The sequence below is a fragment of the Alosa alosa genome, chromosome 13 (assembly GCF_017589495.1).
Source record: "Alosa alosa isolate M-15738 ecotype Scorff River chromosome 13, AALO_Geno_1.1, whole genome shotgun sequence".
NCBI classification, from domain to species: Eukaryota; Metazoa; Chordata; class Actinopteri; order Clupeiformes; family Clupeidae; genus Alosa; species Alosa alosa.
Window position 1 is genome coordinate 20,520,317 of NC_063201.1, and position 71,732 is coordinate 20,592,048.

At 45.0% G+C, this 71,732-nt stretch overlaps 2 protein-coding genes across 9 annotated transcripts; both read left to right on the plus strand.

Moving 5' to 3' along the window:
• Positions 1-1,860: 1,860 nt before the first annotated feature.
• On the plus strand, positions 1,861-51,033 carry phactr4b (phosphatase and actin regulator 4b). 7 transcript variants are annotated; one of them, XM_048260919.1, is made up of 16 exons: positions 1,861-1,955; positions 11,820-11,968; positions 12,782-12,826; positions 32,072-32,245; positions 32,787-32,867; positions 34,104-34,598; positions 36,258-36,638; positions 39,651-39,785; positions 41,137-41,701; positions 42,520-42,818; positions 43,739-43,958; positions 45,557-45,612; positions 47,049-47,110; positions 47,641-47,778; positions 48,708-48,784; positions 49,237-51,033. In XM_048260919.1, the coding sequence occupies exons 3-16, from the start codon at positions 12,814-12,816 to the stop codon at positions 49,250-49,252; spliced, it is 2,712 nt and encodes a 903-aa protein (XP_048116876.1). In that variant the 5' UTR covers positions 1,861-1,955; positions 11,820-11,968; positions 12,782-12,813; the 3' UTR covers positions 49,253-51,033. The 7 variants fall into 7 exon arrangements, with proteins under 7 accessions (XP_048116876.1, XP_048116875.1, XP_048116877.1 ...); XM_048260918.1 differs by lacking the exon at positions 1,861-1,955 and adding an exon at positions 2,460-2,884; XM_048260920.1 differs by lacking the exon at positions 1,861-1,955 and adding an exon at positions 5,083-5,259.
• Positions 51,034-52,850: 1,817 nt separating this feature from the next.
• Positions 52,851-60,903, plus strand: rcc1 (regulator of chromosome condensation 1). Of its 2 annotated transcripts, none has more exons than XM_048260904.1 (10): positions 52,851-52,958; positions 54,360-54,445; positions 54,559-54,785; positions 55,660-55,839; positions 56,033-56,129; positions 56,400-56,522; positions 56,665-56,811; positions 57,741-57,860; positions 58,918-59,070; positions 60,064-60,903. In XM_048260904.1, exons 2-10 carry the CDS (start codon positions 54,373-54,375, stop codon positions 60,237-60,239), a joined length of 1,296 nt encoding a protein of 431 aa, XP_048116861.1. In that variant the 5' UTR covers positions 52,851-52,958; positions 54,360-54,372; the 3' UTR covers positions 60,240-60,903. The 2 variants fall into 2 exon arrangements, with proteins under 2 accessions (XP_048116861.1, XP_048116863.1); XM_048260906.1 differs by lacking the exon at positions 52,851-52,958 and adding an exon at positions 53,346-53,520.
• Positions 60,904-71,732: the final 10,829 nt, after the last annotated feature.

Genomic DNA, 71,732 nt, shown 5'->3' on the forward strand with positions numbered 1-71,732 from the left:
CAGTATTGCTTTATAGGAAAAGTCCAGGTGCTAAAATGGCCTGTCTGCAGTCCAGATCTGTCCAATTAGAATTCATGGAATGAAAAACATTACTAAAAATATCCCATAGTGTTGAGCAACTGAAATCCTATATTGGGCAGCAATGGGACAGCATTTCATTCTCAAAACTCTAGCAACTGGTCTCCTCAGTTCCTAAACATTTACAGAATTTTGTTAAATGAAGAGGTGAAGCAGCACATTGGTAAACATGCTCCTGTCCCAACTTTTTTTGAAACATGTTGCTGGCATCAAATTCAAAATTAACATATATTTTCCATGAAACAGTCCACATTTTAATGTTCAAAATTTGATATGTTGTCTATGTCATTTTTGCTGCTAAATATGGGTTTACGAGACTTCTATATTATCACATTTTGTTTTATTTGCATTTTACATTTCCTGATTTGGGGTTGTATTTGGGCGGAGTGATTTGCAGACAGACCCTGAATAGCTCCTGTGTTACTTCTTCAAACCCCAAGGAGAAGTGCTTTGCCAATCACTCCGCCCAAGTAGCAGTGCTTCGCTTGAATGTGAACATAGTACCAAGAATGTAGAAGCATGTCGGAGTGGCAGCATGTCGGACTTGCAGCATGTAACCAAGAGCGGCAAAATGCACAAAATGCCCCACTTCAGATGGGGCCTGAGAAAGATGGAAAAAGTTTGAGTACCACTGCACTGGCAACACCATGGTGATGGACCTGACACACAGAGAGTCCTAATACCATTTCAAATGAATGTACACCCATTGTAAGCTACTTTGAGGGCATTTCATTTAAAAGGCAACAAGAGATCCAGGTGCCTTTAAAAGCAGTGTGCAATTCTAATTCAATATGCCTTTTGTCAAATTGGTCTTCACTTTTCATTCATTGACTTTCCATTCTGTGTGTGCGCACTCAAAAACTGGTGGTTGTACAGTGCTGGCTCTGTAAAATTGGAAACAGACACAGTTTAGCAAACCAAGCCATACTGTTTCAGCACATTGCTGTAATGTTTGTTTGCTGTTCAGCTCAAATATAAACAAACATTTTGCCAGTTGAATCTGCATAGCAGCATGAACGACTCTCCATGAACACCTGTTCCTCCTGAAATCATATTGTGCCATCACATCACCATATAGCTTACATTAAAGTACTCACACGCTTTCAAGGCACAGTGTTCAGTCATGTGTTCTCTTAACAAAACCCTAACATTTCTGGTTAGTTTGGCGTGGCTGGTGGACTGTAATATTCCCAAAAAGCTTTTACTTTACTTTGAATGTTAGTTGAGTTACTTAAAACACGCCATTGCTTTTTTTTTATCAAGTGTACAACCTTATTAGGAGACCTCTTATGATTTGAATAATATTTATGACAATGTAGGCCTGTTCCAGTTTGAATATTTGGTCTTTGGAAGTTGTTAGGCCAATATTTTGCAATATGTGTATTGCTGTGCTATTTTGTCACAGTCTACTTTGTAAACGTCTAATAACTAATAATAATAATAATAATAATAATAATAGATTAACTACATAATCTTTGCTTCTCATGTCTACTATCGCATTGAATACAGGTGATGATTTTTGAAACAATGAATAACAGTCCAGAAAATCCTGACTGATGCCGCTACATGTTTAGAGGGGATGGGTACCCCGGGATGCTTGGTGTGAATTTGGCTGGCTTCCTTAACTTGGCCTTCTGGGTAATGGAGTGTGTTAAATTGTGCTGTCAAGCAAAACGTTTACACTGTGCAGGTTCACTCAATTGTTATAGGACTACAGATACCAAAATGCCGGCCACATGATTTCCGGTACATAGGGAAAAAGTTTCAATGGGGGTTGGAAAAATGAGAGGCGAGGAAGTGGCTCTGTTACAATTGCAATCGACTGAAACCGGAGTCAGAGGAAGAGGTGGGCAATTCGTAAGACGTAAGCGCGGAAGGTAAGTAATGTTACTTATTAGCCACTGATGTACCAATTTAGTCATGCGAGAGCCTGCAGTAAAAAGCATCAACGACGGTACTGTTCATGCAATGAAAGTTAAACAAAGCAACCGTTCTTGACTGCACAACGGATAAAAAGTAGCCTACCCTAACCACAAAATGCAAACCGCTCGAAAGCTTTACAAAAATAAGGAATCTTTAGTAATGCTTTTGTGCGATTTAGACCAATATATTTGTGACATTGGTAGACCATTTAAACTATAACAAAGTTATCTATTGTCTGTAATTCAGCTTCTTTGAAAAGAATGCATATGATCGTCCCATTCTGATGGCAGTCACAGCCTTTTAAATGAAGACAAAAACACAATCTCTTTTTGATGAGGGGAAAAACAATCTGATGTCGAGCTCTCTTATTTGAACGATCAAATGGCATTATGCATCTCCAAATCAAGTTAATTAATGGACATCAACAATGTAGTTTTAAGGTCTGAACTGAGTGACTATCAATACAGTCTAGTCAACGTTACTCCCGTTAGCGATTTATTGCTTGTTGGCTGCGCTGGAGTGAAGATGATGCAGGCGTTGTCGGGGTTGAAATGATGGTTGTTTTTAGGCAAGCAACTCCTGGCTGGCTGACGCCGCTGCTGTTGCAACGACACTGGTGTTCACCTTCATCTCTGAATTTCAAATTCCGTGCATCTCGTCTCTTGGATGCTCCGTAGGCGCGCCGTCGAGGTCAGAGCGCAGTACCATGCGTTTGTTTTTACGGTTCGCACAGAGTTGCTTGCTTCGCCATTCGTTGCACTGGACTATAGTAGCCTCATTTTATCCAATTAACTGTGGACCTACGATGATCGCGGGAGAAACGTACGTTCCTGTGTTGGGAGTAAAATTGGTTTAGCCGCAGGCGCTCGTGTGTGAGTGAGTGGTAAGTTGCCGTTGGAAGTGGAATGTATGTTACCTGTCTTTTGTCTCTGATTTATCATTTGATTAGACAAGGTCCATTGACTAGCTCTTCAACTGAGGTGGCGAGTCTCTATTGAGATGATACAGGGGACCGTACAGCATCAATCATTCCTCAAGAGCATCGACATTCTTCTTCACGCCTGTCGGTGATTGCCATCAGTCACTCCGAAGCTGATTACCTACTTACATATTTATGGGTGGCATCAGGAGGGGGTTGCCTGTGTAGACTAGCCTAGCGTTACTATATATCGGCATTGCCTTCAGTGCTCATTATTTGGGAGAAAAAGAGGTGCATTCATACTGCAGTTATTTCTCTCTTCTGTTTTCACTTATTGCTGAGGAATATTTGAGATCATTTGAAGGGCAGACTGAACGCACATTGCTGTTGTGTTGTTTTTCTTATTGATTTGCCTCATTTTCCCATCCCGGCTGGATAGGCATGTTGGAGTGATGTGCCTCCCTTATGGCTTCCAGCTGTGGGGTCTTTGTGAGAGTGTTGCGCTGGTGTGGTTGGACTGTAAGCATCTGAGCTGAGCGTCCTCTGGAGATGAGAGAGAAGTGTGTGTGTGTGTGTGAGATTGGAGGGAGGGGGGGTGGGGTGCTGCATGGCCTCATTTTCCTCCAGTCATTTCTGCTGCTGGGAGCGTGACGCGAGTGTTTCTCCTTCCCTTTGAAGGTGTGTGTGTGTGCTCATGCACGGATGTGAGGGGTGTTTGTATGTGTGTGGGTTGCTGATGGGCATAGCTGCCATGGGCTTGTCACTGATGTTATGTGCTACAGAGGCTTTGAAGATGTTCCTTTCTGCACCCCCTCCACTCTGTGTATGTGTGTGTACGCTGATTACAATGTTTGTTATGCCACACCTTACTTTTTCCACAGTTCTCCTTCTCTCTTCCCTATTCACCTCCCCCCAGTCCCCAGTGATTTCTTAAATTTCCCCTGGGGATCAATAAAGTATCTATCTATCTATCTATCTATCTATCTATCTATCTGATTTCCCCGTCTCTCTCATTCCCACTGTTCACCTTCTCTCTCCTCTCTTCTCTCTCCCCACTGTGATTTCCCCCTCTCTCTCATTCCCACAGTTTACCGGCTGCTGATTCTCCCTTCCTGTCTGTGAACTCTGCAATGGATCATTTGGAGCATCTGACTGCTCTCTGGCGTCTCCGGTTGACGGCCTGATTCACTCCGATCTTTTCCATCTCAACTGATTGCTCTGTTTTTCCTGCTATCTGCTGTGTGTCCTTTTTTTTTTCAATTACTTTCTTTTTTCCCCAACTCCTACTTCAAATTGCTTTCTTTCCTTGCTGCATTTGTTGTTTTTTCTCTCACTCACTCACTCTCTCTCTCTCCCCCCCTCCACTTCTCTGAAGCAATCTGTCTGTCAGTGAGCAATTTTCCCGCTCCTCCATGCCCTCGACAGGATGCGGAGAGAGAGTGCCATCTGACTCATCTTAAGTGGGGGCACATTAACATTTGAACATGATGCCCATTGAACTTTCTTTACACTGGCTGATAAATGGCCGAGGAGGGAAGAACGGGGCTGGTTTACAGGGCTATTAGTGCCAGTGGCTGCCTTGCTCCCATCCTAATGTGGAGCCTCCGCTTGAGGGGAAGATGCTGCAATGATATTTCAGCCCAGCAAATGTCAGGGCTGTTTTGGGTCGTGCACAAGAACACGGCTTGCTTTCTCATCCGTTAGAAGTAACGCATCTCACAGATTTTTGTGTAACAAAGACTGTCTGTCTGTATTTTATGTCAATGCTGAAAGAAAGTTGAAGAGATATTTCTACTCCCATAAGGAGCCTTTTAAAGGGGCCTTCGCGTCTGATGGTATCCATAGCGTGTTGGGGATGGAGGACCTCAGATGAAGTCTTGGGCCCCACCTCTGATGGTGATGGGGAGGGGTGTCTACAGGTGTGGAGGTTGAGGGAAGTTTTTGGCCGTGTGGACTGGAGGCTGGGTGGCAAGGCGGAGAGGAGGAGCAGTTTGGGCTCCTGAGTTAAGTGGGCCAGCGGTCCCTGCGGTGAGCAGCTGAGCTTTTTCTGGGGCAGGAGCGGTGATGACGTGTGGCTCCCCGTCCCGAATTGGGAACGAGCGAGCGAAAGAGAGAGCGCAAGTCAGTGCCCACCGTCATTTGGTCGCATAACAGGGCCCGAGAATGTGGCGGCGCGGCCACCGCCAGTGAGCAGGTCTTCGGGAAGGTACCGAGGTCCTCAGCCTTCAGGACGGTCTTCAGGAAGTTGTCAGGAGCTCTGCGTTTGTCCGGCACACAATCAGGCCTGACATGGTGGCGTGCCAAGGAAACCTCTCCCAGCCCATGTGAGAGCTTGTTCTGTAAGTATGGTTGAGCTTAGGCAGTAAGTTGATCAGGAGGACCAGTGGTACCCAGTGGCACTTTTTTTGGTGTCTGTGTCTGTTTGTGTGTGTGTGTGTGTGTGTGTGGTGTCCCCTTTGGCATCTGGCAGCGGGGAGGATGTTGTGAAAAGCGGACGCTGCGTTGGCGCGAGGCATTCGCGGATAACGATTTTTCTCGCCGTTGTCAGCCGGAGCAGCTGGCTGCAGGTCACAGGGAGAGGGAGCGAGAGGCACAGTGTTGGGAGGCAGGGAGCTATTTAAAGATCGCGCAACTCGGCCAGATGCTCCCATTTCCGCCTCGTGTAATTAAATGAGCTTCCAGTGCATCATGATCTCCCTTAATGTGCTATGCACATTCAAAAAAAAAAAAAAAAAAACCATATATATATATATATATATATATATATATTATATATATATATATTATATATATTTATTTATAGTTTAACTAGGTCTTCTTTATTTAGGAAGTTTCACCTCTTTGCAGACAGTCTTAAGCTTAACTTTGAAGTGTTCTTTTTCTTCAGATTTCAAAAGTAGAATGCGGAATTTGGAGCAGTTGATGCAGTGCTGTCCATAGGACTCTTTAGAGCTGTTCTTGGGATTTTGTGTGAACACGTATGAACTTGTTTCTTCAGACCACGCCATTGTGTGTGCTTGTGTTGGCGTTTTGTGTTTTGCGGCAGTCGTCTGATTTACAGTGTCTGTATGTTGTCTGATTATTTTTGTAAATTGTAGCATTTGTTCGGCATTTGTGTGGCTGAGAGAACATACTGCTATGCAGTGTGCCGTCACACAGCCGTCCAGGATGTCTGGTTTGTCTGAGGTATTTTACCAGGTTTTTCACTGCGGACAAGTGTTCTCTGCTCCACCAAGGTGTATGCGTAGTGCTCAGTAATGTCCAAAAATGAAACAAGAACAGCTTTGCGGGACATTAAATTGCCCAGAGGAGAAGAAAATGACCAAAGCCTCTTTAACCACCCCATTGAAGTAAACTCCAGCTTGATCCTTCCGGATCTCTTTGGAGCAGGATGTCTTTTTTTTTGCCCATTAGAATGTACCGGTACTCACAAAGAGCCCTTGCAGATTGCTGGCCACAGAGTCTTTCTTGGAGGTTTGCTGATAGACTTACTGTCAGGATGGCTAGAACATGTCCTGCTCTCACCCTTCTCCAGATGTGATAGGCCTTTAGTTAACAAGCCGGCCGATGACATCGGCTCTCAGCTGTGCACTATGTGCAGTGGAGCAGTGGACTGATTCAACATGCATGGAGCAGCTCGGATGGTATTAATCGTGTGTGTGCGTGCTCTTGCAGGCGCTCAGCTAGAGATGTGCCCAGTGGTGTTTGAAGAGTTAAGCGCTGTGACAGGAACTAGGCCATTTACATCCCCTTTTCACGCCTGCCATCCCAAGGGAGACTGGTAGGCTGTGTGTGTATATGTGTGTCCAGCCTGTCAACAGTGAACTGAGTGTAATTGATGCACAACACTGTGTGTGTGTGTGTGTGTGTGTGTGTGTTGGGTTGTGGTTCAGTGTGGGTTAATATATAAGCACTCTCTGTAAGGTATAGAACTGTAGGACTGTTCAGAAACCCTACTCTGCATATGGAAACTGAGCTCCTGTTATTTTCTTTCTGCATTAGCAAACAGTGTAAGACACAAGTGAGGAACTTGGGCATTCATAAATTTGTGTAAATGTATCACACACACACAGATACACACAAACGTTTGTATGTGTAGACACATTTGAACACTGCTAACTGTGTGTCTGTTAGGATTCATTGTTGAACCCTTACTGTGCGTGCGTGTGTGTGTGTGTGTGTGTGTGTGTGTGTGTGTGTGTGTGTGAGCGAGTCACTGTGCTGACAGGCTTTGAAGTGTGAAGAATCATGTCATCTGGAACATACCCTGACATCTGCTGCTTGTCATATTTCTGTGTGTGTGCTTGTGTATTTATTTATTTATTTATTTATGTATGTATGCTCACCATCTCCCACCTCCACACCTAGTGTGTGTGAGCTCTGCAGCATCAGTGTGAAGCTCTTCTCACTCCTTTATGAACCTGAAACCCCCCTGTTTGGTCTGCGGTGGCCTAATGGTTCATTTGGTTCCTCTCACTACTGTTCCTGTTCCTACTGTGAGCTTCCTTCCCCACAAAATCAAACAATCACACACGCACACACACTTCACAAGAACAAATCTCAGCTCTCTCTGATCGGAAGCAGAATGAACGTGTGATCATGTTCTTGTTTGCCATGCATGTGAAAGGGACTTAGTCAGGGTTTATTTTGCCTTGCTTTGTTTTCTGCTGTGTGTTGCCACTCTCTGATGGAAGAGGGAGCCTGTGACATCATGGCTGATTGATCGATCGCAGCATGGATCGCTGACATCACTGATGGCCTGCCGTGAAAAGGCAACTACCACAGTGAAGAGGCCAGAGTTCAGGAGAAAGGGCTCAACGCTCTGAAATCATCGACGACTAAATCAGAATCCCTCTGAACTCTGTGACGCCTAAAGCACAGCAAGAACTCTAGTAGGCACTGAACGCTCAGTAATCCTCAGCGAAAGGAGGCATTGTGAAAGTTTGTGAGGTGGCAGGTTGTGGAGCCGGGTGACATGGCAATTTGTAGCTTTCACTGATGGAAATAAACTGCTAACTCACACGGGTGCAGAGTTTGCAGTCAGAAACTGATAGGTGTGACCTGCTGTAACAGCTTTTTAGTGTGATGTTTTATGGATTTTTTAATTATTGCTTTTGAATGTATTTAGAGTTTACATTTGTTTTGTGCAAACGTGATTCTCAGTTATTCACAAGTGTCATTGTCCAGCCCTGCAAAGGTGTTTTGACAAGTGTGGACATGAGCATTCTAATAATTCATGCCTGGTGCTTTTGATCTAAGATTGACCAACATCCAACCAGTGAAGTTCAAGACTTAAGTTTACCAAGATCCCACCAGTGATGTTTAAATGTGTGTGTGTTTGTGTGATTAGCTGTAATGCTAAGCGGCATTATGAATGTCCTGCCTCTCAGCTTTCTGAGCGGCCGCACATGTCAGTCTTCTCTGTCCAGAGTCCACTTCTCTGCCCATTCTCCTGCTGATTGTTAAGGTTAAAGCTGGTCATGGTTAAGACTTCCGGAGGCTTTTCCTGCTTCTGCTGACACGCTATGGTCAGGAACGTGCTCTCTCTGTGCTGCTGGAGGGAGAACAGATAGCCTGTCCGTCCGTCATGCTGGTCAGCTTGCTTTCTGCTGACCCTGCGGTCATCCTCACTCCATTGCACCCCAAACAGATCGGCCTCAAAGCCACAGTATCACAGCTTCAGTTTTACTGCGCAGCAGCGTAAGATCCTCAGCCCACTGCGGGAGTTATTCACCTCCACTGAATGGGAGACATGTAGCAGTGGAACAGCTAGATGTGTTTATTTAGCAGCGTGTGTGTTTGTACCATGCAGGGTGATGGTGAATTGTATCAGGGTTGTTTTGTGTGGAATCGGAAGTGGCTTAGGCTTTGACGGCATATTATGAGGCATATGTGTGATACTCAGTCTTTCTGTGGGGGGTTGAGTCACCATCTCATCACACCTGCCTGTGTTGAGTATGAGCACAGTGTCCCTTGGCTTTCTCCCTGCAGACTGCAGTGCAGTGTAGTGTAGAGTGGAGCTGAGTGGAGTGATATTTGCAGTAGAATCCTCCGGAGGGACAGCTGCTCCTAGTAGTGCAGCTCTCTTTAGGACTCGCCTTTACCACGGCCACACCATCTCCCTGTTACTGAAACACTCCTCCACAGCCACACCATCTCACACCATCTCCCTGTTACTGAAACACTCCTCCACAGCCACACCATCTCACACCATCTCCCTGTTACTGAAACACTCCTCCACAGCCACACCATCTCACACCATCTCCCTGTTACTGAAACACTCCTCCATAGCCACACCATCTCACACCATCTCACTGTTGCTGAAACACTCCTTTCCTACATTGTTCCCTACATTCTCTCCATTTTCCTTTCTCTGTCTGTCTGTATGTCTCTCTCTCTCACTCTCTCTTTCTCTCTCTCTCTCTCTCTCCCTTCCTGGGCCCTTCTGTCTCCCTTCCCCTCCCTCTCTCACCACAGTCCCTCCCAGCTGTTCCAGCTTTCCTGTGTGAGAGGGCTAATAGCACAGCTCGTGAGTGAGATTTATGCGTGTGGTTAGCACTGTGCAGCTTTTCGGGATAATTCTGGTGGCGGAAACCCCAAATATGCTCGGCGCGCCAGGCAGCGCTCTGCTAGCCTAACATGGGAATGGACAGCCCAGGGTCTGCTAACCCTTGAGTGGCACAACTCGTAGTGTGGCCAGATTCTGTGCCTGTGGGCATGTGTGTGTGTGTGCGCGCACTGTAAGGGCTGAGCTACACCAGGCATGTAACTGAAGCGTTCTGTTGCGTCTGCTGCAACAATTAGCTTCCATTATAGTCAATGGAAGTAGTTACAGCAGACATGATAGTGGTGCGTACGTTCAAAAAAAAATAGACCATTAATCTAAAATGGATTTTTAGTGTCGAGAATGGAATGCTTCAGTTACGCACCTGGTGTAGCTTCCCTGTAAGGTGTCGGAAGGTTGAAAGAACATCAGGTACAGTGGGCAGACCCCACCATAGGGTCATGGCCTGTGTTTCAGAGCATCATAGCTTCGATTACTTTATATGTGTGTGTGTGGATGTCTTGCCTAAAGTGTCACATTCTTTGGTCTGGCCTGAATCTATATGTAGGTATGTGTGTTTATAGAAATGTGCGCACACACGCACAGCTTGTCCTTTACTGTCCTTGACAAAAAAGGTGCAGTGATGGCAGATCTGCTCAAGTTAGCGGCGCTAAAATAAGCTGCTAACGCCTTCACACACTGTTCCCAAGGTTCAGCGCTGTCCTTCTGACTGTGCCACTTGTTCAAAGAATAGGTTTCTCTCTCTTTCTTTCTTTCTTTCTTTCTTTCTTTCTTTCTTTCTTTCTTTCTCTTTCTCTATTTCTCTCTTTCTTTCTCTCTTTGCTCTCTTGTCTCAGTGATGTCTCTACATCCTGGGCAGAGGCCTTGGGAATCATCAGCGCCTACCATTCTTGCTTGATTCCATACATCTCTGTTCTATGGTTCTTGGGGATTCTGCCTATAGACTAGAGTTCTAATTAAAGAACCTTCTCAAAAAATCTCCTGGAGGATGGACATCAGGGGTGTGCATGGGAATTTAACCCATGAATCTCAGAATTGCATTGAACATTATCTTGTTAGCACCTATTCAGCCAATTGTGAAATAAACATGGTCAGCTTTAAGAAGCCTGCCATGGTTGTTATTGGAAAAGAATGAGGTGTTCGTTGTTCTCAGCATTCCCACAGCATTGCCTGCATTGTGTGATGGATCAGCCAGTCTGTGTGCCAGAGCAGAATAAGTCTTCTCTACTCCCGACCACTTTGCACTCTTATTTCTGCCCTTTCCTCCACATCTGCTTTCCTCTGTTCTCCACCATTTCAAACTCTCCAAACTAAACTAACTATTGGTGGTCAGTTGAACGCACAGGTATAGTCTAGTGCCAAAGCACCTAGGAGAAGAAAAACCGGTACAGAAGCCTGAACAAAAAAAAAGCTCTACTGGAGAAGCTGTGTGTGTGTGTGTGTGTGTGTGTGTGTGTGTGTGTGTGTAGAACTGTGATTAGGAGATGGGGAGGAGCTGTCGCTCTGGTGTGTCTCCGTGGCCGATCGATCCCTGCAGGGCCCACAGACAGGTTCACTAGCACTCCTCTCTCTCGCTCTCTTTCTCTACCTCCAGCTCCATCGACCGCATCTCTCCGTCTCTGCCTCCCCTTCTATCTCTCACTCTCTCCCTCTGTCCTCCTGTCTGTCTTGCTCTCTACATTTACAGTATATTACCTCTCTGTTATCTCGCTCTCTCTCGCTCTCTCTCTCTCTCTACTCTCTATCCCTGTGCCTCTGTTTCTATCTTTCCCTTAGTTTCTCTCAGTTTCTCTCTCTCTCTCTCTCCCCCTCCCTGTCCAAGTCTATTATAACTTGGCACATCATCTCTGTCAGTCTCTTAATCGTTTCATTTTTTTTCTCTAATTGTCTCCAGCTCAGTTTGTCCAAGAATGCTCTGTATCCACAGATCACACACACTCAATAATCACGAGTTCACTGCACTGCTTCACTCTAGTAGGAGTTTCTTCTTGAATTAGAGCAGGTCGCGGAGCTGGAGCACTTCAGACAGGTGCACAAGGCCAGGGCCGTGCTGTTTGATGGTGTCGGTCGCTGCATAAATGCATTTAAAGTATGGCCTACCAACCTGTCAGAGTGGGCTGAAGTGGGGTTTTATTTTAGTTGAGTGAGTGTGAGTGAGTTCACAGATGGGTTCATTAGGCCCCTTAGTCATGATTTGATTGTGTGTGTGTGTGTGTGTGTGTGTGTGTGTGTGTGTGTGTGTGTGTGTGTGTGTGTGTGTGTGTGTGTGTGTGTGGACGGACGGACGGACGGACAGAGCAGACTGACCGAATGTGTTGTTTTCTCCTCTGACAGGTTGGCGTGATCAAGGAAGACGTGGCATATTCAGTGTGCAGCTGGACAAACACACACACACACACCCACAGGCGTACTCACATATTGACGAAGAAGACCAAGACATCGCTAGGGATCTCCATCTCACAAGGCCAATGACCTTCAACAGTGTAAGCCCACATTATCACATGCACGCACACACACACACACACACACACAAACACACACACACATATCCCTTTTCTATCAACGAACCAGTTCCGTTTCCGTTCGCGAACCAACATTTGAACAGTTTGGAGCATTTCGACCAAACAGAAAACAGTTTGGAATGTGGCACTTTGGTTCGGGGCTTGAACCAAAAAATACTTGTTTTTTCCAGCGAACCGGAGTGGGCGCGTGATTTTACCGTTTAGATGGGAGAAGGCTAAAAGCATGAGTTTTCCCTCTGTATCAACGGTTGCCATGAGTAAACAACACTAAACAGCTAGCACCACACTGCAGACGTTAATTAGCATTTTACCCAACTAATTTGTGCCGTGTCATATCATCCTCCTGTTTATGCATATCATTAACTCTTGTTTCTGCATGCAACAGCCTCTTTTGATGACTCATCCCTGGTTCCGTTCAAAACTGGTGGAAGTGCGGGCTGGTTCACTAGATAGCACATAGGTTCAAACAATTCCTAACTGAACTGGTTCAAGAACACGTTTTCTGTTGGTCGAAAAACGCTCACAGTGATTTTAAGTACATTTTCATTATGAAAACTCATAACATAGAATGTGTCTTATAACATAATTAATATCAAAAGGCCACTCTGCATGTCTATTTGTTCTTATCTAAAACGCCATCCGAAGAGTGAAGGCCTTCATTTTAGGCTATATGGTGCAGAAGTATAGATTTCTAGGTGAACTAATTTCAGGGAACTCTTTTGTTGATCTCTCTCTCTCTCTCTCTCTCTCTCTCTCTCTCTCTCTCTCTCTCAGGATTATCTTGTTGTTGCATCCCAGGCTCTGTGATGGAAAATCGTGGTGAGTACTTTCCACATTTTGCTCTCTCTCTCTTTGTGTGTGTGTGTGTTTGTTTATTGATGTGTGCGTGTTTGTTTGTTGATGTGTGCTTGTGTGTGTGTGTGTGTGTGTGTGTGTGTGGGTGTTTGTGAAGACAAATGAGTACCTCAGCCTCTCACTCGTGCGTGCAAGGCCATTGCGTTATTTATCTTGTAGAGTGAGGGAAAGTGTGAGTGGGTGGCTTACAGAACGAGTGAGTGGGTTGACGAATGAATCCATCAAAGGATGGATGGATGCCCACGTATGGACAGATTGTGTGAATGAATGGTTAAACAAACAGAGATACAATCTGATGAATGAAAGGGCAGTGACCCATCCTTCACCTTTGTGGTAAAACGCCAAGTGCTCTGTCCACTGCAGCAGTGAGAGGCATAGAGGGGGTTGCTTTTTGCCATACACTCACTCCTTGTAAACATCTGTGCAGAATGAATACAGCTCTGACTGTTTCCACATCCTGACCTTGAGCTGAGCCTTTGTCTGTCATTGGGGCTGTTTCTCATTCTGCGTAACTGTACGCAAAGCTCTCCCAAAGGCCCAGCTGCAAGGCTACACTTCACTTAACAGTCAGTCTGGATACTCGATCCTCCATCCTCCCCTGCCCTCCCCTCCACGGTCCTCCCACTCGCCTCTGTGTGCTCTTCATCTTCCCTGGCTTTGCATACCTGACTGAACTCACAAGTGCCGCTCTGGATTACCTGAGCACGACCCATTTAGTGAGTCAAGATTAGTGTCATTATACTGATTTTAATCATGCATGATTGGAACAGGGGTGATTTAGATGGGTATATATTTGGATGGATGGATAAATGGATGGATTGATGGATATTTAGATGTGGATGGATGGGTGGATATTTGGATGTAGATGATGTGGATGGATGGATGGGTGGATATTTGGATGTAGATGATGTGGATGGGTGGATATTTGGATGTAGATGGGTGGATGTTTGGATGTAGATGATATGGATGGATATGGATATGGATAGGTAGATATATGGATGTGGATGGAGATGCACGGATGGATGACTGATTGTCAGTGCAGAGGGTGGGTGTCTTACTTGCATGATTGCCATGATTAGTTCAGACAATGTACTGCTTTAAGTGTCCATTAAGAGTGGATTTCTCCAAATCTTTCTTAAACTCGATTTGCCCAACCGAAACTTGAACAAATGGTGAAAGATTGTTTCAATTGGAGGTATTTTGAGAGGCGTGTTGATGACTCATTGTGTGTTCAGCTGATGTTGGGGCTGTGGCTGGTGGATGTACTAAAGAATAGTTGACCTCAGAGTGATACCTTGCCGGCGTCAAATATAACAGAAAAGGGCTTAAGTGCTTCCTATTTGAGTTAAATTTCTTGTGTGTGTGTGTTTGTGAAAGGGCTTTGGGGGCTTTTTATCATGACATCTTTTGGGGTTTGTATTTGTACTTTGTTTTCACTTATATTCGTGTGTGTAGCCATACGGACCTGGGTTGCATAAGTGTAGAGACTGCATTTGTGCTGGTTGACTGATCTGTTTGGTGTGAACTAGTGGTTGTTAGCGTGACCAGTTGACCTTATGTGCCTCCCCTGGAGTTGGAGCTGGGGGTGTGTGAGTTTAGTTGAGCCTGTGTGCCGGCTATTTCAGTTTAAGGGGCCTCTGGGTTAATTACTGTGATAAAAACCCTGATGGAGGTAAGCGCTCCTTAGAGACACGCTTTGTAATTCGCTCTCAGCCCTCCAGAACATTGCATCTTCTCGGATAACTCTCGTTCTGTTTATCTGTCTCTCTCTCTTTCTCTCTCTATCTCTCTCTCTCTCTCCATCTCTGTCTGTCTGTCTCTGTCTATCTTTCTCTGTCTCTCTCTCTCTCTCTCTCTGTCTCTGTCCTGTCTTGTCTTGTCTGTCTATATCTTGCTGTCTCTATCTCTCTATCTCTATCTCTTTCTTTCTTTCTCTCTCTGTCTCTTCTCTCTATCTCTTTCTTTCTTTCTTTCTTTCTCTCTCTGTCTCTATCTCTCTATCTCTATCTCTCTCTCTCTCCATCTCTGTCTGTCTGTCTCTGTCTGTCTCTCTCTCTCTCTCTCTCTCTCTGTCTTGTCTGTCTGTCTATCTCTCTCTCTATCTCTCTATCTCTATCTCTTTCTTTCTTTCTCTCTCTGTCTCTTCTCTCTATTCATCTCCGATGTGTGTCTCAGTCTCTTGCCCCCTCCCACCCCTACAGGCATTCTGAGCTCAGGTGGGCTCTGCAAGCCTGATAATTTGTTCATTTCTGTGTGCTGTAGAGACCCGGGGAAAGATAAGACGACGCAGGGTAAGGCACTTCTCTCTCTCCAGCCCCTCTGCTGCAGTAATGTAGCCCTCGCTGGCGCTGGGACCAGGGCTTTGTCAGTTAGTTGGTTGCAGCTGAAGATGACACCCTGTGAGGTGTGTGTGTGTGTGTGTGTGTGTGTCTCTCTGTGTGTGTGTGTGTGTGTGTGTGTGTGTGTGTGTGTGTGTGTGTGTGTGTTTGAGAGAGAGAGAATGTGTGTGTGTGTGTGTGTGTGTGTGTGTGTGTGTGTGTGTGTGTGTGTGTCCACACTTGTGCCCCCTGGAGCAGAAGTTCAGTTTAGCCCTCTTTTTTGGGTCACATGAGCAGGTTTGGGAGCGTCTGCGGAGTGTCAGGCCCTCTTTGGAAGCGTGCCCCAGCAGAGACGCTTCTAAGTGGGCCATAGAGGACGGGAAGGCGGGCCGCAAACCTGCTCTCCTTCAGAAGTCCAGTCTCAGTCTGACCGCCCCCACGACACAGTTTATAGCAAGGTCCTTATAGGTAAGTCCTCCCACTTTGCGGCCATCTTGCAACGCACTTTGGGCAGTTATTGGGCAGCTATTTTCCTATTCAAGTGAATGGGGAGGCATACAGGAAGGGGCGGGATATGTGTAGAGCCTGCTGCCATATTGGCGTTCATGGGGTGATCATGGGGCTCATGTATTTTGCCTCTGGTATGGTTCTCTTTTAGGCAGTATGGTGTCTGGTAAGGTGTGATGTTGAAGAAGGTAGTTCAGACGTGAATGGAGCCTGATCAGATGGCTGGAGGAGGAGGAAGGCTGTTGTGGGGGTGTCCAGGAAGATGTGTGAGAGATATGTCTCTCTCTCTCTCTCTCTCTCTCTCTCTCCTTTTTTTTGGGGTTATACTGGTCTGCTTTTGGGCTTGTCGTTTGTGTTCAGTGTCCGGTGTGGTGGAAGCCTCTTTTATCTCTGTCAGTCTCTCATTGACTCTCCTCGTCTTCCTTTTACCATCTGTCCCACATTGTGAACTCTGTCTCTCTTTCTTTCTTCCTCTTCCTCCCTTTCTCTCTTCCTCTATTTCCATTTCTCTTCCTTCCTCTCTGCCCCCTCTCTCTCCCTACCCCCTCTAAGCCTCAGACACTCTCCTCTCTTGAGAGAGGGGTGTGTGTGTGTGTGTGTGTGTGTGTGTGTGTGTGTGTCTGCAGAGATAATCCCACTGGGTGTGCTGGAGTCTAGATAACAGCCCCTCATGCATGGAAATGAAACACACACACACACACACACTCACACACTCTCTCACACTCACACTCTGTCTTTCTCTTTCTCTCCCCACGTCACACAAACACACACACACATCCTCACTTGCACGCATGCACACAAACACCTTGCCCTAGCAGAGACAAGCACATCCCATATCATCCCCCAGCCCAGTGCCAGAGGGGCGTCTCTCTTGTGCTTGGTCATGCTGTCTTTTGTGTTTGAACGCAGTTTGCCATCGCCAGAGATGCTGCCTTTGGTGTGCACTGTCACTGTGGAGTAGGTGGGGGCGAGTTCATCACTCTGTCATCACTTTCTTGAGTAGTGTCCTTATGAGCAGGCCCTGGAGGGTTGTGAGTGAGACACATATTCTTGTGGTCAGCTAGAGCAATGGTTCTCAACCTTTTTTCAGTGATGTACCCCCTGTGAAATATTTTTTCAGCCATGTAACCAGCGCAAAGCATCTTTAGTTGAGAAAAAAAGACTTAAAACAAAGCACTGTGCCATTAGTGTCTAATTTATTAAACTTTGGAACTGATAAACACATACAAAATTTAAACATTGGGAAAAAACTATTTTGAACATTTTAAATTTTAATAATCCATGACTACATTTATTGCAAATGATTCAAACTAATGTAGTGAAAACCGTGACCATAGCCTACTGAAATATAACATTCATTTTATGAACTTATATTTTCCTGAAATATTTATTAAATAATTGTTTTTAAAGTATTTTTGCATATACATATATTTAAAAAGTAGAATCCATGCAAAAATACTTTAATTTGAGAACCACTGATCCCCCACATTTGAGAACCACTGAGCTAGAGCATAGTGGTCAAGGGCCAGTACTTATTGTGAAATTTTTTTTGCCTTGGCTGTCTGGTTGAGTGTTTGCACAGACTTGTTTTGGTCTTTCCTCACATCAGAGTTCAGGGGCTCTCATATAAGGAGGAACACCTGAAACCTTGCCTGTGGTTGTAAAAATCAAGGTATAGCATTTTATATTATTTAAAAATATTAGATTTGTTTAGGAGCAGCATCTAATGTATTTTCACTGGTCTCAATAATATTTTGGTCTCACGTCTAGTGTTAGCTTGTGCCTTTTTCAACTTTTGGATGTTACATAAAGACAGAAGTTGAGAACAGGAAAATCAGGTGGATACACTCATTGTTTCTGTTCCTGAAATCAACCTGATTTATTCTTCACATGAAAGTGTCTTTCCGTCCAGGAAGCCTGTGTGTGTGTGTGTGTGTGTGTGTGTGTGTGTGTGTGTGTGTGTGTGTGTGTGTGTGTGTGTGTGTGTTGTATGCATTTCTTACAGAGCTGAGTAGTTGGATGCATGCAGAATTCAGCTTCCTCTACCCTGCTGTGGGGAATGTTTTGCATTTTTAATTTCTGCCGATGTGATTTGTCTGATGTCAGTGTCGAGCGTGTTAAAAATATCCACACTGTCTGTGCACTTTGTCAGAAGACTCTGCACTTCATTGTCCATGTTCTGTCTCTTTCAATACTCTTTATACGCTTTCAAACGGTCCCTTTTTCTTTTATGTCTGCCTAGCTGCACCACGACTCTCCTCTTTTCGTCCCTCTGTCTGTAGAGTTGTTCTCTCACCATCCTCTCCTTGTCCTGCACCACTTAGATTCTTTGTATAGTCATGCCACATGCGGTTAGGGACCTCTGTATCCCATTCTCACCCGTTCATGCCCTTTGACCCGGAAGTGAAAGCAGTGCAAGTAAAATGTGTTCATTAACCTACAGCCCTCATCAGCCTTTTCTACCTCTTCTCCCTAACTCACTGCGGGCCTTGCTGAAGTGGAAGGACTCACATTACACTGGGTCTTTGAAGCATTAGTGTGGGGCAGGATGAAAGGCAGGCAACGGAGACCACGTGGGACTCCGTGGTCAGTCAGGGGAGAACACCCCCCGCCCTCCCCCTACACACACACACACACATACACTCTTTCACCTCACCCCACCTCTCCAGGCTTATTATCAATGCAGGCTGGATCCACATGCCAGGCATTCCAGTGGCCGACTGCCATGTCCAAACACACGGGTGTGCTGCCCGTTCTGACCCCCAGGAGGCAGCACATGCGGTGTTGCGTTGCAAGGAGGTTTTTCCCACAGGAGGTCCTGCTTGTTGTCGTGCAAGTAGCTGTGTGTGTGTGTGTGTGTGTGTGTGTGTGTGTGTTTATGCTTTGTGGGGTGTGTGTAAGAGAGAGTGTCTTGTCTAGGGACTGTCTGGTCAAGGTTACTGCATGTGGACCGTGCAGTGGCCTGCGGAGAGCAGTTGCAGTGGATTGGCTGTGATTGTAAGTCATGCCAGCGGAAGCATCAAGCACCATGGGAATGATGTCACTGCAGCACTTGTGTTTCTATGGCTCTTTGTGAATATGGAGCTGTGTGGTGGGAGAGCTTTGAGATATGATGTCATTTCCTCCCTCTCCTTCTCTCTGGCCAATCCCCCACCCCCAAGCGCACACACACACACAAGCTCATCACATAACACACTCAACTGGCACACACACTGGCCTAATTAAAGTTTTGCACCTCCCTCCACACACACACACACAGAGCTGCCTCTTAATCTCTTACATTCTCTCTCTTTCTCTCAATCCTTCACTTTTTTCTCTCACCCTTCCTCTCACTCAGTCTTCCCCGAACCCCCCCCCCACACACTCTTTCTCATTCACTTTCTCCTTCTAAACCACACACATACATACACACACACACGCACGCGCACACGCGCGCACACACACTTACTTTAACCTTTGCACGCTGGAATGATTGGCATCCATCTGTGGCAGCTCAAATCTGCTGGCTTACATATGAACTGGGTGGGAGGGTCAGCATATGTTAGTGAGCCGGGGAGGGGGAGAGAGAGAGAGAGAGGGAGGGAATCAGGGAAGGAGAATAAGAGAGGGAGGAGAGAAGAAGGAGAGGGTGGGAGGAAAGGTTGGAGAGAGGCACCGCAGGAGAAGGAAGGGGAGGAGAAGGCGTACTGTTGGGAAAACAGATACTGTGAGAAGCAGAGAGAGAGAGGAGAAGAAAGAGTTTGACTGCAGACTGTGTCTGAAGTCTGTGGAAGACTAGATCCAGACTCCGGAAACAGAAGGCAGGTGGGTCTGGGACCAGGTTTGCGTGTGTGTGTTGTGCCCGGGGCGGTGCACGGCGCGTCTCTGGGCAGTGTTACACACGCTGGGGCCCTGACGGGGCAGGAGCATGGGCCAGACCTTACCGGTGGAGAGCACACCTCAAGACAGCAACACACACAGCGGTGAGTGATCCCCTACTTATACACTCTTAAAACAAATGAGTTGAAAACAACACAACTTGCGATGTTTTTAACACATCTCTGTGTCCAGATAGGGACAACACAGTTTGTGTTGTTTCCTTTTTTACTTGTTACACAGTATATGTTGAAAATAACACAACTTGCGTTGTTTTTTAACACATCACTATGTCCAGATAGGGACCACCCATTAGTTTTAAGAGTGTACGCACATTCACATGCTCAGATGCATGCAGGACTACACATTTTTCGATTTAATAGTGACCATTCCACTGAACTTATACAAAAACACTGCATTTTGGTAGCCTTTTAGAGATGTTGTACAGGCAGTCAAATGTCAACCAGCACTAACTTATGTCTGTAGGTCTGTTTTCAACCATCTCTCTGTACCCGCCCAACCCTTATTTATCGCTAATATCCAACCAGTTTACCGTAAGCCCAGACCTATGACTAATATCTTCACTTTTTGTCAGTGGTCAGTATTAAAGTGTCAGTGTTAGGTTATAGCATTACAGCTTGACATTAGCAGAGAGAGAGAGAGACGGTGGCCCCTCCTGAAGGGGAATGTTTTCGCTTTGAAGTGAAGTGAAGACCGGCTGGATGCTGAGGAATTTTATGATGCAGCCCTTGATAAAATCCATTCTACACTAGAGCACGCAAGCAAGCCAGCCCATATAAATACATTATCGCAAAGGCCTTTATTTTAGGCTATGTGGTGCAGAAGTATAGATCTAGGTGAACGCAACCTCTGGGAACTCTGAACATCTTGTGTTGATCTCCGTCTCTGTCTCTGTCTGAGGTCTATCACTAAGGTTGGAATGTACTGTAAAGTCAAGAGGATCAGTAGAATTACCTTGTAGTGTTTATATACCTCTTCCACTTCCACTCTATCTCTCTCTCTCTCTCTCTCTCTCTCTCTGTCTGTCTGTCTGTCTGTGTGTTGCTGAAAGAATGTGTGTAAAGACTGCAACTGTGAACAAGAAACCAAAGGCATTCTCCCTTCTTAGTACATTGAAAACAAACAGCTTAACCAAAGCAGATCCAAGTGTTTATGCAGGAAATGTGGGGAAATATTGGAAGGGTTGAAAATGTATTATTCCCCCCTCTCTCCCGGGGGGATTAGGGGGAATAGGATTGTCTCTGGTGAGTGTGCTGCTCTCCAGTCTGCTGGCTGCTCTCCAAGCCTTTCCCTTTAAACGATGCCTTGTTATTATTATCATGGGCTGTCACTCTTTTGGTTTTAAAGAGGATGGAGGGGGTTGTTGTTGTCGTCGTTATGACTGTTTGCTCACACAAGTAATAGCTCTTGAGAATGTCAGCGACATTATTAAAAAAGGCTTTTTGTCTGATCTGGTTTGTGTGTGTGTGTGTGTGCGTGTGCGTGTGTGTGCAGGCGTGAGTGTGTGTTTATGCATTCATTCATCCATGATTCCCATTCAGCCATTTCTGTCAAAAAGGCCTTCACCCATAAGAAAAACCGTTAAGCAGAAAAGACTCTTTTCTTAATATCTTCCTCCTGCTGGATGGACTAACAATTTGAGGACTAGACTTCTCTCAGTGTGCCTCTGTGTTACCTTTCTCCTTTTGAGGATAGACATGGCTGATCCTAGATCAGAGGGTCGTGTCACTGCACCCTGATGAGTGTGAGTGTGCAGGGTTCCCACGGGTCATGGAATTTCAGGGAATTTTATCATATTTGGGGCAAAGTCATGGAATATCAGTGAATTTTGTTGTAGCGTTTTAAAATATACTTGCCAAAACACATTCATACAAATATATTACCACATAGATTTGGAGTATATCTGGTTATTAGCTTTACTGCTTGTTTGAGTGGTGATTATGGTAAGCCCACCTTTGTTTATTCAATGCCCATTTATTCATATTCGGCTCAAAAAAAGTCAAAGATTCTTGAACGCTACGCGGCTGCTCTGAAATCTTATCTCATTATAGGTCATGGAAATGTAGGGGTTTTGTCAGGGAAAAGTTTTACATTTGGTATTGAGTGGGAACCCTCAGTCTGAGTGCATGGCGCTGGCCTCTCTCTCAGGGGGAGCCTGTGAACGTGGGGGTCTGCAGGCCGCAGACTGGGCTGAGTCACTGAGCTGGGAAACATGAGCAGGGTTTCATCTCCTCCTCTCATAAAGCACACACACACACACCGCTCTCTCATAAAGATTTGACATTTACACACACACACACACACACACACTTACGTATATCTCACGGTGGTCCTCCCTCTCCCTGTTTGTCTCTTTCTCTTTCTTTCTCCCTCCCTCTGTCTTTCTGTCCTCTCACTCACACTAGGTTCTCCCCTGCTGTTAGTCTTGGCCGGGGGATATCATATCATGCCTGCTACGGCTCCTAATGATTTAAGTATAGGGGAAAGAGACTGTTTCTGATTTAAACACTCACAGGATGATTCTCCTCCTTCACGACTGGAGAGCTCTGAGACTGCCGGCAGTAATGCACAGGTCATGTGTCATCGCTCACTGTCCATGTTAACGGCACTGTTCTACAGTGTTGCTCAATGCTCATCCTTTGTTATTTTGAGGAAGCATTTGGAAGGTCTGGGGGATGTGCTGTGAGGCGAGGTTGCTGGCTTACCCTGGAAGCTTTGGGAGTAACCTCTGACCTTCAAAAGAATGTTTTACTGCATGTATTTGTATTGCTTCTGAAGTGACAATTGTGAAAAGTGATATTATTTTGAGATCAGTGGTAACTCCCGACGTTACCTGGGTAAGCCAGTAAGCTGGTGTACCCCTCAGCTTTTTTAGGCCAGTGTTGTTCAGCTTGGGTGTGCCTACTGTGTGACCCAACCCTGTGTGTTGTGGTGTGTGTTGGAGTTAGTGTGATACCCTGATACCGGCACGTCAGGTGTTCATGTGAGTGGACCTCAGTGAGTCATGGACCTAGTGATGCTAGTAAACAACATCACAGAAAGGCCTGGCACAGAAAGTTCTGCTTGCCATCGTCCAATGGCAGAGCGGCTGAACAGCATTGGCACAGAATTATTTATGGAACATGGCATCTGATGCGCTGCTCTTGGATTGTGTGTTGTGCAGATCTACTGCTGAGTGTGACGTCATGACCCAGAGTGGAAAAAACTGGAACACAAACACACGTGCAAGCATATGCACACACACACACACACACACACACACACACACACACACACACACACACACACACACACACACACACACACACACACACACACACACACACACACGATCGCCAAGGTGATAGAGATGCATACACACACACACACACACACGCAAGCACACACACACACACACACACACACACACACACACACACACACACACACACACACACACACACACACACACACACACACACACACGCGTACGCATGCACACACACATACACACACACACACACACACACACACACACACACACACACACACACACACACACACACACACACACACACACACACACACACACACATCGGCATGCATACACACACACACACACACACACACACACAGCTGAGCATCTATTTCTGCATGGAAAGGCTAGTAGTCATTTGCCCGCCTGGGCAGGCCAAGCAGCATGTTTGGGTTTCACGTTTGCAATAGTGGCCTCTTTGTTTTCCCTGCGGACTCCCTTCTCTCTCTCTCTCCAATCTCCGTTCCTCTCTCTCTCCAATCTCAGCTCCTCTCTTGGGCTGCCTGTTGTTCCAGCTTCAGATGGATTGGCTTACAGGTTGTCCTGTACTCGGCTCCAACAGGTGAAATGTCACCGCGTGCCGGGGGATTTTGGGAGTGTTTTTTTTTTTTTTTTTTTTCAGTGGAATCAGAAACATTGAAATGGGTCCTCTTTCTGTGAGTTGAGGAGAGAGAATGAGAGCGAATGAGAGAGAAAGAAAAAGAAAAGAAAGAGAGAATGTGAGAGAGAACTGAACATGGTGAATAATGAGGAGTATAGTTGTAGAGTGTAGTGCAGTAGGCTTTGAGCCGAGTTAAGTTGGTGGGTAGGAAGGAGCTGACAGTCTTTTGAAGTGAGCTTCCAGTGCCCAAACAAGGGAGAAAGAGAATGAAAGAGAGAAATGGGTAGATGGGGGTAGTGAGTGAATGATGAGTGAGAGGGCAGGGGGTAAGAGAAGAGAGAGAGAGAGAGAGAGAGTGTTAGTGATAAAAAAAGGGGTTGAGTAGGGAGGGAGGGAGGGAGGAGTGTTTCTCCTCAGTGCTCCCGGTGGAGGCAGACTCTTATGTAAGCACACAAGCTGCTCCAGGCAACCTGCCTGCCTGCCTCCCAGTCCCTGCCTGCCTGCTTTTCTGCCTGCCTGCTGTTGCTGTTGCTGCTACTACTACTACTGCACAGAGCCATCACAGCTCTTCTACTCCGAACATGGGTCCTCTGCACACCTGATGCACATATACTACACACACACACACACACACACACACACACACACACACACACACACACATATACACACACACACAGCATATACAGCATATACAGCAAATAGGCACTGATTCACAATCAAGCGTGAAGGGGCAGGTGCACCATATGATGCTGCACCGCATGTTCAAGTGCAATGGTGAATGAGTACTGGGATTCAACAACAGAAGAGAGAGTGAGAGAGAACGAGAGGGAGAGTAAATGATAGGGAGAGAGCCAAAGTGACAGAGACAGAGGGAGGTTCGAGAAGTACTACAGTCTGGTACAGACTCCGAGCCCAAAATTAAAGCCTGCTATGGCACAAACTCCAAAAATGTGTTGGATTTATTGTTCTTATGGGAAATGTTTGTTTCTAAAGCATAAATTCATCAGTCTTGCTGACGGCCAGGGTGTATGGCCTCGGTCAGTCTTGGATGAGCGTTCAGCATGGACTGGTGGTCACCTCCTGTCCCAACTGTTTGTCATTCTCTTAAGACTGCACCCATGGCAACAGAGCTCTCAGAGTGACGAGCTGGAAATGCCCCATCTAATTCTAAACGGTTGAAGTTAACTGCTGACTGTAGAATAAAGGCCTGAACTTCATTTGACTCAGCAGGTCATTATCACAGCCGGACCTCCACCTCCTCATTTCTCGACCTCTCCACCTCTCCATTAGTCTGCTCAAAGCAGAGGAAATCGTTTCCTGCTTACTAACACAATATCATCTAATGGCCTCTTGTTTGAACGTGGTGGAGATGGGGGCTGGGGACGGAGCACTTAGCCGGGAGCTCTTGACTCTCAGATGGCTGCCATGTCGGGCAGCCTGGGCTTTTGGCTTTTACGTGCAAATTCATGGTGAAGACCACAGAAACCAGCTGGGGCGTGAGTGGCTTTCTGTTTGTACGTCATCTCTTTGTTTTGGGTTTGCTCTGTTTTTGTACAGCCGACGAGTTGGGCGGGGTGAGGGGGGCAGGGGGTTCTCAAACACGTATTCACAAACACACTCTTTCTCTTTCTCTCTCTCTCTCTCTCTTTCTCTTTCTCTCTCTCTCTCTGTTGTGATGAGGGTGGGGTGTCGTTTCCTCCCTCTGTTTCCCAGGCCTCTCCCTCCACCCCCTCCCCTTCCTCTCGTCCTCCTGCTCTGAGAGGGTGTTTTCTCCTGGAGTCAGTAGCTTATTCAGTGACACTCACTAGGGCACACTAGCCACACATATGGTAGTAGCTCCTCTGCCATCCTCACAAACACGGCTGCGAAGACCTGCACTTGTCGGCACATCTCTGATCAACAGCACAGAACCTGGCCTCAGAAAAATAGCCTCAGAGAGAGAGAGAGTGAGAGAGAAGGAGGGAGAGGTGGCTTCCAGCCCATCGTGTTGAAACCTGATTGTTTCGTTGTTGTCACCGTGCTCTCTGGGGAGTTTGCAAGGTTGCCTCTGCTAGTTTCTCTGGGATAGACAGCAGGAACCAAGGAACCACTGAACCAGGGATCTGTACCTGTGGGATTACAAAGCAGTCCTCCTCCTGCTGGAGCTAAGGGCCTGCAGGGTTTCCTGTGCAGTCGTGGAAAGAGACCTATGTGATTTATATTATAGAGAATGGGCTTGGGCGGCTAATGGATTCCCAAACCTTAAGCATTTGCCTTGTGTTTGACATAGTCAAGAATTAGCAAATTGACCTTTCTTTCTTTCTTTCTTTCTTTCTTTCTTTCTTGCTTTCTTGCTTTATTTCTTTCTCTCTCTCACTCTCTCTCTCTCTCTCTCTCTCTCTCTCTCTCTCTCTCCCACTTTCTTTCTTTCCCCCTTTCTGTCACCCTCTCTTCCTCCCTGCTCTGGTCTCTCCAACACAGCCAGACTGTTGACTTGTCTCTTTGCGGCTCCTCGGCCTGACAAAGAACGTAGTTTTCCCCTCATCTCAGACTCACTGTTTGCCCAGTAGGCTGGAAGTCGGTTGGATGTTTGAAGCACAATGTCTGTCGTGGGACCTACATGAACAAGAATGGACATTTCCTCCATGTAACAGAACATTGGGATGAACGAGAAGGGAACTTGATTTACTTTTTTGCCTTTCCTTCTTATCTCCGTTATGCGATATGTCTACTTTTTGACCCCATTTGTTACCTGACCGACGGAGATAACGGACAAAGAGCAGGCTTGCAAACCTCCTCTTCCTCCTACTCTTCTTCCTCATCTTCCTCCTGTTCATCCCCCATGGCTTGCTGCCTCTTCTCCGGCCACCATGGCAGTTGGACCCCAGGTTAGGACCGCTCTGGGCTGGACCTCTTTAGCAGCCTGATGCTCACTGATTTCCCTGTCTGCAGGCCACGCTGATGCTCGTCAGGGTTGTGTTTCGGAGTTAGGATGTGTCACACCTTTCCTCTGGGAGGGGGAACAATAGAGCCCCCCCCACCAGCACTACCAGCACTCTCTTTTTCCACTCTGTTGCAAAGTTGAAAGCCTCTGAGCTGTACAGGGTTAGGTGCAGCAAACTTGAAAATAATCTTGAAAATGTCTTTGCACATTTGAAAATAATCTCTCAAACACTTGTTGCTTGCTATGCTTTTGTAATGTAGCACATATGACCTGGTTGTAGACAGTTATTACAACTATGATTAACAATAGGCTATAGCTAGCTGTGCAGTTCTCATGGTCTTTCACAGTGAGTATAGTAAGGGACACCAGTTTTAAGCCATTTTGCCATATAACTTCAAGTTAAAGGAAAATTCCGGTATTTAGCACTTTGAGTGGTTTTTCTTGTTTGTTTTGGATGAACTAGAGTGGTGGACACCAAAATTTTGACGATTGGTCCTGTCTCGATTTTTCTGACTCGTTTTGAATCGCCTTTGACTACTTCAGAGTGGCTGCTACAGGCATGCACAAACATGTCCTTAAAACAAACTTTCGTTTTCAAAACTGTGCAACTCACCGAGTGGTTAGTGGTGTTCGTTGATGTTCCAAAACAAGTAGCATAGCGAAATACAGTTTCTGTCGTGTTTTATTTGGCATTTTGTAAAATCCCATTGATTTCTGTCGGAAGACTCATTGCACGTTGATATTACTGCGCCACCGTCTATGCTTCAGGCTCAAATATTGAGCGGAAGTTTATACACGGTTGCGAGGTGTCTGAAAAAATTGTTCCACAATAGCAAATAAGACGGCTGGAAATTATACATTGCGCCGATATATTTCATTTTAATAATCAACGAACACCACTAACCACTCGGTGAGTTGCACAGTTTTGAAAACGAACGTTAGGGGTTGTTTTAAGGACATGTTTGTGCATGCCCGTAGGCAGCCACTCTGAAGCAGTAAAGACGATTCAAAACGAGTCAGAAAAGTCGAGACAGGACCAATTGTCAAAATTTTGATGTCCACCACTCTAGTTCATCCAAAACAAACCAGAAAAGGGACTCAAAGTGCTAAATACCGGAATTTTCCTTTAAAGGACAATTCCGGTTTAAAAACAACCTAGGGACTATTTTTGGATGACATGGGTGTAAACTTGCTAGGAGAAGTCGACTTGTATGGACTATATCCTGACAAGATGGCAGCGACCGGAATTATAGTAAGATAATACACTTACAAAAGTAAAAATGCTTCAGTTTGTCTGCAGAGACCCTCACTATAGTTGCATAGATAGTATAGCATAGATAGATAGCATAGTGTATGATTTTTGTTCTTGTTAATGGCTGAAAAGAGTGATATACTTTGATGTATGGAAGCTGCCTCCAAAGGCTATGCTATATGCTATTTAGTTGTAAATGCATACTGGTTTTACTCAGAACCACACTTGGTTTTGGTCCCCAACAAACGTTTACACGTGTTATCATCCAAAAATAGACCCTAGGTTGTTCTTGTGCTGGTGTTGTCCTTTAAAGCTGGGGCATGAAACCCTGCACTCTTAAAATTAATGTGTCCCTATCTAAACAGAGAGGTGTTAAAAAACAAAAGTTGTGTTGTTTTCAACGCGAGCGGTGTTATTTTCAACACATATTGTGTAACAAATGAAAAAAAGGAAATAGCACATACTGTGTTGTATCTGGACACAGCGATGTGTTTTAAAACAACACATGTTGTGTTGTTTTCAACACATTCGTTTTAAGAGTGTAGTTGGTTCCCTCATGCTGTCTTTGTGTTTGTGTATATGCTGACATATTTTACATCATGTTTTAGTTTAGTCTCCTGTTAGAGGAAGTTGGGGACATTGGTAATTTCCTCTGTCTTGTTTGTACGGCATGGAGCATGTACTGTACGTAGCTTGGTGCAGTGTGTGTGTGTGTGTGTGCGTGTGCGTGTGCGTGCGTGTGTGTGTGTGTGTGTGTGTGTACATCGCTTAGTGGAATGTGTGTGTATCAGCAGAATCACCATGGAAAAGGTGTTCCACCAGCAGAAGTGAGAAGGGACGTTCTCTCCCACACCTGGCTCTCAACTGTCTCCCATTTTAACGACAAAGTCTACATTCAAAGTGGTACTATACAGCCAAAATGAGATCCAAAATAATGTATTGTTACATCACCAGGGGTTCGTGAAATAAAATGATGCTCAGTGTGCACCAAACTCACTGAAGTGTAGGGAACAAAGCCAGTCTGATCATGTTACTTTCTAGTGAAGCCTAATCAGGAAGAGATTACATCTTTAATGGCTTTTGCACACTTCCTTGTGAAATATAGCCTATATACGGAACTAAGTAGTATTTATTTTGTGGCTCCTCTATTGAAATGGTTGATGTAGGCTCAAGAGGGCTGAGGTTTGGCATCTCACAGGGCTGATATTGCTATGGGGCTGGCTGTGGCCTCTTCCCCTTCAGACTAGACTTAGTGCTCCGCACTCACAAGTAACTTCTCTGCAGCAAAATCAACTGGCACTATTTCATCCTGTCGAGCCAACCCAGCCCAGTCAATAAGCCATCTATACATCCATCCATCCACCCATCCATCCACCCATCCAGCAAGTAGCGCAAGTAACCGTGACTGTGTCAGGGCCTAAATCATGGACCTCTCTGGTTAATGAAGTAAGCACCGGACTAATCCTTACTCTGCTTACCCCACTGGCCAAGTCACAGCTGATGACCATATGGGCCTGTGGAAGAGAATGATACACACACACACACACACACACACACACACACACACACACACACACACACACACACACACACACACACACACACACACACACACACACACACAGCGCACACACGCATAGCACACACAACCACACACACAAAACTCCCACCCCTGCCCCCAACCCTCCCCTGCTCCCAGTGGGACTCTGTTGGCCTGCTTACTGGAGCTGGCCCACCAGCTTGGTCAGCCGGTCCAGTGAAAAGCCCTCCAGAGCTGGGCATCACGGCTGGGAGGCACTCCGGCGAGCCGACCCAGTGTTGTGGGATGCGGCCCGGACCTGATATGTTTTGGGAGCTAGCGTTAGGGAGCTCCGAGTGTCGCCATGCCAGGACATCCTGTGTATCCCGGGGCCAGTGCTGATGCTTTTAGTAGTAAATATTGTGTCTTGGATATGGCGTGTAGCTATATCTTGGAAGAACATGCAAGTGTACAAGATTGATAGGTTTTTGTGCGTTCTTTAAATAAACAACACATGCTTTTGTGAATGTTTAGAAACACAGCACCATGTAACGTCACTAATGCCGTGCTAGGAAAGCATGTTTATGACTGTTCTTCATTCTCTGAAATTAGACATCACACAGGGCATGACAGACATGCATGTTGTTGTTTGTTCGTTTCCAGTGTGTTTGTTTTTACCATCTGTCAGCGGTGTGTATTATATTGCACACACACACACACACACACACACACACACACACACACACACACACACACACACACACACACAGCCGTGGGGCAGCCGTGGCCTACTGGTTAGCACTTCGGACCTGTAACCGGAGGGTTGCCCCGACCAGTAGGCACGGCTGAAGTGCCCTTGAGCAAGGCACCTAACCCCTCACTGCTCCCCGAGCGCCGCTGTTGAGGCAGGCAGCTCACTGCGCCGGGATTAGTGTGTGCTTCACCTCACTGTGAGTACACTGTGTGTGTTTCACTAATTCACGGATTGGGATAAATGCAGAGACCAAATTTCCCTCACGAGATCAAAAGAGTATATATACTTATACTTATACTTATTAGCAATGTTCCATGAGCCTCCTTCGCAGCCAGGATTAGCAAATTATTAGCAATGTTCCATGAGCCTCCTTCACAGCCTGGATGTGGAGGGATTGTTTCTTGTTTTAGTATCTCTGTGCGCGACGAGGAATCTCATCCTTGGCACATGTTAATTGGATCGCCTATCAACACACTGAATCCAATTTCAACCTTAATCATGCATGCATCTGCTGTTGACAAACCACTTGCATCACTGAAATATCTTGTGATGTTAATCTTGTCGGTCACAAACCTATTGATACAGCAGTAAAGGAAATGGTTATTCTAGTGTCTTTCATTGCCATGACTAAAACACTATTATCACAGTACGCCCCTTTTGAATTGACACATCCATGGGGCCTATGATGACTTTAATGACGGCTAGAACTCTGATGATACTACTGTCTACATTGGCCAATGATAAGTTAAAACCTCTCAGAAATATCAATGTTGTCATATGATTGTTTTAAGATTGGATGGTCTCTGAATGGCTGTTTCTGTTCACAAAATCGCTTTGAAAGTGATCCCTCTGCAAATCATTACCGTTTTAGTGTACAGTTTATTTTTTGTTATAATGAGTTGCATTCAGATGTCCGTGTGGCCCTTTAATCACTGTTCTGTTTGTCCCTCAGCAGCAGCTGTGCACACATGCTCAGTGTAGTCTTGCTGTAGGAGAGGAGAGGTTGAGGTTGAGGGAGAGGTTGAGGAGAGGAGAGGAGAGGAGAGGAGAGGAGAGGAGAGGAGTTCAGGCTGTGAGTGGACTAGGGGTGGAGGAGATGGTCAGCTTCTGATTTTGGTCATGATTGGGTTTCTGTGCAAGAGTCGGTTAGCTTATTCACTTGGCCGGGCCAACACACAGAGCTGGAGTTTAAAATAATACCCACACAAATGAGGTCCATCACTCCTCTGTGTGTGTGTGTGTCTGTGTCTGTGTGTCTGTCTATCTGTCTGTCTGTCCTGTATGTGTGTATGTGAGTGAAAGGGCTTGAGTGTGTGAATGTAGTGCGTGTCCTGTATGTGTGTATACACAAAACATAGTTTTGTTTTTGTGTGTGTGTGTGTGTGTCTAGGTGGGTGTGTGTCTAGGTGGGTGGGTGGATGTGTGTGTTGTTGCTCCCTGCCTCATTGTGGTGAGAGCTCTTTGATGAGGCTGGGAAAGGTGATGGGAGTGTATGAGGTGTTTTATGGGCAACTCGTCACTGTTGAGGCCTTCTGGGCACACACTCAAACACACTTGTGTGTCTGCGCATGGTTTTGTGTTTGCGCACGCTTGTGAGTTTGCGCACAGTTTTGTGCCTATACAACTGCATGCTTTGTTCTGGTCGTGATTTACATAACATGGTTACATAAATCTTGGCTTTGCAGTTGACATAGTTATCCGGTTCACTTAATACAAGCATTTTTTATTATTATTGTTTTCTCTCTTGACATTGTGTATGTTTAACTATATAAGTATGCATATAGACGGCCACGGCTGCCCCTGAACTTGTATGATGGCTACGTGTATGGGCTCTCAAAAAATGTGTTAGTGTTCAATTTCAGCCCAAATGTGTTAGTGTTCAATTTCAGAAACAGCATGTGTTATATAATGGTTGTTATTGCTTGTAATATATTGTCATTTATGTAGAATGCAAGGCAGTATAATTTAATGCAAGACGTACATACTCCAGTATGTATGGAGACACAGTGATGTTTTTTTCAGAAACAGATGCTTTGTGTCAGAAGAATGCCAGTACTCCTGTGGTCGCTCTGGTTGGGCGTCTCTTCAAAGTCTGCAAACATCTTGTGCGTCTGTTTGTTGATTGTGTTGTTGTTTTTTTTGCCCCCCCCACCACTACTAGATGATGAAGGAGATCACCACCAGCACAGCACACCGGGCGACGAGGCAGGCAATGCAGGGGACGGCACCCCACCCCCGAAGCGCAAGGGCAAGTTCTCCACCCTGGGCAAGATCTTCAAGCCCTGGAAATGGCGCAAGAAGAAAAGCAGTGAGAAGTTTCAGGAAACTTCAGAAGGTATGCACACTATGGCTTGTCTTTCCCTCTCTCACTCTTTATTTTTTTCTTTCTTTCTTTCACTATATTGTCTGACTTCATAATTCATTTGTTTCTTTCTATCTTTTTTTCTCCACTCTCCTTGCCGTCTCTCATTTCTCCAACTTTCTCCCATTCTTCCTCTCCCACTCTCTCTTCCTCCCTCTCCCATCCTGCTTCTTTTCTCTCTCTCTCTCTCTCTCTCTCTCTCTCTCTCTCTCTCTCATGTTCTGTTTTGTTATTTGTGGTCTACCCCAACAATGCAGGCTTTTCCTGCTGAGACATTATTGACATTAGCTGCACTGGCTGCCTCAGAATACAATCCCATTCATTTCTAAGACTATAATTGTGCTCTCAGTGTAAGCCACAAAACGCTCTCCCCTAGAGCAGTGGGGTCTTGCAGTACACAAGCAAGACGATTTGTTCGTCTCTGAGGGGCATTGTTGTGTTTTGGTCCGCGCTGCTGTGTTCGGTTGAAAGGCTGGGATTTTTTTTCATGGCGTCCATCCGTTTCCTCCCGCAGTCCTGGAAAGAAAGATGTCGATGAGACGGCCACGGCAGGAGCTGATCGAGCAAGGCGTGCTGAGGGAGCTTCCTGACAACGGTAGGACCAGTTCCTCTTGGGCCTTCGACGAACGGTCACACCCACCACACCAAACTCCATCCCATCCTCCGCAAGTCGAGCAGAGCATCTGCTCACATCATGACAAAACCTATTGCATTCAGAGTGACGACCAACAGAAAGATAAATCTCCACACACACAAGGTTTCTGCTCGCTGTATTTAAAGTACAGTGTCTTCAAACGCCTGAATCTTAACTCAATTTTCAAAGTGGTAGATTTGCTATTGTTTGCTATAGTTGTGCAAGTGAACAGTAACCACCAGGCATAATGCGGTGTAGGAAGATTTGCAGTGTCACTCAACGGGGGTGGGCTGTAATCTCACTCACGTCAGGCCAATAGAACTGACAACACCCAGTATTTCATACATTGATATACCCCAATTCTGTCTTTCTCTGTCTCTCTCTCTCTCTCTCTCTCTCTCTCTCTCTCTCTCTCTCTCTCTCTCTCTCTCTCTCTCTGTGTGTGTGTGTTGCAGCCATCCATGGGGAGAATTTGGTTGCTTTTCATCACACAAACAAAGGAAATTTGGTTTATTGTTTTTTTTTTTTATTCCCCTATTTATTGAGAGACGTGCTGTTTTTCTTGCGTCGTGGAAAGTGGAGCAAATTGTGCCTGAGAGCCAAAAGCTTTTCAAAGTCACTGGCTCACGTTAAGGGCCCGACTCTCTCTACCCAAGAGGTCCCGTTTACAGCGCCTGAAAAAAACGCTTCTAAATTCCTCAAACTCAAAAGGAGGGAAAAAAAACTAAATCAAGCTAAGAAATGCTGCAAGGAAGGTGTCATGACTTCAAAGCAGGTGGTTATCTCTCACACCTGTCTCGAGATGAGAAGTGCTCAGTCTATCTGCTCCAGATGCAGGTGTATTAGTATTGTACCACTTTAAAGGCAGAGTCTGTAATTGTTGTTTATGTTTGAGATGAACAGCCAGTCAGATTATATCCCTTCCTTCCGTGCTCCTGGCACAATGTGCTGATTGGCTGGAATTGTTTATTGCTTGGGCCGAGCCACAATGTGGATTGTCTCCCACTAAGAGAGCCAGGACTGTTTACAAACACCAGAGTTTGTGTATTTTCACCCTATGGATGATTTCTCACATTCACCAGGGCACGGTTTTCTGCTAGTAAAAGTGTTGTGATAATAAATGTGTCAGTGCAGTTCAATGATTTGTTGGTGTGTGTGTGTGTGTGTGTGTGTGTGTGTGTGTGTGTTTTCTCACAGAAGCCGATGACGGCCACCACGTGTCCAAGCCGCCTTATGTGAAGAACGGACACACCCTACCAGTGAGGGGCCCTGGGGGTGGACGGGGCCACGAGGCCGGCAGGCACCCCTCCGACACGGACCACCACGCCAACCCAACCTGGCTGCCCCAGCTGGAGGAGCAGTGGGTGCGCGTCCCCCAGGACGTGGAGCGGCGTGGCGGGGCCTTGGGTCACCGGGCGCCAGCAGGCCAGGAGGAGCCCAGAGAAGGCCGGAGAGGAGGCCGGCAGGGCGGGGAGGAGCGGAGGCCGGGGCCAGGGCACGGACACGGACCGGGCTGGCACACGGATGACGGGGGGCGGCGTGGGGGAGGAGGCCGAGGGCACCTGAACGGGGAGAAGAGACCGGGTCTGCAGAAGGGACTGTCTGAGGACGGCCGGAGGTTGCGGTCCGAGGCCGAATGGAAGCCCACCCTCCCCAGGCACGCGTCTACTGAGGAGGGGAGAGGACGCAGAGGTCAGTCAGGGGGTCAGCAGGGGTCATGACATTTAGGTTACATCAGACAGATGCAACCAGCCAAAAAAAGACTCCTATACCTCAAAGTAAAATGGTGTTTAGAAAGGCATTAAAATGTCAGTTATTAAAGGAGGCAAACTAGACAGATAGATGAATGAAGTAACATCTAGGCTAGGAAAAGGGAAGGAGTAGTAGGAGGCATCAATAAGAGCAGTGTAGGAGAAAAGGACACAAGTTCGTGCTCACAAGCATGTGCTCAGGTGATGGCAGTAAGGGAGTGCTCCCCTGTCCCTCTAGCGTTACTACTGCGGTGTCAGTGGGGGTGGACTCGCTCACTCTACCCCTCCCCCCTCCCCTTCCACCTCTCACATGGTTTGTTTGGTATGTTCCTGTCCCTCACCTCACTTTTATCTTGTCTCTCTCTCTTTCTCTCTCTCTCTCTGGCCCAGACCCAGCTGGAGAGGAGCTGCCTGTTCCCCCTCAGGTCCTGCTCCAGCTCCGTTTCTTAATTCAGAACAGGAAGGAACATCTCAACTCGTCTCTTCCTGTTCTCTCTCACTTACTCTCCTTCCCTCCCTGTCTCTGTCTCTCTCTCTCTCTCTCTCTCTCTCTCTCTCTCTCTCTCTCTCTCTCCTCTTTCTTTCTCTCTCTCTTTCTCTCACCCCCCCCTCTCTTTCTCATTAACACAGTATAGTCCTCTCTCGCTGCTCTCCCTCCTCCAGCCTGAGTGCTGCCATTAGAAGCACACCGATCCCTGGAGGAGACCCGTAATAGCTCTCTCTTTTCTTCACCTCCTATGTAAACAGTCATGTCCGGCCCTTTTACAGACGGATCTAGAGGTGTTAACAGAGAAGTGTGTTTGAATGGGCACGTCACAGATGTTTTCATTTTTGTTCGTGTACCTTTAGACTGTTTCCTTTTCTCATGCTCACTTGTCTTGCTTGTCTCTATAAACCTCCATTCTTTCCTGTTCATCTATCTCCCTCTCCCTCCCCCTCCCTCCCTCCCTCCCTCTCTCAATCTCTTTTGCTGACCTACATCTCAAAGCCAGAGACTTTTCTGTGATGAAAAAAAAAACCCTCTAGTGCTAATAAATAACCCTGAACTTGAAATATCATGTTGGAGGAATGATGTTGAGAGAGAGAGAGAGAGAGAGAGAGACAAAGCGAGAGAAAGAGAGAATGAGATATGGAAAGTAAAGCTAAGACATGGAGAGTGAGAATAAGAAAGGCAGAAAGGATGACATATTGTGAAAGTCCGTTTGAAAGTGAAAAGAAAGTTGTGAAAGTGAGAGCGTTACAGAATAGAATGTCTTTGGGCAGAGAGTGAGAGAGTGATAATGGTCCTTATATATCAGCTGCCGATAGACAGATACAGAGAGGAACACACAGATGTGTTGGCTTAGACTCTAAAGTGGTACATAACATCTCCCACCCCCTCAGTGATGTCCACAGCTGGCACAGATGGCAAAAGGTCAGCTGTTTATAATCAGGCAGTGAAAAGGACACAACCTCCGCAAAGTGTTAGTGTAGTGTAGTATTAGCCAGACTATGACTCATTAGGCTGCTTTGAGATGTGTTTTCTGAGCACCATCCTCCTGAGCTGTACTGTATGTGGCCAAGAACTCTAAGCATCCCTTTTCTGGTGTGTGTGTTCCAGAGTCTGACAGTCACTTTGTGCCCGACTGCGATGCCATCCGGGACACCTTGCGGGAACCCCTGCCCCCGAAACAGTCAGTCATGCCTCCGAAGTGGCTGATGACCTCCACCCCAGAGCCGGGCACCGAGGGGCCGCCCCGGACCCCTGTCCACAACCCCCCCGCCGCCTTCTCCTCGGCCTCCTCCTCGTCGTCTGCCGGTGGTGGCAGCAAGCCTCTCAGGGCAGTGTCGTCCGCTGGTGGCAACACGCAGTCTTCGGGCACGCTGCCACCACCCTCGTCCTCTGCTGCCTCTGGTGGTGGTGGTGCCACCCAGCAGGCGAAGCAGCCCCCGGTCCCGCCCCCCAAACCCGTCAACCGCAACAGCAACGCTGGCATGCTGGGTGAGTGCTTATTGCTGCTTGCTTTTTTTTAAGTGAATTTACATTTATGCATTTATGCACTAAGCTGACACTTTTATCCAAAGCGAATCACAAAATGACGAACAACATGCAAGCTACATAGCAATGGAGACTTTAGGTAACAATAAGTACCACTACGGTAAACCTTACTACCAGAGGATGAAAGTGCATGAGTTTAAGTACTAGTTAATGTGTAGTTGGAGGAGGTAGTGGTAGAGGGAGAGGGAGGGCAGAAATGAAGTGCATGTTGGGAGTATTGGGTTGTTAGATGTGTTACGTGAGGTCCTTTTGGAAAAGTTGGATCTTCAAGAGCTTCTTGTAGAGAGTGATGCCCCAGTTCTGGTAGAACTTGGTAGGTATAGACTTCCTTCAGTGGCCTCTGTATTTAATGTTGACCAAACGAATCTCCCAGAATAGCTCAGGCCAGACTAACAGCAACCGTGTCAAAACATACTTTAAAGACCAATGATGTAGATATGTTACGATGGTTGGGTCTTTCTAAACCACTAAAAATCTCCTCTTGGCCAGAGGATCCTCTGAATAAATTCTCTGGCTGCATTCTGATTCACTAGTTAACATTCATGCATCTTGACTACAGCTCACACTCACAGTATTATACAAATGCCATCTTCATGTGCTGCTGATGTGTGTAGAAACACTTAATTCCCCGTCCATCCCACACCCAGATCAATACTAGGTTCATCTTAACTATGCTATTCATATTGTTACTCCCTTAGTGTTGACTTTTTTTCTTTAATTATTACTGCTGTGTCCTCCATAGAAAGGTTCGGACATGGAGCTTATCGGTCAGGGGATCAGAAACTGGGCGGCCTGCCGTTGCGTTGCCATGTTTGACGTCGTCTTTGTTTTTGTTGGAGTATGTTTTCCCTCCATAGGGATCATTACTCTTGTCCTACATCCTTGCATTTGACTTTTTTATCTTTTTTTTCTCTCCCCTCCCCGCACCATCCGTGATAAGACATCATCCTAAGGGTAGAATCATAGTCCTGATTAATACACAACACAAACACACACACACATACAAAAAGCACACACAGCGCAGCTAACACTGCACAATGCTGCAGAAACATCAGCAACCCTTTTTGCAGAGCTGCTTGGCGCAGGCGACGGCCATGGGCTGGTCAGACGCGCCTGCAGTGGTCAGTCCGTCTGGTTTAATCTGGTTGTGTAACATTGGGGTTAGCATGGAGGGGACTGAAGGGGGGGGGGGGGGGGGGGTGTTTGCTCCTTAGATACTTGGCATTTTTCAGTCAGCTGCTTGCCTCAGCCTCAGCCACAGGCGAGCAGGCCACTGGAACGAAGGCCACAAGATTAGAATAGATTTGAATGTTTTTTTGGGCTGCAGAACATTATCCAAATCTAATGCCTCTGTTTTGCCACCCCAAGCTGCTTACATAATACAATCCATTGTGGTTTTTTTTTTTTGTTCTCTTGTAGAAAGGACAGAGGATTGGCCTAAAAACACCCATTTAAAAAAGTCCCTTGTTTTGTATGCTGTTAGGTTTGAAATTGGGGATGAGATGTTTAACCACACATTCGTCTGACCATACAGTGTTACATCTATCTATCTATCTATCTATCTATCTATCTATCTATCTATCTCCCTCTTCTTCTCCCTCTCTCTCTCCCTCCCTCTTTCTCTCCCTCTCGTTCTCCCTCTTTCTCTCTGATATAGAGCTGCTGCCTCCTGTATTTTGCCATATGTAGGGACTTTCTTTCATAGCACATTTGTACTTACCTATGTATAGGCCTGTAGAATCAAACAGCTGAGAAATGAAAGCCCAGTTCTTCCTCTAAGGACTCTACTGCTGTGTAGACCATACACAAGGAGTATTACTGAGTGAAAGATTAAAACACCTATTTGTGCAGTATAAGGTACTGCTAGTTGCCTTCTATTTAATTTATTTCTCTGTGGAGTAAATTGATTTCCAATCCTGCGGCAACCACCACAGCAAAAATGTCATGCCTATATATTCAAGGAGTTGCCTTGCACATATGTTTTTGCTTTTTGTGACACACTTGCACTGTGTTTTGAATTTGAACAGTTTAAGACTACTGAAGGAGATGTGCTTGAATGTAGTGGAGATTTCAACTCCTTGATGGCTGCCTGTAACTGTCTCTGTCTGTGAGTGTCTAAGTGCAGGCAGCTGCTCTCTCCTTCACTTCTCCATGCGCATTCCTGCACTGCTCCCTGTCAAGGACTCCCAGAGCCCCTGATGGTCATTAGTATCAGATGGTTAAGATTAGCCCCGCATGAAGGACTCACCCACCTGCCCAGAGATTTTACAGATGGGCAGGCTTGGCAGGCTGGCCAACCATCATCCCCAATACTGGCCTGCGGTCGATGAGCTGCACCAGCCTCTCTCTGGGTTCTCTCTCTGGACAGAGCCTGGGGCCTCTCTCGGCCATGGCTGTCTTTTGTATTGATCCGCTCATGTTAAAGAACTGCAGCAGAGGAGGTGTAGAAGAGATCGTTAGACATGTGTTACATTCCTCCCGAGCGCCTCGCCCCCGTGTGCCCGGTCAGGTCGCTCAGGGTTGGACCCACGATGCATATTTTATGGGTTGAAGTATAGTGAATCTCCTGCTGAATCATATTAAAATGCTTTGCACAACTGCGTAGGGTAGGTTATGTATGAGGCAGTGCCATAGATGTTGGTACCTCGGTCTGTGAGAAGACCGTAAAGAGTCTAAATCGTGCAGAGAAAAGATGTGCAAAGAATACTGAAAGGTGAAGGGACACGTTTTAGTCCTGGAGCATTTCTTTTTTTCTTCTTTCTTTCTACTGTGAAGCATCTTTTATGGTTATCTTGCATGGAGGGCACTATATTAAATAAAGCCTGATTGATTGATTGATTGATTGATTGATTGGTTGATTGGTGCTGGAATTAGCTTGGTACAGTAGCCTACAGTAGCTCATGACCACTGTGGGCTACCTTTCCTGCCCCCTCCTCCCTCCTCCTCCTCCTCCAGCAGCGGCCAATCTCCACGGGGGAGATAACCCCCAGCTGCCCCTCTACTGGTCCTGCTGGAAGCGGGAGGGCGAGTACGACGTCTACCTGTCCCTGCCCGTCTACCTGTGCAAGCGTCCGGGAGCTGTCCGCGCAGGTACGCTTCTGTGAAGCCAAGCTCAACTGGGTGGAGCTGAGCAAGTCCTCTCTGTCAGACGCCCTCCTGGTCTTCCTCTTTGTTGTCCTCCTCCTTCCTTGTCCGCGTCGCCCTCATCGCCATCATCGCCTGTCTGTCGCTCTGCCCGGATGCAGAACTTAACAAAGCTGCAGCGAATGATGGCGACCTTTTGACCTCTCGTTTGCTAGTCTTGCTAATGAACTGCATGTGTCCAGCTGTTGTCTTTCATATGCGTCTGAGTGTGTGTGTGCGTGTGTGCGTGTGCGTGTATTTGTGTGTCTACATGCACGCACTTGCTTGCTAAAGAGTGTGTGTGTGTAGCTATAACAGTGCAAGTTTGCAGTGTGTGTGTGAGTGTGTGTGTGTGTGTGTGTGCTGCAGGTGTGAATTGGCCCGTATGTGTCCTTGCTCCATTCTGCCATGGTCCACGCTGGCCCAGAAATCTCACTGACCTGTTCATCTGAAGCAGCGGAGCTCCAGCTGCAGTTTTGATAAAAACAGCTAATCCACCCAACATCTGCTCTGGCGTGCAGAATTAGACTAAGTGCTGGCCGCCGCTAAGAACTGAAGAGCCCAATCCACTTTAGTGCATGCCAGGAGTCCGCAGATGCTTAACACCCCCCCCCCCCCACACACACACACACGCACGCGACGCGACGCCAAGACACACACACACACACACACACACACACACACACACAATTTTGCGCTCAGTACGCTCTATGGGTTTTAGGGCAGCTTTTTGGGTTTTTGTGTCGCACAACTTTGACCAGACACATGCAAAAATAAACAAACTTAAGAATAAGCGCTGCATGAAGACTTTGCTCTGGGAAGTCACCGAGATGGTCACCAACATGGCGTGCGTGGTATGAGAATGGCTGCAGCATGAGTCTTTACAAAGACTTTTTGCATCAAAGTAATCTCAGCTTCCTGCCTCCCCTTGTATGTTCCTTATTGTTGCTTTGTCTCGCTTTGGCTGTGCGACAGACCGTCCTCTGGTCAGGAGCTGTGTGTGTTTGAAGCCAAGGGGCTCTCTCCTGTCACTTGGGTCAGCCGCTGGTCAAAGTGAACGCATCTGCTGGGTGAGAGGATGTGTGCATATTATCTGTTTGTCCTGCTCATGTGGCTGCATTCTAAAGAGTGTTGAGATCAGTTGCATTCAGTTTTCACAATATGGCTTTTAAACTGGATGGATACTTGAGGAACACGAGTCAGCCAGATGACATCTGTATAAACACAGGGATTTGTCTGTTTTAAAACACACGCAAGAAAGCTGAACTCTTAGTCGCAGTGTTTTTCAGTCGTTAATTTCTCTGTGCTTCTCCCACAGCTGAGATCCACCAGATCAGTGGAGGCCACAGCATGATTCCTGCCAAGCCCTCCCCACCCATGCCCCCTAAGAGAACCACACCGGTCACCAAGCGCAACACTGAGGACCCCTCTTCCTCCTCCACCCTCCCTCCCCAGAGCTCCCCGGCCTCTTCCGCCCTGACCCCAGAAGACCTCTCCGGCCTGCCCGCGGGCTTCCAGCTGCCCCCGCCGCCTCCCTCCCCACCCCTGCCCTCCCACATCCCCCCCTCGCCCCCACGGCTGGCCCACACGCACTCCCACCTGCTGCCCCACCAGCACTCCTACCCGCACCCCATCCCCCAGCCCATCCCGCCGCCCCAGTTCGACGCCTCCAGCCCAGAGGAGGAGGAAGAGGAGCCCCCACGCCAGGCGCCCGTGCCGCTGCACATCATGATCCAGCGGGCACTCAACTCGCCCGGGCCAGCCGTGCCACACCCGGACAGCTCGCAGCGCTCCGCCCACGCGCTGCTCTTCGAGACGCCGCCCGAGTATGCCGCCGACGCCCGCGGTCGACCACTTCAGGTCACCATCCAGCCCCTCAAGATGTGAGTAAAGCGGGCACAGGCAAGCTAGCACTGGCCACATCCACATGCTGTAGATGTCAGTGTTCATATCATCAGCAGCCTGCTTCATTTAAAGGTGCACTAAGCGATGCCACACGTTTTTTAGGCTAAAACGTTTAATGTCACTTACTGCAAACATCACCTAACCAACCGCTAGCTGTCTGTGTCCTGAATACACTGTAACAAAAACACGATATCTGTGGACAGCCCAGGCTTCAAAAAAGGGCAACAAAAACAACCTCGGCAAACCTAGCCCATAAAAAAAACATAAATAAACTGTTCCAGCCTAATCACAGACCGAGATGCGCGTTTAGGAGAGTTTCAATTGCACGGAGCAGCACGGGAGGGAGGGGGAGGAAGTAGCAAGCTAGCTCTCTGTTTTGTTTGAAAGTCAACAGAAGTGACGTTACCCAGCATCGCTTAGAGCACCTTTAATGTAGTGGGGTAAAGAGATAAGGATTGGAAGGGGAGTGAAATCATAGTGTACATACAGAACGATATTTGTCAGATACGGTCAGATGCCTGATAATGCAGGTCGGTCGATGAGCATCTGTAGCTCCAATTGGTGTGGAGTGTGCAGCTCTGCCAACATCAACGGACCTCCGTCGACTTGTTTACTGCCGTCAGAGACCTCGGGATGGACGATGGACAAAAACCTGTAGATTATTAACAAACGAACTAGACTAGGACTGAACTCATACAGAAGGGGAATCCCTGATCACCTATCACATATTTCAGCAGATTTGGTCAGACTGAAGACTTGATGATGTGTCGCTCACCTCTTCCCTTCTGTCACACAGGCACGACGACGACTACTCGGACGAGGACGAGGAGGACGACGAGATGGACGAGGAGGACGAGCCTCCGTCAGAGCACCTGCACCCCACTCAGCCGGAGCTGGAGCCGCGGAGCCGGCGGTGCATTGTGGGCGACCCCAGCATCAGCGTCATCCCCGAGGGGGGCGACAGCAGCGAGGAGGAAGACGAGGAAGACGAAGAGGACGGAGCGCGGCGCATAGGGGAGGAGAGTGACTCCGACGGGCCAGTGCTCTACAAGGACGAAGACTCGGACGAGGATGAGGAGGACGAGGAGCCACCTAGTACGTGTGCCCAGCTGCTTTGGTTTGGTGTATTTAAAGGGTGTATTAGGTGGATTTAAAAGGCTCCGCTGTCTAGACTGCCCGCTCACTCCTATTGACTCCCATTGATTTCTGAGAAGTTGGATCCGCAGGGGAGTGGAAATGAACTATTAGGCAGCTCATCCACTGAATTAATAAAGGCCAAGGCCAAATAACCACCATTCTATGAAATTCATTAAATGTACATATTCCTTTTTAATACTATGTTTATAAATGTATTTCATGCAAAAATATGTGTGGTTATGCTAGATGGACCTTGTTCATTCTCTGTTGACAAGTTGTCTATTGACTTATACTATACATCGTAGGATTATCTGGACAATACCTAAAGGTTAGATAGAGAGATAGATAGAGATAGATAGAGATCAAGATTAATACTATGTTGACTTTACCAGCCTTGTGGCTGATGAGGGGGACCAGCGCGAGTTCGACCATATGTGTCCTTCAGTACATTTAGTTTTGAGCAACAGCCAGGCTCTGTTTTTCACCACATGGTTTAGCTCAGGCCATTCAAATTGAATGCAATCATGATTAATACAAATTTAATCTCTACTAAAAAATGCATTATGCCTAAAAATGCTATAACATCTGTTATTTCTACATTTGACCATTTGTTTATTGCTTCTCTTTCTCCATCTCTCTCCTGCATGCAGGTGCAAGGCAGTGTGTGCAGGTGTGTGTGCCGCAGGTGTGTGTGTGTGTGTGTGTGTGTGTGTGTGTGTGTGTGTGTGCCGGGTGTGTGTGTGGCTGTGTGTGTAGGTAATGCGGTGGGTGGGGCGCAGGTGTGTGGTGTGTGGCAGGCGGCAGGCGGCCACAGGTAGTGTGTGTGTGCAGTGTGTAGGTGCGTAGTAGTGTGCGTGTGTGTGTGTGTGTGTGTGTAGGCGCTCTGGCTAGCCGGGTGAAGCGGAAGGACACTCTGGCGCTCAAGTTGAGCAGCCGGCCATCGGCCCCAGACCGCCAGCAGGCGGAGCGGGAACGCCCGGTGAGGGACCGGCCGCCGGGGCCAGACTGGCCAGGCCGAGGCGAGCACACAGGCCTCTCGTGGCAGAGCAAGGAGCAGTGGGAGGCCATCCGTGCACAGATCGGCACCGCGCTGACGAGGTAGCACTCACACGGACACACACATGGACGCACACACAGTCAGGCATGGGCACACACACACACACACACACACACACACATGCTCTCATACACACATGGTCAGGCATGGGAACACACATATGCTGTCATATACATACATACATACATACATACACACACACACACACACACACACACACACATACATGCTCTCATACACAAACAGACACACACACATGGTCAGGCATGGGAACACACATATGCTGTCATATACATACATTCATACATACATACATACACACACACACACACACACACACACACACACACACACACACACACACAAACAAAAACATAGTCAGATTGTTGTGTTTTTGGATACATCACAAATACAAGTGCGTGTGTGTGTGTGTGTGTGTGTTTAGATACAAGATCAAATGCTGAGAGATATGGCACACAGCTCACTGTATTCACACATGAGGATTGATAGTGAACTGCAGGCATACATACAGTACATACATATGTACGTACACATACACATATACATACGTATGTACACAAACACACACATTCACTTCACAATTTGTTAAAGGGGTGGTTCAGGATTTTGGACATAGGACCTCATTTCCAAGTAAGCAAGTGTGATATTTATCAGTGGAGACCGTTTTCAACACGTTTCATCCAGTCCTTCTAATTGCAGAGTTCGCAGGTGCTAGGCTAGCGCAAGTCGACAGTATGTGCTAGCCTGCCACTAAAAACAGTCTTACCTACTCCAAAGGACACTCGAGGCAAATTCCAGACAATCGATGTAAATGTCTGTGTTGATAGAATAGTGTAAGAAATACAACTACCCTCGCATCGCTGCAATAGTTATACTTGTTCCCTGAAGTTGGTAGTAGTCATTTTGCATCTCAGCCGGGCGGACTGATATTACCAAGGCTACTACTAGGTATCCCCATTGAGTGCGCTTTACTGTTTACTTTTTTTTTTGGCGCAGTACTACTAACTGGAGCAAGTATAATTCGCCGCTGCTAAGACACTAGTCCCTCAAAATGTAATGCGACGTTGAAATGCAAGGATAGAATAATGTTAGAAATAAAACTATCAATACAGACATTTACATCGATAGTCTGGCGCTATAATTTATTTGCCTTGGGTGTACTTTTGGAGTGGGTAAGACTGTTTTTAGTGGCAGGCTAGCACATACCGCTGACTTGCGCTAGCCTAGCACCTGCTAACTCTGCAATTAGAAGGACTGGATGAAACGCGTTGAAAACGGTCTCCACTGATAAATATCACACTTGCTTACTTGGAAATGAGGTCCTATGTCCAAAATCCTGAACCACCCCTTTAACTCTTTACATTTCTGTGAGTGATGTTTATGCTTGTGAGATGTGTGAATGTGTGTTTGTTGTGTTATGGTTGTCTAAGCTACTGGATGCCTAACATTTCCCTCGGGATGAATAAAGTGTCTGTCTGTCTGTCTGTCTGTCTGTCTGTCTGTCTGTCTGTCTGTCTGTCTGTCTGTCTGTCTGTACAAACACATACGTACGTGCATGCACGCACAAACAAGTAGGCTGTGAAAAAATAATTGCTAAAAACTGATGATGTGTTTGCAGACGCTTGAGCCAGCGACCTACAGCAGAGGAGCTGGAGCAGAGAAATATCCTTCAACGTGAGTCTCTTGCTCTCCCCCTCTTTTGTCTCTCCCTCTCTTTCTCTCCATCTCTCGCTCTCCCTCTCGCTAACACTCTGTCTCGCTCCCTATCTTTATCTCTCTCTCCCTCTCCCCATCTCTCTTGCTCTCCCTTTCTCTAACAATCTGTCTCTCCCTCTTTCTCTCCATCTATCTTGCTCTCCCTCTCTCTAATGCTCTGTCTCTCTCTCACTCTCCAGCTCTTACTCTCCCTCTCTTTCTCTCCATCTCTCTCGCTCTCCCTCTCATTCTAACGCTCTGTCTCTCTCATTCACTTTTTCAGCCTTATCTCTTTTTCTCTGATACACTCTGTCTTTTGTCTTCTGTTGTCCTCTGTCATTCCCTCATTATTGTCTTCGTCTTAATCGCCCTTCTCTCTCTCTCACCCCTCCTCTCCGTCCTCCCTCTCTCTTCCTCGCTATGTCCCTTCCATCTTCCCCACCCCTCTGTCTTTTATCTGTTTGCTATACTCACCTCCCTTCTCTATTTAGTAGGCTTCTGCAGTATGAACCCCAGTGCCACCCCCCTCCCCCCCCTCCCCCCCCCCCCTCACACACACACACACACACACATACATACACACACACAAACTCAACTCACACCTATACTTACATACACCCATTCCCCCCAATACACACACACACACACACACACACACACACACACACACACACACACACACACACACACACAGAGAGCCCTCTCTGTCTCCATCTTCCGCCTGCCTTTCATAGTTACGCCTGTGCTCCCTCACCCAGCCTCTGATAGACTTCACTGCACGCTGAAGCTTTTCTCTTCACCGCATCAATAATTCACTCACTCGTGGAGTCTCTCTTCCTCCTCTGCCATTGCCCTCCCTCTCTTCCCCTCCCTCCTTCTCTTCCCTTCTCCGTCTCTCACTTCCTGCATCTTGCATGAACTGCTTCTAACCCCAGGCTTTAGCGAGCACCTCTCTTCTCTACTAATGAGCAGGCGCTCCTCCATGGTATAGCAGCCCCTTAAGAGCACATCTTGTTGTGGTTGTTGTTGTTTAGTTGGCATTGCAAGGGGCCGTATTTCACCCCAGCACACAGAAGTGCCTTGCACAACCTGATGGATTAAGACATAAGATTAAGACAAGTTCTTCCAGCACCGTGGGCTGACCACTGCCAGCAGTGTGTCTTTGCAGGCGAGGCTCAGAACTGGTGGAATTATCCAGAGCAGACCACTAAAGTTTGTGATGGAATGAATGTCTGCCTAAGTCATCTGCACAAAGAATATGTGTCCGAATGGAAGGCTTTAAGCATACCTCCCTCACCCCAAAGCTCTGGTCATTGCACATCGATTACAGCATGGAATACTAGGAGCCTGCTCAGTTGACGGACCCGTGGTTACATGTTAGTTGACTTAGAGGTGTCTGTATCTTTCATCTCCAGCCAAGAACCAGGCCGACCGGCAGGCCGAGGTCCGCGAGATCAAACGCAGACTCACCAGGAAGGTAAGCTCATCTTGGAGACGAGATCTGACCAGGGGTCTTCTTGAATTCATCTGGTAAAAGACATGGAAGCATCACTAAAAGGCATATTCAGAGGGTGTTTAATATCAGCTCTGAACATATGAAGTAAATTGAAGTAAAAAAAAATTGGGAGTTTGCATTATTTGAAGTTTACTGAAGTGGGCATGTGGGCAATTTGTTGTATTTTTCGCAGCCGAGTTAAAACAAGGCAGGCATTAAATAGTGAACATCTGCTTTGGGGAATGATGAAAGCGTTTGCTTCTACACGGCAATATCTTCATTAGGATCAGGGAGCATACGGGCAGATGCACACACACACACACACACACACACACACACACACACACACACACACACACACTCTCTTTTGTTGCTTGCTGTTTAATTGTTTGCCTTATCGTGCAAGCCCAGCCAGGCAGAGTGCCGCTCCACTGGGAGATGCCTGTTTGTGTTGTGTGTAGAGTTCTGCATTTTTGTGTTAAACGGCTGTATGGCTCTTCTTCCTCCTTCAGCTGAGCCAGAGGCCCACTGTGGCTGAACTCCAGGCCAGGAAGATCTTGCGTTTCCACGAGTATGTAGAAGTGACCAGTGCGCAGGACTACGACCGCCGTGCTGACAAGCCCTGGACCAAGCTCACGCCTGCAGACAAGGTGAAGATGAGTGCCAACACTAGAACTCCCAACAGTCTACTGACAGTTATCATCACCTTATGTGACCAAGTTTGCCAATGTGGGCAAAACTCTAATGTCCATTCACATTTATACCAGTGCCTATATTGCATTTATCCAAAAAATTATTAACAAATTTGGTATTTAGACTGTCGAAGCAAAGCCATTAGTCCCAGTACATCCCATTGCTCAGTTTCCCTCCCATCGGACCAAGTGCTGGGTCAGAAAGGGCCAAAAGTAGAGACTTCAGGTTCACAGGAAGTGTGTGGGAAGAATCGGAGCTTCTTTCACTCCCATTTGGCTCTGTGTGTCAGGTCAGCTGTGACGTTCCCCTCGCTGGTCTGTATCCCATCTGTCAGGGCAAACGTGCTCTTATTTACTTCACCCTTGTCCCTGGTGCCTCGCCTTTTCCCCAGTTTGCTTCGGTTGAGCGCAGTTTGCACTGTTGAGCGCAGGAAATTTAAGGTGACAAGGGTATGTGTGTGTGAGAGGGAGAGAGACTAAAACTCCCTCACCCACCTTCCCTCTCCCTCCCTCCAGCTGTTGTTTGTGACCCTGTCCTTAGCAATATTTCTGGCATGCCGTAAAAAGAGTTATGAATAAAACAACAAAACCAGACAAAATATCAACATGAATCAGAAGTGAGCTGTAACTCACGCCCCGGGACTCTGTATTCTGTGCTCTCCTAGCTAAAAGAACACTGGGCTGTGGAAATCTATGGCTCGGTAGGGAAAAAGTGCCTTGCTCAGAGCATTCAGATGCCTATTAAAATCATTGCCGTGGAGGTTACTCAACCGGCATATTTCTTTCCCAGTGTTAATTCCCATTAAAAATTCAAAAGGTAACTACTGGCACCCTTAATGGACGGGTACAGGATCCAGTGTTGCTCACAACCTTTCCATCTTTCACAGGCTGCAATCCGGAAAGAGCTGAACGAGTTCAAGAGCTTAGAGATGGAAGTCCATGAAGAGAGCAGAATCTATACAAGGTATCTTATCAGCATCCTATCAGAATCTATCCAGTCTATATCTTTTCAGAATCTATCCTGTCAGTATCCTATCAAAATATATTGTATCGGTATCTTGCAGTCTATTCAATCTATTTCCTATCATTATCTATCAGAATCTATCATATCAATATCCCATCAGAATCGATCGTATCAATATCAAATCAGTATTTTGATGTCTCCAGACCAATATTTACTTTGCATTTACATTTGGCTTGGTCAGTCACTGAGGTAGCATTTCCATTGTACTTCTCTGGAGTGGGTAATGGGTGGAATGAAGAGATATCTTTGGAAGTTGTCATCTCCTGTTTCTACTTCCAGTCATGATGTACACATGGCAGTATGCATGAATGATGTCGGCTTAAGAATTTTTTAAGAAGAATTTTTTTAAGAATTTCTTAAGAAGTTTTTGTGTTCTTTTTCCTGCTTTATAGGTTCCATCGGCCCTAGCCCCCTTGCAAAACTGGACTATGAAGCACTTACCTGCCGAAAGGCAGCAAGGCCAAGACGTGCATTTCTGCTGGAGCCTCAGGGTCCTAGTGCCACCCGCCTCTCTCTCTCTCTGTGTCTCTCTCTCTCTCTCTCTCTCTGTCGGACTGCCTTCAACGTTTCTGAATGTACTGTATAGACCAACAGGGAAACCTGGACCACCACTTAAAAGCAAAAAAAAAAAAAAAAAAAACACTCATCAGTCCCATCCGCTCACATATGTAAATATTAACAAAAATGCACAGAGGGGCGGAAGCGCAGAGGCTGCCAGGTCAAGCCTGGAGGAATAGCTGCAGTATTTCTCCCCCACCACCGGGGGGCAGTCACATGCCAAGGCACTAATGTGGCTTTTTTGGAGGGGACGCAGGACTAAACCATTACACAAGAAGAGGGACAAGGTATGTGGTGGCTTAACACACACCTGCGACAGTCCTCAGGGAGCAGTTCAGGAAGCGGACACACCTCCCTCTCCACCCAGTCCGCTCTGTTTGGGAGCGTTCAGGAGATCACTGTTTACTCTCTCTTGCGCTCTCTCTCTCAGCTTTTACATTGGTATGGCACAGTTGTTTCGCTCTGTGGAACTGTAATAAAATTATTCACATTAATAGTAAGAATGATGATAATTATAATAATAATATCTATGGTGACAATACAGTAATAAAGCATACAGTAATAATAAGTGTTAGTTACCGGTTGCTATGAAGAGAGTGGGCGTGGACAGCCAGAAGGACTGCAAGGCTGTCCATGCATGAAGGCACAAGCTCTGGGATTACGTGTTTATACGTGAGTGTATGTATGTGTGTGTGTATAGACTGTTGTAATATTTGTCATTTAGACTGACAGTTTGGAAGGTTATTATCATAAGATGACTGTAATTGTCAAAGGTTTTTTTTTTTTTCATTCTGAACACAACATTATGGCCTTTCATGAAACTTTCTTTGAAGGTTGCCAGGTTACAGTTGCCATTTTAGCCACGAATTTAGAGGACAAAGAAAATAGCATCATTATTTTAGTTGCACTTTTTCTCTTTGTTTTTATTTTATTTTATTTTTTTTACATGTTTTACAATTTCAAAATTTCCTATTGCTGCTGTTGTCATATAATGAGGTGCAGATCAGGTTCATTTCAGGTTAGAAATAATTGATCTGTTGTGAAGCCCTGAAACACAAGGTCCACAGGTGTTCAACCTGATATCGCACACTAATTATAGTAATAGAGCAGACGTACCAGTCAGAATGTACAGACAGTGCTCCAAAAAGCACTGAAACATGTATGTTTTAGCAGATGAAGACAGCGACTGAATAAAAAGGTTCACTGAACACTTTTTAAAATTGATTTTTATTTTCTTGTGGCAGACAGGGAAACAATTTCGGCAGGAACATCCATATTTTTCACTGCTTCTCAAGTGTGTCTCATAATTCATGGCCAGTAGAAGAGAAAGTGTTCTGATGTATAGATTGATTCTGTAGATTAAACTGGCTGTGTATATCTGGTCTTCCTTTTATTTTGAAAAATATTTTAAATATAATAAATGTGATATAGGTTGCTATTTTTTTAAGCAAAAAATAGTGTATGATTCTACAAGGACTCTACAAGAATGGGGATGCCTATTCTATTATAGAGATGTACTGTATGTTTCTTTTTTTAATATGACAGTAATATTTCAGTAACTGACGATAACAATTTCTCATAGCTGTAAAGTCATCTCAAAATCTCAATTAAATGCTTTGAGTATTAAGAAACTTGTGTTGTCAAACGTCATGTTTCTAATCAATGCCTGCACTTCTGAAAAATAAATGTAGGCTATTGTTATTAATTGTTTGTGTGTAGTTAGTTCAGATATGTGCTATATAATGATGACTGGCATGTTTTTTTTTTTTTTTATCATAGACTGGAATGGGGTTTTTATCAGTCTGTTGTTAAATTGCCATCCCATTAGCATGTCAATCAGATAGGGAAGGAAGGTTACTTGGCCTATATTAGCCTATAGCAGTGGATCTCAATGTGTGGGGTGGGCCCCACTAGTGGGGAATGGAGACATGGCAGGTGGGGTGCAACAAACAGGAGGAAATTTGTATTTTTTGTGCCAATCTTTATTAATTAGATCATACATTGAAAACAAAATAGCCACACATAAACATAGGAGTCATAAACAGGCATATAAAATAAAACCTCATCAGATAGATAGATAGATAGATACTTTATTGATCCCCAGGGGAAATTCAAGGTCTCAGCATTATACATACAACACAAACACATTCTTTAACAGCAGAAAGAGTAATTAAAGTATATAATATAAAAACACAACTAAGCAATAAGGACAGTAGAAGATAAAGAATATGCTAAATATACTAAAATACAAATTATACTAACTAACACTTAATACAATATATAAAAATATACTAAAATACAAATTACAAAAATACAAATTATACTAACTAACACTTAATCTAAATCAATTCTAAAAACAGTATCCACATAGTGGTGATTAATCAATCAGAGGCGCTTGCAATGACTGAGGCAGTGACTGAGCCTGTGATTCTCTGTGCATAGTAAGGTATGAAGTAAAGTAAAGTCTATATATATATTTAACTATTTAAGAAAATGTATAAGTGTGGCCACAGTTCGGCTGTGGCATGGGGGGGGGGGGTTATGCATATGTGCTAATGTGCTAATATAGCACGCAAACAGTGAGGCATAAAGACAGTGGTACAAATGGCTAGTGGACAGACAGTACCAAACATGGAGGGGGTGAAGAGGCAGCAGACTATGCAGAGAAGCCTATCTCTCCTCTTCCCTTAAGTGAGGCATTGAACAGTTCAATGGCCCTGGGGACAAATGACTTTCTCAGTCTGTCTGTTGTGCAAGGCAGTGAGCGAAGTCTCCAGCTGATCAGGCTCTTCTGCTTAACAATAGTGCTGTGGAGTGGGTGACACTCATTGTCCAAGATGTTGATCAGTTTGTTCAGGGTCTTTTTGTCTGATAGTGAAGTGATGCACTCCAGTTCAGCTCCCACTACAGAGCCAGCTTTCCTTACCAGCTTGTCAATTCGCCCCGTGTCCTTCTTCCTTGTGCTTCCTCCCCAACACACTACTGCATAGAAGAGGACGCTGGCAACAACAGACTGGTAGAACATCCAGATCCAGGGAACTGAGGCAAGAAATGTAACAAGGAACCAAAATGCAAAAATATTATTTTAACATCACCATTTTGCTGCGGTGATGCAGGTGGGGCTTGACAATTTCCCAACTCCAAAGTAGGGAATGACAGAAAGAGTTTGAGAACCACTGGCCTGTAGTAAGAATTTATTTACATGGACTGTGCCCTCACATACATATAGTGAAGCTAAATTAAGGTATATTCCTAAGATAGCATATGACTGCACTGCATCTGGTAATATCAGCCAATTTATTTCCACCTCATGGAAATGGGACAGGGCAGAACAGAGCAGATGTGGACAAACAAAATTCTACAACTTCTTCCCTTACACCAGGTGGCGCTCTGCAAACAGAGTGCAAACTACAGCCGCGTCAATACAGCAAAAGAAGTAGTTCAACATGCATTCATTTACGCCGCACAGTGCACGCTCCACCAAGGTGCAAAGAAAGCGGTAAGGCTAGCAAACTCCTCGGCGTCAGTATCAATTCTTATTCACTCAGAGTAACTGGTAAGTGGGGCAATTCTCATTTGGCTAAAATGTATTTGATACAACATTCACTCGGGTGTTCTAAAATGAAAACTGTGTGTGCAGCCTTGTTATTTACCTTGTTAGTCAAATGTATGGCTGTCCGCTAGCTACCTAGCTAGCTACAGTCGTGTCGGCATGGTAAAGCAAGCAAAGGTAATCTAAAGTTTCATGCACAGAAATATTTTTGACTTGTTGTAATGTTGAGTGACCGGGCTAAACAAACACATTTCACGACGTCTTCTTTTAATACAAAATATTGTAGTGTCTCCATGGAATAGGTCCATAGCATCACATGGCTAGGTGAAGTCAGCTAAGTAAGTTAACTTACCGGACGTTTCGCCATCGAAGAGGTCTGTTTTAAAAATTAGCGGGTCAATGTTAGCTATCTAGCAATCCTAACCGAGTAACCGAACCTGGACATGCGGAAACATTACAACGCATTAGCCGAAGAACAACCAACTTGTTGGATAGCTTTCAATATGAACAGATGTCGGGCTTAAGTAAAGGTGTTATTGGACTGAATAGAAGTTGACGTTCTCAAGTAGGTTGGCAACATTGGTGACTGTCCGTCAGCTGTCGGGGCGCATGCCATTTCTCTACAGCGCACGTAGCATAAATTAACAGCTGTGTATCAGCACAAAGTAATTCATTGACAGAAGCTCTAACGTTATAGTACTGCTATGCCGAGCTTAGCCAGCGAAGCAACTGCTGTGGACGTGGGGCAGTGTTGGCTGCTTTTAATTCAGAAATTGCTAATGTTATTCTTAACCAGTGTTAGTCGCAACGTGACTTGACTATTTTTATTTATGACCTTAAGTTGTTGTTGACCTTTCCATGCATGACGTAGTTTATTATCGACGCACATGGTGGCAATTAATCAGAGATGCACAGGGTTCATTAGTGTACGTTGCTATCGCTTAAAATAAAGATAACCGACATCAAATTTAACCTAGAAAATCCAGACCCTGATAATCTAGAAAGATTAAGGGTCTGGCAAAGAGCAATGTAATGGCCCAACTCGAGGGGCGGCAACAAGCATGCATTTAAAAATCTCACTGCACGCAATTGGATAACACTAGACCATGTTTACTCTGAATGATTTCGGACTTGGACGCAATCGGATAACACTACGACCAATATACTGTCCTCCAACGTTGCTGCGCTGTCTTCATCAGTTTAGCTGGTTCCCGGAATGCAAGGGGAAAAAGTAACGTGCATCATTGCTCTTTGCCAGAGTGTCTCGCAGAGACAATTTCATTGTTCTCTCGCGAGAACTCTGGATTTCCAGGGTACATCAAATTACTCATCGATCTGAACTGAAGTGGCACAGACTCTCGTGTTCTACTTGTGTATGTACTCACTCCGCCCTTCTGTCTACAGGTGGAGAGCAATAATGCCTGGGAGAAAGCCTGCTAAGAGGAAATCAGATGTTCCCACACCATCAAAACAGACTAAAAAGGTCAAAGGTTAGTGTGACTGTTACCTGTTAATTAGTCCTTTTTGCATATTACTTTTATGGTCAATTATCTTTGCCCCCTTCTATTTTGACCTCCCAACATGCTGTTTCTCTGGCCTTCAGGAACTACCATCACCCCAGAAGAGGGGGAGGCTTTGCTGGTGCAGCACCGGAGCCATGGGAAGGAGAAGGGCTTGGTGCTGGTCCTGGGCCAGGGAGACGTTGGCCAGCTGGGCCTAGGTGAGGACGTGATGGAGCGCAAGAAGCCCGCCCTGGTCAACCTGCCGGAGGGGGTGGTGCAGGCGGTGGCCGGGGGCATGCACACAGTATGCCTGGGCGAATCCGGAAAGGTGAGTTGCCCAGTGAGATCAGTGTTGCCACCCTGTGTTTTTTTTATGTTTTGTTCTTATTTGAATGGATATACATTCAGTGCCCCTCTGTTATCTAAAGAGGGTATAAACCAGTGTAGATCTGAGGGCAGAAATCATCTTACAAAGGGGCTCACGTGTGATTCATTAAAATGTTGTATCATGAAAATGTATCAATAAGAATAAATGTGTTTTGATAAATAAAACTTATTTATTTATTTTATTTAAATAAAACGAGGGTAATTTTAAATATCACGCCCCTATATATGCTCGTTTTAAAGGCCTCGTCCCTAGAATTTACGACATGGAGATACATATTACGTCGCAGTTGCAACAGTTATATATAATAAAATGTGAGTATGGATGCCAGTAGATAGCCTTGAAATACAGAACAAACATTGACGGAAAATGAGTGTATGGGTTACTGTGAGCTTCTTATGATTCCCCCTGTGAGCTACACTTGACTGGCACATTGCATGTCACAGCAGTACAAGCTATGCATCGTGTTCAGTTTCCTTCCATCCTCTTTGAGGTCTTTAATGGATGGAAACGTTAATGCTGAGCCACTCTCACAGCAGAATTGAACTCTGCTGCAGCTGCCGAAGCACATGGTTCTGTTGCTGTTGGAATTCCTGTGTTTTGCATGACTTCTTGGATAGTTAGAGTAGGTCACAATCTGAGGTGTTGAGCTGTGGGTGCTACACATTGGTGGTGGTTACTAGTGAGGTCCCCCCATCCATGTGATGCGCTTTGAGTATTGAGAAAAGCGCTATATAAATGTAATGTGGTTGTTGTTGTTGTGTAATATCAGGGGTCAGGGTTCATGTCAGTGTTTTCATCCCACCATGTGTTGCAGGTCTACACGTTTGGCTGTAACGACGAGGGCGCGCTGGGCCGCGACACGTCCGAGGAGGGCTCGGAGATGTCGCCCGGCAAGGTGGAGCTGGAAGAGCGCGTGGTGCTTGTGTCAGCTGGGGACAGCCACACCGCCGCCCTCACCGAGCAGGGCACCGTCTACGTCTGGGGCTCCTTCAGGGTCAGTGATTCAGACCAAGGAAGTACACACACACACACTCTTACACTCTCTCTTGACCTGTGTTATGTTAGATCACTAGACAATTTAGCAGCTGAATGCTATATCCTAGTAGCCCCCAGACACTGTATATAGCAACTAGATGTGGATGTATTTGCTGTATTTAGTAGGTACTGATTGACTGGTTTTATTCTAGGATAACAATGGAGTCATTGGACTGCTGGAACCCATGCAAAAGTCTGCCATCCCTGTGAAAATGCCCATTAAAGAGCCAGTGGTGAAAATTGTATCAGGTGAGATCTGTTATTTTGTCATACTAAATATAATTTTGCCAGTTATGAAATGATTTGCAAATGTATAAAGTGTTTTTTTTCTGTAACTCTGAAGTGTCTTCACTTTTTCCAATGCTTATGTGTTTGTAGGTGCACAATAGTAAACAACCTGATACTGAGTCGTAATGATAAAGATGTTAAATCTGTGTGTAATTGGAACTCCTGTGCCGTCGTCTCTACCCGTTTGTGGTTGTAACTCCTTTGCCATCATCTCTGCCCGTGTGTGGCTAGGTAGCGATCACCTGGTGATGTTGACTAAGGCCGGAGACCTGTACTCCTCAGGGTGTGCGGAGCAGGGCCAGCTGGGAAGAGTGGCAGAGTGCTTCGCCAATCGGGGAGGCAGACTGGGACTGTGTACGTAGCCGTGTGTGATACACACAGTCGCTCACAATACTCCCACATTTCCATACATACTTTTATAAATGATTTCCATATCCTTGTAGTCAAAAGGTTCGGGCATTCCAGTGCAAATGACATGCCAATTTTGTGTGTGTAGTGAGGTTGCTTTCACCCCAGCTGGTCCTGGTGAACTCTCGGGGAAAGACACGCTTCGTCGACGCGTTCTGTGGTGCCTATTTCACCTTCGCCTTGTCGAAAGATGGCCACGTCTATGGCTTTGGCCTCTCAAACTACCATCAGCTAGGTAACTCGAAGCAGTCTGCCTTCTCAGATCTGTCACGTCTTTGTCTTTGTTAATTCATGCCAACTTGACAGCAGAATAGTCGGTAACACTTTACTTGATGGGTGAGTTCATAACACATTCATAGCAGCTGTCATAAACTGCACATAAAGCATTCATGACTGTTGAGTCATGTCTCATGAAACATTCATACCAAACCTTTTATGAATGTGGAAGACAGAACAATGACAACTTGTCAAAATAAAAGTCCAACAATCACAAAGCAGCATTGCTGTTTTTCTCTCCAGCCTTTGTGAATATTTCATGAATATCTTATGAAGTCTACATCGAATGTCACTTTACTATACAAGTTGTGAAGTATTCATAATCACTGAATTTAACACTGGGAGGTAAACTAGCCTACATTCAGCTGACCCGTATTTGTGTAACCTGGAACGGTTGGACATTCCCAGTAGCAAAAGATGAGAGATCATCTGCGAAGGTATCATAAAACAAATACATTTTATGAAACAATTGACTCAGATGTGACGTGATCAGGTAAGAGGTTTGGAACAAAAACGGCAATGCTGCTTTGCAATTGTTGGACTTTTATTTTGACACATTTTTGTCGTTCTGTCTACCACATTCATGAAAGGTTTGATATGAATGTTGAGTCATGTCTCATGAAACGGTCATGAATGCTTTATGTGCAGTTTATGACAGCTGCTATGAATGTGTTATGAACTCACCCGTCAAGTAAAGTGTTACCGAATAGTCTAACTTAACATCATAGGGATGTAGTAACAATTATTGTTAATAACAATGATGACATAAACATGCTAATTATACTATACATATACTTTTTTTTTTTTAATTTTTTCAAATGTAAATATACATACAGTACATGTACAATACATAGTTTTCTTGTTGCCGTGTGTGTGTGTGTGTGTTAGGAACCCAAAGCACAAACGTGTGTTTCACACCTGTGAAGCTGACGTCCTTCAAGAACTCCACCACCTCCTGGGTTGGCTTCTCAGGTGGACAGCATCACACGGTCTGCATGGATTCTGAAGGTAATTTACAAGTGCATCTTCTGTCCAAGAGTTTTGGCTGAAGTAAATAACATTCTCCACATAGTTCATAGCGCACATAAAATTCCTAAGTTCTTCCAAATACATGGCAACCTTGATATTTATGAGCTGCTGGCCAGTTGATCTGATGGTACTATGAGCTATAGCATCTTTTACTTTCCAAATAGACTAAACAACATTTGATCTTCAAAGACTGCACCTTGCACGGTGTTGGAGAAATCAGACCGGAGCCAGGTTTCCAGAAAAGGAAACCTATTTTCCATGTATTTGTGTTTTGAACTTCACTTGAATCTTCAATGTCAAAATGTTTCAGATGTGTACAGGCTGCTGTTCTACTTAGGGCGTAGTCACACTATGCCGTCTGTACTGTGCCCCTGTACACTTGTCCCCTAAAGGCTAGTTCATTGACTAGTGTGGTCGCTCCGTACCGTGCCCAGGCACAGGACGCTGATCCATGTCTCGGCCTGCTAGAAGAAGTGGACTTGGTCACGGTTCTGTTGGACTCGGGCACGGTACACATTTAGTATGGTTGCAAATATACCTGAGTGCAGAACATGGATTATGATGTGATAAACACAACTGTTCTGTTAACTCCTTGAGTACAAGGTTGTTATGGTAATAAGACACTCTCAAGCAAAGATTCTAGAGTGCTTTGTCTCAACCGTGCTCTTTATGGATGGATAAGTGCAATGTGATTGTCCCCCCTCTCCTCACCCCCGCTAACAATAGTGCTCTGGCACGGTACCTTTTGTGAGTGCTCTGGCACGGTGTGAGTATGCCTTTAGACGACAGCTGATGCAAATACAATACTGATATACATGCAAGCAATCTGTAAACATCCATACTTTTTAGATTCCAAGAACGGTAAACCAGTGTAGATTGTCACCCAGCACTAAAACAAAGACTTTCTTTCTTATCTTTAATTATAAAACCTAGGCCTACCGGGCAAAATAAAAATCAGGCTCTGTCAGAAAATCAAACTCCTTGCCTGTATCAGGCCAAACTAATTCAAGCTGTGTCTCTTGTGGTCCCCCACCAGGCAAGGTGTACAGCCTGGGCAGAGCGGAGTACGGCCGTCTGGGTCTAGGCGAGGGGGCGGAGGAGAAAACCGAGCCCACACCTGTGCCAGGTATCGATGGAGCCCAGGTGGTGGCCTGTGGAGCCTCCGTCAGCTATGCAGTCACCAAACAAGGTGAGTGTCTGGGCTTTTTTTTTTTTTTTTTTTTTTTTGTCATTCCGATTCCTATGATTCAACATTCGCACTTTTTATCAAATGAAACTAGGGATTCATCGATCCAACTTTTTCAGTCTCGATACCGATTCCTGGGCTTTGTGTATCGGTCGATACCCATCAGGCCTGACTTAAACATTCTTTCCCTCACTGCTACCTACAACCTTCCCAGGCAGATCCCACCCCCCACTCACCCCAAAGAGCAACTTCCATTTTACAGCTAGATGCTCTTAAAGATGCAGTCCTATGATTCAACATTCACACTTTTTATCAAATGAAACTAGGGATTCATCAATCTGACTTTTTCAGTCTCAATACCGATTCCTGGGCTTACAGATAAGCGATGAAAATTATGTGTTTGGTTTGAGTATTTTTTTGTGTTGACCGTCACACATTAAACGTGTTGCCTAAAAATGCAACAAAAACTCATGAAGATCGTAATTTATCAATGACAAATGGTGGTTAATAAAATAATGAAAACCAGAAATATAATGACTGGCAGACTGTAAAGATAATGATGTAATGACAAACCCCAGGCAAAAGGTCTATTTAGTGGCAATTGGCTGGTGTGTGTCATGGCTCAGTCTTTGAAGTTTAAGTAAATTTGGATCGGCTTATGAATCTGTATTTTTTTCCGATCCCCGATCCAGCTATTTTGTTCATATCGGGGGCCGATATCGGATCTGTGCACCCCTAAATGAAACAAATTGACTCTCACGATTCCCTTGCTGTCCACTTTGAGTGTTTGCACTCAAAAAGCCTCCTGTGTTCGTAGACACTCCTGCCACTGTATATAGAAAACATAACGGCATGGTTTGGACCAAACTATAACCAAATCCAACCAATCAGCAGATTGCCTCAGGATTGAGGGGTGTTTTTTGATGGGCTTTTGAGCTCCTTGACATTTAGCGATTGAAGGCAATGATCCATATTGTGTGTCTGTGGGTCCATCAGGGTCTGTGTTCGCCTGGGGCATGGGCACCAACCTGCAGCTGGGCACGGGGGAAGAGGACGACGAGTGGAGCCCAGTGGAGATGACGGGCAAACAGCTGGAGGGCCGCACAGTTCTGTCAGTGTCCAGCGGGGGGCAGCACACCGTGCTGCTGGTCAGGGACAAGCAGGAAAGCTGATGAGCTTTGCTCAGCGGGGAGATGGAAGTGAGAAAAAAAGGAACTGTCGATTCTGTTGGGTATCTGTAAACGAAGCCTTTTTAAATTAGGGGCGGGATGGTGTTGGGCGCTTATCTGTGCTGGGCCAGTCTGTTGGAGAGGGGTTGAGGTAGGGTTTTATAATGGCTGGAGAGGAAGAGAGAAAAGTGCGTTTTTGAGGAGTCAAAGTCCTGACCAGAGTGAACCCAAACTTTTCACTGGATGTGATCTGATGGATCATGACAAGAAATTATAAAAAAAAAAGAACAAGAGACTATTTTTATAAAACACAGGTTGTGCTTGATTCTTTTTTTATTCTTAAATCCTTTTTAATGAGAGCCCGTAGAATGCCTTTCAGGGATGCTAACCCATTTCTGTGTGTGTGTGTGTGTGTGTGTGCGTGCGTGTGCGTGTCCACATGTATGTTTGGATTTGCGTGTGTTTGCAGGAGTAACAAAAGGCAATGGATCTTTTTAGTGGCTCATCCCATCTTTTAAGTTCATTGATCAGTTAAAGCAATAAATCAAGTTTCCCCTCACAGTTCACCTTCCATACTTCATTAGACAGTAACTGTACTTGGGATGGCTCAATGATGTATTGCATTTATTAAACTTTTGTTCAACATTAAAGTTCATACAGCTGTTTATTTTATCGTTCTACTGTAATTAATGCTCTATTTATCCTAGTTTAAAGGTGTAATCTTGTATAAGTATAAACTCTTTTGATCCCGTGAGGGAAATTTGGTCTCTGCATTTATCCCAATCTGTGAATTAGTGAAACACATTCAGCACACAGTGAACAAACAGTGAGGTGAAGCACACACTAATCCCGGCACTAAACCGCGGCGCTCTGTGTTTCTAATTCAGTGCACTCTAATTATTCTGTGTAATCAATGCATTATGTCAGATGCACGGTTGGGAGTGGAGTAATTTCATTGGTTTATGAGGGAATCTATAACCAGATTTGCTAAACCACTAATTTGATTGTTTATTGACTTCAGAATCACTAAGCCGATCTCTAAATATTATCTACTCTGGACCTCTTATGCTTAAACTGTTCCGAAGTCATGCTTTTGGGCTGGGGGTCAGTGGTCTGTAAATGCAGTGTGTTTAGTGAGTGTGGGACCTAAGGGGTATATATACGAAGCTTGATTAGTGGGTTAGCGAGGGATGTTGCGCTCCAAGCTGTGACACGAAAGTGGCTCTGTTTTAGTGTCGCTGTATCACCATGGTGTCTTATGCTGTTAACCAAACCTGGTCGGGAGGAGGTTATCAGCGAATACTTTCGGGTTCGATTGGCTACTCAAAGCACTAAGTGCAGCTTCCTAGTCCCAGAACCCACATCTTTCAGTGTGCCCTGCTTCGTAATTATATTAGCTCTGACCAAGACTGGTCAAGTTTCTAGACTATGTCAGTAATGCTTTAGATGTGCATTTCAAATCTAAAGGGTATAGTTCAGTTGAATTTGCAAGTGTCTTCCTTTTTGCTGGTTCCTTGTTCCATATCTCCAACCACTAGAGGGCAGTGGTCAGTCATAAATCACAGCTATGGATACAACAGTGTTTCATGATTACTTGAGCTTTCATACCCCAGACTTGCTGTAGCCTACTTGCATGTAAACATGTCTAAATATGGTGAGAGCGAGAAAGAGGCAGAGAAGGTGTTTGCTCACAACGAAATTGAAATCCTGGTTAAAAGGTACTTGAGATATTGAAGTGTGTCCGTGGCATACATAAGGTTAGGATCAAAGCCAGCTGTCTGTTTTGTGTTCCCTCAGGAGAACAACTAATGTAGGCCTACCCCCCTGTTTTTTCATTTCACTCCAGTCTTTGTTAAATGACTCATAACGTATGTGGGCAGAAAGAAAGAATGGGTCCTCCAAGACTCGTGGTTTAATCAGTCCTTTGATGTACCCACAGTCTTATCTGGAAGCACTTAATTGATGTTTTTGTCATTTTATCCCCTTTTTAACGGATATTGGTCCCAAAGAGCCATCTTACTATAGCTTAACGTTTCCTGTTTTGTTTGCTGTTTTTAATGGATTGCCCGAAAGGCATCTTTACATCCGGCATGACCGGCGCATCTGCATCCCTCGTTTTTCATTGTAATGGTTTTGTAATTATATAGTTTTTGAATTATACAATGATGTACTATTGTGTTGCTCTGCAGGATTTTTAAGAAACAGAGCTCTGTTCTAGAATCTTTGGTCCAAAGTTCTTCTGCCAAAAAAAACGTAATGGATATAAGCTGTTGCTATGGAAACTTTGAGAAGCCAAGATCTAGCCAGAGAGGGTTAAAGCGGAGCGAGAGGCGCAAACGTTCGACAATTTCCGCGTTCGATTATTGCAAGGGGGAGGGGGGGAAATCCCCCTTTATGCAGACCAGAGTAAACCCTCGCTGCACTAATGTCAATGAAGACTTGTGGAATTTTAGCAATAAATTGGTCATTATGTCTTTCTGGATTTGTTGAGGGTTTTTTGGAAATTTTTGTCATAATCTGTAAGTGTTTGGGATCATTTCAAGCCTAAAAGTGCAATTTTTTAGCGTTCGGATTTGTGATAAAATAACTTAATATCAGACCATGCTGCTGCCAGTTACTGTCCGGTTGTTAGCATGCTAGCTAGCCTCTTAGCTAAGGTAACATTTTAAACGGAGAAGTGTAATTTCTTTGAAATGACAACTAGCTGAATAACACTACTGACATTAGTTAAAGTGGATAGTTTATACTCAAGCGAATTTGCAACAGTATATTAAGTTTAAGCGAAGTCCTTCAACTACTAGTCACTTGTTAGCGCATAGCTGTATTGCCATAGCTACTCCCATCCACTTGTATAGCATTTTAAGCCAGCGTTAGCTAGCTAGCTAGCTAGCGGTTCACATGACTAATTAAATTATTCATATCATGTCCTAAAGAATGATTAATTGGTATCATACATGATTATAGACAATAATACTGTGAACACAATAAGGTTTATCTGTTCTTATTGCTTATTAAGAGAAAGTTTATTTAGTGACGTAAGGTGACACTCCCACTTATGCAGACCGGAACTGTCCCGTTTTGCTCCCATAGTAACGAATTACGTTGCTCTATCTTGCTAGTAATCAAGGATCTTTGATCTAGCCTAATCTTTAGGCTCAAGCAAAGATCCTTAATATATGCTTTATCAACCGTCTCTGGCTCAAGTGAATGGAGTCCCGAAGTGTGACGTAGCGTTTCCATGAAGGCAGAATCACTGGATCTAAACAAACTTTCGAAGTGGCTTAAATAGCATTGAATGTAGACATGTGGCATCATTTCTAGCTAATAAATTGTTTTAAATGTAGGCTATAGCCATTTAAACGTGCTATACCTGCTAGGCAGCAGCTTAGCCACATAACACGGATTCCCTGGCAGGTGTAATAGTAAGAAACAAAATTCCAGTGGATATTTCACGTCTTCTCAAAGACTGGCGGCTGTTAAGAGTGACGTTTTTTGCCAAAAAAATAAAGCCAAAACACGTCCGTGAATTTAAGGATTTTAAACGCATGCTGTGAAGTTATGCAGGTCTCTTTTATGGAGGAAACCCATGCTAAAATAAAACTGTGTTGGTATGAATATATGTTGTAATATGTGATTCCTACAGTGTAAAAGAAGAAACGTTGTAAAATGATTGAAATATATTAAGAAAGCCACCACTATGGTCATTTCTAATGGTAGATTGATTTGTTTAGATCCAGTGATATCGCTGCCTTGACAACGCTACGTCATGGCTTCGGGACTCTATTTATTTCATTCTATTTTTCATGAGTTAAAATTGATTAACAGGATGTCACATTTGACTGGAAAACAGCCTTTAGACTGCAAATTACTTTTCCCTCTTTGAAATAGGCTGTCTTATCTGGCTGTCTGTTTTTAGACGTAGGGTACTTGGAACCATTTCCATACAAACATATAGTCAGAAAATGTAATCTTAATATATTTATGTAAGCTACAGCAGTGTTTCCCACAGAATTGAATTCTATTTGTGGTGGTAGGTTTGTAGAATTAACTTGAATGCAATAGTTTTTAACAAATTAGCGCAGCGTGGTTATGATGCACAATTTAGCCAACAATTTAGCCAACAATTGCAGGATTGTTAATGTTTTCTTTAAACGTGCATGTAGATTGTTGAGAGACAAGGAGAGGCTGTGCAAAGGTGCACATAGCTCTACTATAAACTAATTCCATCCCATTTAAATAGTACAACATGGCAAATCATTGTGTGGTGGTCAGTGTTGTGGTGGGCCACCACAAATAAGTCAATGTATGGGGAAACACTGTACAGTGCATCGAGCACATGAAAAGTCCCTTACGAAAAAATAACTATAACAATCATATAGTATCTCTGGTAGTCTATATGTTATGTGTTTGTAGCCTTTGGAATGGTCATGTAAAAACTGGCCTACTATTGAGGTTAGCAAACCTAATCATCGTGTTACACATCACTGTCATATTGTTGGTGCTATAATCACAAAAGGCACAACCTAATGTATCTATTTTATAATCTAATAACAATGCTATTTATTATATTCCAAGTATTTATCACACAAGTACCTACCATGTTACCAATTGCATCACTTCTTCCATGCTGAGGCGTGATGTGTTGCCACTGATTCAATGGCCCATGCCCTGGTCTCACCCTACTGCCCACTCACCACTAATGTGTGTGTGTGTGAGAGAGAAAGATGTGGTGTTTGGGGGCAGGCTTAGCTTACAATGAATTAACTGGGTTATGTTTTTTCCATGTGACTGCTCACAGCTTACTGGTGTTGCAATCAGAGAGCACTGTTATGGGCCTACATGCTGCAATCATGCTGCCTTCCTCAGCCCTTGCATCCCAACGTTACAGTGATCTACAGAAAGTGGCTGCTCTTAGGTGTGCAGCTCATGAATAAGTTGTGTAGACCAAAGGCAGTGTTTTTGGCCTGCTACATATGGGGAAGGCAATAAATACAGCACACGAGGTAAGAGTGTAGACTCGTGCAGTCAGTGAAGTAGATTGGCTGCCTCTGAAGTACCTCATATTCATGATGTGAGTGTGACAGATGATGTCTTACACGAGCATACAAGCGAGCGCTCTGCACAAATGGCCAAATGTGCAGTGTAGCGTGTGAGCTAGATTCTCTCGCCTGGTGAAGTCAATGCTACTTGATTGGCCGCAAATGTTTGGGACTTAGCAGATGAGTGCAGAAGTCTGAACAAACAAGAGAAACAACAGAGACATTGAGTTCTTGTATTGCATTACTAAATCCCCTCATGCTGATGAATAGGATCCGCCTTGTGTATGTGAAGAAACCCAGTGCATTTTATCAAGGCATGAGAGCTGTTCGCCTAACGTCCTGATATGGCCTCCTCCGTTCCCATCAGATCACCCAGGCGATTAGGTCCACATCCAGTAGCAGAGGAACCGCAATGCGATTGGGTGGTTAAGGTTGCAGTGGCTCAGCATGAGTGCCCCCAAGCCTGCCGTCTGTGTGTCCGTCACTGCCGTTTACGAGGACAGAGCGCTGCCAAGTTGTCTTGAGAGTCCGCTGCCCCACGTGAACTCGCCGGCTCATGCAGCAGGTTGGCCTCTGGAGGCTTTTAGACATGACGGGCAGATTTTGTTTAATTTATTCCTGCTGCCAGTGTTTGCTGTATGTGGCGTGTTCTCTTTACCCTGGGCTGCTGTGTGGTCACATATATGTCTCAACAAAATGGGAAAAGGCATAAAGTACATAGCAATTTAAGAGGTGGAAGTTGAAGTAATTTCTGCCATAGTTAAATTGAGTTTTTGTCAATAAATACAGTACTGAAATCTCTGTTAAACCCATACACAGGAATTGGGAATTACTTTACATATTGATCACAAAAGGTTGATGAGTCTGAACAGTGAGTAACTGAATACTGCTAGGCTGTAACAGAGTGACAACATTTCATTGTCTTCTTTCTTTTAACTCTTCATTCAAAATTAAAAATATTCTGTCTGTCTTTGACTGAGTTACTATCCTCATTTTTTGTCAGCCTGTACAGGTAAAATTGCAGTACAGATTATATGGTGTTATTATTCTTATCCATGGCCCCATATTCTTACTCTGTCTACTCCCTATTTCTTGGTGTTTTATGCCCCCAACGTTGTCTTCAAGGCAGTGCTGCCTGGATAGCGCTATGGTTAGGCATGGGTTAGGGTTAGGTTTAGGAAAATGTGCCTTTAAGTCGACAGTGGCAGTGCTGCCTGGAAGATGACGTTGGGGGCATAAAACACCATTGAGCTCTACTCCCCTTGTGTAGTAGCCTAGAGGCAAATGTGTAGTTGTAGTTGCAGTAGTTGAGAATTGGGTGTTTGCTTCTTCCTAATCAAAAGTTAATTAAAGTAAAAGTCTTTATTTATTATGAAAGCATATTGTCTACTGACCACAGTTTTATTCAGTCCTTCAGTCGCGTTCCTTCTAGTAGCAGAGGCTGCCAAACAAAGCTGTAAAACATTCTGGTGTATTTTAACTGCTGCAATATTAATCAGATCAGTGTCTTAAGTACACACCACAGTAGCAGATGCTGTACATGCAGTGCTGCATGGATCTTTCTGGAGGTTGCAGTCAGGTTTTCATTCACCCTGATGATAAGGCAATGTCAGTGCAAGTACATCTGATGCCAAAAGCACCCTGTGTTTGTTAAAGGTCATGTCAACAACTCCCTGTCTGTCTTAACTTTGTCATTTGTTAAATCATGCATGCGCCTCAGCTTGAGTTTAAGTTTTACTCATGTATCATGGAATTGCTCATGCCACTATACTTTGAAGGCTTGGAGAAACAATTTTCAAAAATTGCACACGCTATACTGTAAGCATTCTTGGAAAGACGAGAAAAGTAGCTTGACATGATCCACCTAATGGTGTTGACATGATGTGCAAATGGCCCGGAAACATTTGGCTCAATACTCTTTACTGTACATATTAAACAAATACAAAGACAAGGCAGCTCTGTTTTTGGAGCTGAGTATTGTGACCACTAAGCCATGGTAATGAGCTCTCAAGCACCCGGGTGTGTTACCGCCAGAGATTTTCAATCATCTTTTTTTTTTCGCCACGAAAATTGGAGAAAAAAGCCATCCTTTTTGCCTGCCTAAATATAGATTAAAGGTCCCCCCATTCACGTCCTCTCTCTTTGCATGCATGCGCACACACAAACACACACACACTTGTTTACTTTTGTTGCACCGAGTCATGTCTCTATTATTCTGTTCACAACACATTCATCACTTTCTGAATTATGTTTGTGTGTCTATGGGCATGTTTTGTATATTTTCAAAATAAGTCTATTGTTGTATTCTAGAGTAGATAAACAGTGATTGGTATAGATATGGGCCAGATCTTAGCTAACCTTGAGATTTACTTGTGATTTAGAGTCACCTTTTTGTCCATCAGGCTGCTGAACAAACAATAAGACTCCCCCTACACACACACACAATTTTTTTTAGTGTGGAATACATGTGTGTATGTTTTATGCCTGGCCCTCACGGGAGAAAAATAAAGTTCTCTTCTTTTAGTAATTACAGGAGCCATACCCTTTTCAATTATTTTACAACATTCCCTGAGTTGCCTTTGTAGAGTTTACAAGGTTTTTGTATTGAAAATATGCCTTGGCTTATTTTCCTCGTGATGTTCTAGCACGCTCTGAAAACCCTATCGTCTGATTTTGCAGCCAAGCTTTAATTTTGATATTAGATTTTACATGCATAATTGGCTTCATTCTGAATGGCCAACATCTTTAGGAATTTAAGGTGTATTGCTAGATTGCAAACAGGGGAGGGAGCATGATAAATGAAAGCAGTTGTAAATGTAGAAACGATACACTTTTCTAATTTGTCAAAAGACCATTTCCTTTTACATGGTCATTACAGACAGGAAGAACACAGTCAAATTGGAAAAGCTTAGTACATTCCTTAGACATTGATACAATATCTAAGTATAAGTAAGTATATATACTCTTTTGATCCTGTGAGGGAAATTTGGTCTCTGCATTTATCCCAATCCGTGAATTAGTGAAACACACTCAACACACAGTGAGGTGAAGCATACACTAATCCCGGCGCAGTGAGCTGCCTGCAACAACAGCGGCGCTCGGCGAGCAGTGAGGGGTGCTCAAGGGCACTTCAGCCGTGCCTACTGGTCGGGGTTCGAACCAGAAACCCTCCGGTTACAAGTCCGAAGTGCTAACCAGTAGGCCACGGCTGCCCCTAAGACAACAAGAAAAAATGGTTTCCTGCGGCATGACCCCCAGTTATTTTGATGTGTAATAGGTTCGGGAAGTTATTGGACCCCCAGTGGGCATAAGTCAGAGGGTAAGACATTTCCCCTTTCTGAAGTCAATTTAAAAATGTGTGCATGCAAACAACTGCACCAGTGTTTTAAGGACAAATAGAAATAACTATAAATAGCAAATGCTATTTAAATATTTAAAATCTCAGTACAAGTATCAGCAGTCTCTGCAGGAGCAGTGCTCCTGTGCAAACTTTTCAGCAACTAAATGTCAACCATTTTGTTACATAACTAGGAACCTACTGTGTTTCAGATTGGCTGACAGAAAAAAAAAAAACAATCATAACTTCCCACAAGAGATCAGTCACTTGTCCGATATATTAGGTAAGAAACTGAACAGAGTATGAGTGTATGCCATTCTGGTTTGAAGGTATAAGACTTTCTAATTTCCCCTTAAGGACTCCCACTTATTGTACAAGGAGATATTAGACATGTCACCTGTGGCATGCATAATGTAGTAATGAGACGTAGAGTCAATCAGTGAATAGAGATAAAACAAAGATTGTCTGATTGTAGACCAAAACACCCTTATCGCTATATATTTATATTTTACTTTGCCGTTGTAAATACCCTACTTGTCATGGCTTGTTCTCCCTGTACACAATGAAAATGCTTTTATTGTGGAGGCAAAGGACTAACAACAGGCAAAAACTATCTCCAAAGAGCTACATCTACTGACAAGGTAACGTTTCACGATTCATGCAAGATGTCTCTGGGTCAGCAATTCTTGAAGTTGCATTGCTGGTTCTCTTGATAGCGTCCTGCTACGGCTATGCTATAGGTGAACGATTCCCCTATTACAAGTTTGTTTACCATCAAATTGGCTTCATAGAGGTTATATTTTAAGGTAAAATCTTGCATAGTGTACCTTTAAAGGCTGGTATAAAAATGAACAAAAGGATCTGTGGTGTGTATAAGATACTGTTTATCCTTCCATGTCACATCATGGCCCAGAGAATGTATACAGTTTCCGGGAATGGGAGGCCAGATGGTTAAGTTTAATGAATCAGTTCCACCTGGGAGCAATACGTAAGACCACACAAGAACAAGATCAAAGCCATATGCTAAACAATTATTGTTCTCACACAAAGGCTTCAGGCATGCTCTCAAATATTTATAGATTATATAGAAGTAATAATGTCCTGATTTAACCCTAAAATGACCTAAGGAGGAGTTTCATAGGTAATCATTTTTAAATCAACTTAAATCAAGTGCAAAAATGTCTTGTAATAAGTAAATATTAGAAAAATAAGCACATACTCACTTGATTTAAGCTTATTTATCTCACTTTTTAATTCTAGGATTTTTTGCAGTGTTAATGAAACATTGTGAGCATTGCAAAAGAAACTGGTGCATTCTGTTCCCTTATTTGATCCGTATGGAGTCACATGAACGATTTTATCTGCATCATCAAACAACCTTGGGATTAACTAGAATAGACACTGTGAGGCAGGCAAAATGAATGGGCAAAATGTCCACAGATCATTTAAAATCTTTCCAATCAAACCCTTCCCAAAATAGTGAAATCAGTTACAGCTGTAAAGGGGGAACTGACTCCATATTAATACCTATGGATTTAGAATGGGATGTTATTGAAGTTCATGTAGGTGTAATGGCAGGCATCCCAATACTTTCCTCTCAATAGTGTATGTTCAAAGGACTTACTATGAAGTCATGTTCCTAGCCCATGCTTAATATGTAGGGAAGCAGTATAATGCCCAATAAGCACTTCAGCGTGATTGTTTTCTGGTGAAATTGAATTCAACCACTTATGTGGACAACATGCCATTAAGGAGATGCGCTTGTGCTCACCGCTATTTCATCCTGTGTGTCACCTACACCCGCTGCACACTGAAAAGTCAGCTCTACCTCCACGGGTGTTCACGCACAGAGAGCTCTGAGGCCTGGAGGCAGGTGCCATGAACTGCCACTCTGGCTGTGTTATGATCTGGGTCATGGCTCATGCGTGGTGGTGACACACTGTTCTGGACAGGACGCCCCAGTTGTGGTCCTGATGCGCAGACAGCTGAGAGGAATGTGTACGTCAATATGACACACCGCTGTCATGCAGAGCTAGGAAGACATCATCAGCGTACACTTTCTTATCTGGGCTTAAAGGTGGTGGTGGCCCTTCTGGGATGCGCAGAGATTTGATTAAGTGACATGAGAGATAGGGAAGCAAAAGGAGATGTAGTTCTGCCCATAAGCAATGGAGTCTTTTGCCCACAAGTGTGCTCATCAGTGTCATCTCCACCAGTGAGGAAACATCAGCACTGGGGAAAAGGGTATGCATCAGCACTAAGGACCTCACTGTCTACTTCCTCTCACCAGAAGTATCCAGATTTGTATTGCTTGTTTTCTTTTTTTGTAATCAGCTTGTCTGAGCATGTGCAACATCTTCTCTGAGCATAACTCCCCCATGGTGTTTCACTCTGAGAAGATACTTTTCTGCTGCAATATAATTGCTCTGATCCGTATGCACACACGCATATTCACATCGACACAGCACAGTCCCTTACCTCTGGCACCCCCACACACACACACACACACTTTTTATATTCAGATCATGCTGCAAGCACTTGCATCCCAGTGGGGAATTGCAGTGTTTGCAATATTCAACAGGGTTATGAATGCATGGAGGGTTAGCGGTTTAGCGCGCTGCACTGTGCCGTGCTTTTGTGCTTAGCTCCGCTTGGCTGCTGTGTGTGTCCTGTTGCAACCTCAGGCAGGCAGCTCAAGCCAACCACAAGCTGAAGGTGTCACAGATGCCTATCGACATCAATCGCATGCCCCAAGCTTGGAGTAATAAGCCTTGTATCCAACCCACATTGTTGTGCTTCAGCATCCTCATTCTTAATTTGTTCGACCCTTTTTTTTTCATTCTCTTTTGGACGATCAGATGAGCTTGACTGGGGGAGACAAGTATGGTTTGTGTAAAATGTCTGGCATGCATCCCTTTCTCTCTCTCTATGTGATAATACAATGTCATAAATCTACATATCTATCTATCTATCTAGATCTGTCCATCACAATAATATGTGGGTGTGAAAACATAACCGAAGAGGCACTTAAAAAACTGGTAGCTGTTCAAATGAGTAAACAACAGAGCACCAAATAAAATAAATTTGCAACAACCTAAAATGTGAATATGGCACTACAAT

Coding starts and splice junctions, on each gene's coding strand:
- phactr4b (XM_048260914.1), top strand. CDS start 26,062: ATGAACAAGAATGGACATTTCCTCCATGTAACAGAACATTGGGATGAA. Junction 34,599..36,257: donor GGAGGGGAGAGGACGCAGAG/GTCAGTCAGGGG, acceptor TGTGTGTTCCAG/AGTCTGACAGTCACTTTGTG. Junction 42,819..43,738: donor GGAGGACGAGGAGCCACCTA/GTACGTGTGCCC, acceptor GTGTGTGTGTAG/GCGCTCTGGCTAGCCGGGTG.
- rcc1 (XM_048260904.1), top strand. CDS start 54,373: ATGCCTGGGAGAAAGCCTGCTAAGAGGAAATCAGATGTTCCCACACCA. Junction 54,446..54,558: donor ACAGACTAAAAAGGTCAAAG/GTTAGTGTGACT, acceptor TCTGGCCTTCAG/GAACTACCATCACCCCAGAA. Junction 55,840..56,032: donor ACGTCTGGGGCTCCTTCAGG/GTCAGTGATTCA, acceptor GTTTTATTCTAG/GATAACAATGGAGTCATTGG.